Raw genomic sequence first — 70,507 nt, 5'->3', positions numbered from 1 at the left:
CATTTTATTAAGTTTTTCTTTTAGCATTATAATTCCTCATCCCAAAGCCAAACTTAGAGCCTCATCATTATATATGATTTGAGCCTCATTTTGTTCTCAAAGAAAACAGTGAGGGGTTTTATTTATTTAAATTGTCACACATGGAAATGCGTTGTTGCACTTGGGGCCATATTCACAAATCTTCCAAGTACCAAAAGTTTCTCTTAGTGATGAAATTTTATGAAAATTCTTAAAATTATGATGTTTTCTAAGAATTTTCCTTTAAATTTAAGACTAGGTTCTGGTAAAGATAAAAGTTATTCACAAGGCATCTTAGCCCTTAAGAGAGCTGGTAAGGTAAAAAAAAAAATTGTTAGGAGTCAAGAGAGGCTCAAGAGTTTCTGAAGCAGAGGAAGGAAACTGCAGAAAGACAAAAAGGGTTGGAGAAATTCTTTTAAAATGCTGGATAATAGAAAGAAAATTAGATGACAGGAAATGGGTTTCCATTAACTCTCACATGTGCAAGTTGTAATTGCAAATATGAAATACTTCTAATGGAAACATGTCGATTTTGAAAACACTCATTTAACGCAAAAAAAAAAAAATCTGCTTGCATGAGGTGGTATTTCAGGTGATTTGAAAAGGCCCTATTTTGCAAAACTGCTATGAAACACTTTTTAGTCTTTTCTAGGTCACATGATGCTACTGCTATGTCCTTGTCAGTAGGAACTGGCTCCCTCATGGTGCAGCAGGTACTACAAGAGGTGTTCTTGCATCACATAACTCTTCAAAAGTTGAGTGGATCATCCGGAAAATTTAAATCCACAGTTCCTCTGTGAAATCGTGGACTATCACCTCCCAGAAATCCCTCATACGTGGCCAATCCCACATATAAGGGGCTTGTCTTTCCATTATGGCTCCATAACAAGCCTGTGTGGCCTTGATTGTAAATAATGACGGCCAGTGTGGTGGCTGCAATAGAAATAAAGCTGCTAATGTTTTGAACATCCATCGTCATGCTTCTTGGAATGTTATCAGGAGAGGAGAAGCTGCAGAACAAGTCATCTCAGATCTCTTGTGTTTTATCAACATTTAGAAAATATCGCTAAAGTTTCGTGCAAATCTGTAAGGGAAACCTGCCTAATGAGTTAATGAAATGTTGCAGATGAGATGGTGCTGGGAGAATTTTTATAGTCAGTCTCAATAGAGATGTGCTCTCATCTCCTAGCCCACCCAATAACACCAGAAATAAAGCGATCACATCAGTAAGATATATGCAACAGTACAGCAGTGCGATCGCACAAAAAGAACGAAGGCTCACTAAAGGGTGTGCCTGTGACAACTAATCACATCTGTTTAAAGTATGTGTCATACTAGGCAACAGGATCAACTACACTTTCTCACTAAGATAAAAGTTCCTGCCCCTTTCTCACTCAGAGTTGCCCTGAGAATGTTTCTAAATCACTCCTCACCCAATACTCCCTGCTTCAAGTTTTTAGGTTAAGTTCTCTGAGAGGATTCTCAGAATCTTGGTGAATACGGCCCCTGCCTTCATTTGGAAAACACATCTCTGATGGAATGTGAGCATCAACAGTATTGTAAGATTAGTTTTGAATAAGTTTTGAATGAAAAATTGTGTTTCATAATGATGTCAGGCATCAATAAACTGAGCAATCTCTCAAAACCTTTTGGAATCATTCTGGAGGTGATGTGGCTCTAGAGGCAGTGTAGTGTAACTGCACAGCAAGCCTTCAGCACAACAACTCTCAAGTTTTATTTAACAGGCAAAAATAATTAATGTAGGCAGATTTTTTTGTTTAAATGCACTATTTATTCAGCATTGTAAATGTATTGCATCACTCATTAGGCATTAACACACTCTGAATGTGCTGCAGCAGGTGGTGACGGGGTGGGCAGCAGAGGGTGTTTGGGTGAAGCCAGCAGCTCCTGGAGGTTCACACATTCATCACACTCACCCCTGTGACTGAGCTGTTCTGGAGACTGACATTGGTATCATGGAAACATGTCTGTCTACCATAAATTAAGCTTATTTTAAGGACAAACTGTGGTCTATTAGAACTTGGGATTTATGTCCACAGCTCTGACCATAAAGCACTGCAGTCATCAAGTTGAGTTCTGCAAATGTGATAACATCATAAAACCACATCTGACAGGTCAAGAAACATGAAACTTAAGCTGATGTGAGCAGGGGTGTCGCACCAAACTCTGGGTCCTCTGCTTGGGCAGTATCTGTGGTCCCCACCACCCCCTCTCTCCTCCCTCACCCTGTTTTTTATTTGGTCAATTTACTGTCTTTATTTTTCTTTTTTTCCTCTTTCGAAGCCCCAATATCAAAGCATAAAAGCAGCCACTCATGTGGCTCTCACTGTGGTTAGAGACAAATCCAATTGCAGGGATGTCTGTGTTTTTTCAATTTTGCAGTCACTTCCAGCTGTGAAAGTGCCGGGGCAGATGTTGTTGCTGTCAGAAAAATGTATCAGTCCTGATTGTGTCTTGTAAGGTTTCCTCAAGTGCTTTGAAAGGCACCAATAAATAAACTGCATCATCATTATAATCATGATTTCAATACATACATATTTACTTTAGAAATTGGTGATAAAGAAAAAAAATCAAGATTCAAAACTATTTTTTGTTTAGTAAGCTTTAACCATCAACAGTAATATTGAGCAGCAGTGAGCAGCTGGTCCATGTCGTCTCTGCTTGGCTTTGGATCACACTGTGCACATGCACTGACAGCAAGGAGCAGACTGAATGCGTAAAAACTAAGATATGTTGTTGAATTTACTTTATTTTTAAGACATCTCAGAATATTCACCACCTGTTGTGGGAAGGGATGTGCATTTTCAGAACTTATTTCTCTACACTAAAAGAAAGAAAGGGAAACACTGAGAGATGATATCTATAGGTTATATGAGATGGTTTTACTGGTCTGGCAACTGCACAGACTGCAAAGATCTACTATATTGGAGTTTATGAATCTCCACAGAGCTAATCAAAGAAGGTAAGTACAGTGCTGCTACATGGGTGCAAACTGACTGCAGACCAGCCAACATCAGTCAACAAATGCTATCATTTCATCCCCAATCAAACAATCTGGTAAGAATTTCTTTACCTTGTTAATACAGACTTCAAAACTGCTTTGAATTGCAAAATAATGAAATTGTAAATATGCAATAAAGAATATGATTCATTGCAATTAACTATTGAAATTCACCAGTAAGGGCCATTTAAAAAAAAATACTGTTTGACAGCCCTAATTATCTTTATTTTGTATTTACAATCACAAACATGTCTACTAGCATTATGCTAGCTCAGTTACTGTGTCTAACCGAACTCTCCCAAACTGATCCAGACTGTGCAAACAAGAGAAGCGCTCACTCATGCAGAGTCTGAATAAACTTAGCACACTACAGAAAAAACTGTGACCTGTTCTGTCTGAGATACAAGGTGGAGAAGGGGGAGGGGAAGGAGGAGGAGGAGGACTGAGGTTATAATGGAGCACAGAGCTTCATCCACTTCCAGCAGTTTGCATGTTTCCTTTAACATTTTCACTTCATCTAGGGAGGATTCGCCAGGAGGCCCAGGTGCTGGAGACAAATGAAGTGTCATCAAGTAGCTGTGGGATGGACCTCAGAGAAAAAACACACACACACATTTTTTTGTGCAAGTCAAAGCTTAAGAATGAACTCTCTCCTCTGCAGTTTTCACAGACTGTGAGCAAAGTTACTTGATGTAATTAATTCTCTGTATAACCATTTGGGGGGGAAAAAAACAACGCCTCTGTGCTCCACTTCATCTTGTAAAGATGACTTGTTCACACAGCAATGGCAGTGAGCGACCATGCAAGGCGCTGTCAAAAACATTGGCAGCTCAAACCACGAAACCTTCCATTAGTATTAGACCCATATCACCCATGGACCCACAGCCAACACACAGAATACCTGCTGCAGGAACAATCCATGCAGTTTATAGGCTCTGAGCTGACCAGGGTTCAGCTGAGGTTTGCGTCTTCTCTTGTTGGAAGATGAAAACATTTAGAGTATTTTGTGGATTACGAGGCATCATGCTGCAACTTCCTGATGGTTAAGTCAATCCAAAACTGAGGTTTTGTACTTGGCCCCAGACACCTCAGAAATTCGCTTTCTAAAGATGAAGTGTCTTTAGATGGCATTGCCCTGGCTTCCAGCGCAACTGTAAGGAACATCGGAGTAATATTATATCAAGATCTGTCTTTTGCCTTTGAGCCAGGATATGCCTAATTTTTGCAATATTGCGCAGGTAGAAGTATGCATTTTTTCAAAGAGACACAGAAAAATTTGTCCTCTCATTTGTTACATCTAGGCTGGATTATTGTAATTCTTTATTATCAGGTTGCTCCAAATGGTCCAGAATGCTGCAGCATGTGCACTAACAGAAACCAAGAAAAGAGATTATATTTCTTCTGTTTTAGCTTCTTGGCTCTGGCTCCTGAATTGAATTTAAATGCCTTCTCCTCACTTACAAAGCTCTGAATGGTCAGGCTCCATCATATCTTTCAGAGCTTATAGTTCCCTACAATCCTACCAGAACCCTGTGCTGAGAGAAAGCAGGGTTACTTGTGGTTCCTAAAGTCTCTCTAAAAGTAGGATGGGAGTCAAAGCCTTCAGCCTCTTTTGAGAAACCATCCTCCACTTTTCATCAAAGAGAAAGAGAGGGAAATTATGAAATTGCAGGAGGAAGCGAAGAACTTCATCACCTTGGAGAACTTGGATCAGCGAATAGAAGACGCTCTGGACAATCCAAAAAATTACAACTTTGCCATCGACAAAGAAGGACGAGTGGTCAAACAGACGATTCTGCAGTGAAAACGCCACACGGACCTGTTCTACATCTCAGAGGACAGATTTCCACTCTGGAAGCAGATTTCTTCAACTTCAAACAGAAAACATTCAGCTCGAGGAGATCGTTGAAAACAAAACAAACTGTGAAACTAAGAAACATCGGACATTTTCGGTAGCGATTAACATGCAGAATATTATCGATGGAAAGTTTCATTTACTGCATTTTTTCATGATGTTCCTGCTTTATATTTTTCCTTATTTGAGTGATGTATGTCAACATAACATGTTCTTTGATTATTAATGTCTTCTCATGACTGTCAGGTAAATTAATGTTCATTGGAGTTTTGGGGACAGCTGTGGCTCAGAGGTAGAGTGGGTCATCCTCTAATCAGAAGGTCAGTGGTTCGATCCCCAGTTCCCCTGGACAACATGTCAAAGTATCCTTGGGCAAGATACTGAACCCCAAATTGCTCCTCCTGTCATCGGAGTGTGAGTGTGTGTGAATGATTACTGAGTAGCAGGTGGCATCTTGTACGGTAGCCTCGGCCACCAGTGTGTGAATGGGTAAATGTGACACGTAGTGTTAAAGTGCTTTGAGTGGTCAATAAGACTAGAAAAGCCATAGTCCATTTACCATTTACTTTTGTTCAGAGAGGCAGACACTATCTCCACATTTAGGGGAAGACTTAAAACTTTCCTCTTTGATAAAGCTTATAGTTAGGGCTGGCTCAGGCTTGCCTTGGACCAGCCCCTAGTTAGGCTGACATAGGTGTAGGCTGCTGGGAGACTTCCTATGATACACTGAGCTCCTCTCTCCTTCTCTCCCTCTCCATCTGCAAATATTCATGTCCTATAGAGTGGTGAAGGGGTGACGTATTTTTGAAGGCCAACCAGAAAGTAAGCATCACATTGGTTCCCTCGTCAGAAACCTTATGGGATTTCTGAATGGCATTTTCGGTTGTCGCCAGAAATAAGATCTGTGACAAACACAAGTTTATGAGAGTTACACGTTTTATTCAGCGTGATAATCTTCACAGATGAATATCACTTTTGTGAGTTTTGAAGCATAAATGAAATCGCCAGAAGCAAAAAACTATTGTTAGGCTATACACGAACTACATCGCAGTCGCACGACTTAAACGTCACAACGACAAACACTGTAAAAACACGTTAAAAAACACGATTGAAAAATATTATAAACAGATAAATCTACAAGTTCGAGTGCGAGTCTGTACTTTAAGACAAGGGAACCGGAGGTGCTAAAAGGCTAACGGACTTCCGTGTTTTAGGACTGATTACTTCACCACTCTACTGCATATCACTAACTCAGTTTCTTCTATTACTTCCTCCTTCGCTACAGTGCAGACGTTCTTCTTGCTTGCTCTCTGCTTAGCTATAATTTTTCCTAGTTTTTTTTTCCTTTTTTTCCCTTCTTGTCACCAAATCCAATACATTCAAGGAAGTTTCCTACAACAATTAAATCACTGGGAGGATAATCTTGCACATTTTTGCATCGGGATTACCTACGTTTTCTTCAGAAGAAACTAAGACACAGATTAAACTATTGAAACTATTGACACAGATTAATATTAATATTAATCTGTGTCCTAATATTGGATAACCATATTGATTTATTATGCCTCACTGAGACCTGGCTTTGTTCTGATGAGTATGTTAGCCTGAATGAATCAACTGCTCCTGGTCATATAAATAGTCACATTGCGCAGGACACTGGCTGAGGAGGGGGAGCTACAATCACACCCTCGATCTAGTCCTTGCATACGGCATCAATATTGAACATTTATTAGTCTTTCCTGAGATCCCTGCTCTGTCTGACCATTATTTAATAACTTTCAATTTTTTATTACTAGGCTACAAGCCTCTCAGTAAGAGTTACTATTCTAGATGTCTGTCTGATTCAGCAGTGGCTAAATTTAAGAAACTGATTCCTTCTGCATTGACACCATCACCATGTCTTACAGCGACTGAGAATACTCTTACTAACTTAAGCCATTCTCAAATCGACTCTCGTCAATAATGCTACTGGCTCACTGCGATCAACTCTCGACTCTGTTGCATCCTTCAAGAAGAAAATAATGAAACAAAGAAAATTAGCCCCATGGTTTAACCTCCATATCCACAAATTGAAAGACACATCGCGAAAATCTGAAAGAAATTGGCGTTCAACCAACCTGGAAGAGTCCCGTTTAGTCTGGCTGAATAGTCTTGAAGTGTATAAGAAGGCCCTCCGCCACGCCAGGGCAAACTACTACTCATCATTAATTGAGGAAAACAAAAACAATCAGAAAATCAAAAAACAGGTTTATTTTCAACACTGTAGCCAGGCTGACTCAGAGTCACAGCTCCACAGAGCCTTGTGTTCCTTCGGCCCAAAGCAGTGATGACTTTATGACTTTCTTTAATGATAAAATTATAACTATTCGAGATAAAATCCATCACCTCTTGCCCTTACCTGACCTGACCCCGGACACAGATAGCCTGGATATGGCAGCAAGGCCTGAAATTTATTTGGACCGTTTCTCACCCATTGACCTTCATCAACTCTACACTTTTCTGCATCTAAGCCATCAACATGCTTGGCAGACCCCATCCCAACTAGGCTACTTAAGGAACTTTTGCCCTTATTAGACAACTCTTTATTAGATATAATCAATGTGTCTTTATTAATAGGCTATGTACCACAGTCCTTTAAAGCAGCTGTCATTAAACCTCTTCTAAAGAAGCCCACTCTCAATCCTGAGATTTTAGCTAACTATAGACCGATATCTAATATCCCCTTTTTCATTTCTAAAATCCTTGAGAAAGTGGTTGCTCATCAACTCGGTGACTTTCTCCAAGATAATCGTTTATTCGAGGACTTTTAGTCAGGCTTCAGAGTTCATCATAGTACAGAGGCGGCACTAGCAAAAATTAATAACGACTTATTTATCGCTTCTGACACAGGTCTGGTCTCTGTTTTAACCCCATTAGATCTCAGTGCCGCATTTGACACCACTGACCATCAAATCTTACTGCACAGATTGGAAAACTTAATTGGCCTTAAAGGAATGGCACTAGCCTGGTTTAAGTCATACTTACCAGATCGTTCCCAATTTGTTTACATCAACGATCAACCATCCGCACATACTAAGTCTGCTTCAGAGTGCCACAGGGTTCTGTGCTTGGACCAATCCTTTTTACTTTATATATTCTTCCTCTAGGCAACATTATTAGAATACACACTATAAATTTCCATTATTATGCTGACGATACGCAATTATATCTATCTATGAAACCAGATGAAACTGATCAGCTATTGAGACTTCAAACATGTCTTAAGGATGTAAAAGCCTGGATGAGCCGTAATTTCCTGATGTTGAATTCAGACAAAATGGAAATTATTGTTCTTGGCCCCAGTTTTATTTGATCAAGATTTATCTTTTGCCTCCCATATAAAACAAACTTCAAGGACTGCTTTCTTTCACTTGCATAACATCTCAAAAATTAGACATATCCTGTCCCAGACAGATGCTGAAAAATTAGTACATGCATTTGTCACCTCTAGGCTGGATTAGTGTAACTCCCCATTATTTGGTTGCCCCAACAAATCTCTTTGGTCTCTCCAAATGGTGCAGAAAGCCGCTGCTCGCGTTCTAATGGGAAGCAAGAAAAGGGACCATATTTCTCCTGTTTTAGCTTCTTTGCACTGGCTCCCTGTGAAATCCAGCATTGAATTTAAAATCCTCCTCTTTACTTACAAAGCTCTAAATGGTCAGGCTCCATCCTATCTGTCGCAGCTCATAGTTCCTTACCAACCCTCAAGATCACTGCGCTCTGAAAATGCAGGGTTACTTGTGGTTCCCAAAGTTTCCAAAAGTAGCACTACGCTAATCCCGTTGCCTCTTGGGAGCATTCCTGCTCCCTTGTTTCCTAGTTTTTCCGGATCCTGGCTGTAACCTTGGCTGTGCCTGATCATGGTGATAGCTGTGCTGATGCTGTGACCTGCCTTTGGTTGTGCTTGTGCTGTGGCTGTACTGACACTGTACCCCCTGCTCGCCCTGATCGTGGTCTGGTCCTGGTTGCACTGATGCTGTGATCTTGCCTTTGGACACCTCCCTATCAATATATGCATGAGACTCTTATCATCACCCTCAACATCATCATTGAGTGCAATTAATAATTTCACACCTATCGTTATTGTAATATGACACATGAATGTTTCCATTATTGCTGTGCCTCTCTCCCCCTCCCCCCTCTCTCTTTCTCTTTCCTTTTTGCCACAATTGTATTTCATTTGTTATTTACAAAATCTATTGCACGTCTGTCCGTCCTGGAAGAGGGATCCCTCATCACCCTCTACTGCTCTTCCTGAGGTTTCTTCCTTTGTTTCCCCCGTTACAGGGGTTTTTTTCAGGAGTTTTTCCTTGGGTGGTGTGAGGGTCTAAAGACAGAGGGATGTCGTACACTGTAAAGCCCTCTGAGGCAAACCATGTTTTGTGATAATGGGCTCAATAAATAAAATTGACTTGACTTGACTTGACAGAGCCATGGCAAGTGATGGCTCCCACCAGCGGGAGCTGCAGTATGAACAGACCCTGTGTGACAAGAATGTGTTGAATCCTGTAAAATCAACAATAGGCAGATGAGGATTTTTACACTTGAAGCAGAAAGAGGACTTCATGAGACACTCCCAATCACATCCAATAATAAGACAGCTAAGTCTGCCTCAAATATTTGTCTTTCCCCAAACTTGCTAGAATGGGACCCGAACAGACTGATATGACTGCCGCCTGGCATACACTTGGTGCTAAGCCAAAACCGAACAGAATCAGAAAAACAAATGTTGGTATCACAGGAAGAATTACAGCATCGCCAGGCATACAGCTAAGAAACAAATATCAACCACTGTCTAATCTAACTGTGAACAAGCCGGAGAGCAATTTTATAAATTGGAAGCACGGAATTAAAAATGATCAGATTCACGAGGGGAAACGTGAAATTTGCCGTTGCATACAGAAGAAGAAGCACAAGGCACTCAAGGACAAAGAATCTGTGCCAGAGGTGAGGGCGAGAGATGTCCTGCTTGTGGGAGACGGTGCTATCAGTGCTGTAAACAATGAGAGGATCAACAGTGACATAACTGGACTTCTCTCCCAGGAGCTGTCAAACCACCCTGGAATCAAACAGGTCATCGTGCATGAGGGAGCCGTTGACACCAGGAGAGGAGAATCTGAAGTTTTAAAAAAGGATTTCTTGGAACCTTTTGACAGACTTGACAAGCTGAAAGTTCAGTCATTCATCAGTGGGCCTCTCCAACGATTGACAGAAGGAGCAGTAAGTTCAGTCGCCTCCTTGCTTTGAATACTTGGCCTTCTTATGCCTGTGAGTCTCAAGGAAGAAACTGTATTGATAACTTTAACCTGTTTTGGGAACAGTTAGAGCTGTTCAATCGATTGGGTCCCCACCTGAATGGACGTGGACTAATGCAACTGACAGACAATCTTCTCCACTGTCTGAGGAACCAAAAACATACTGGGTCTCCTTCAGCTAAAGTCTCACCTGCAGAGCGAGAGCCAGCCCCAGGATGACAACACTAACATAGCTCCACCTGCCCTCCCTGTGGATTCTCCTTCATCACCACCTCCACCTCCACCCCAGCCCTGGACCTCATCATCACCCCGACCCCTGCCTCGGACCCCATCACCACCCCCACCCCAGCCCCGGATATCCCCACCAGTATCCTCACTCTCCTCTGATTCCCTGACATCCTTTCCCTCCCCTGTCTCACCTCTCAGGTTCACAAGCCAGATGGAGGACTTGGTAAAGTCTGGGATTAAAATGATCCCACTCACCCCCAGTATGGCCAGATCTCAGGCACTACCATCACCTATACAACATCCACAATGGGCCACCTCGGCCACCTCGGCCTGCATCCAGACTCCTGGCTTCTAAGGCCTTAGGCAGCACAAGGTCATCTGCTATCACTGTGTGCAGCCTCTAGGACACCCTGGGCCTCTGCTGTTCCAGAACTGTTCCTCATTATCTGTCCTTTAGCAATCTGAGGCCCGGGGAGAGAGTATAAATCCCTAATACAATCGCTCCAGTCTCAAGGTAAAGAATAGATAAGAGGGTGACAGTAAGATCTTCCAATCCTAAAAATATGATTCAAATTCTCAGGCCCTGCTCCAACAAACTTGAAACTAGCTGTACTAATATCAGATCCTTGGGTAATAAGTCACTTTTAATCAATTATTTTATAACCTTATAAGCTTGATTTTATGTTTTTAACTGAGAGATTTGGTTGGACAACAAAAATGGAAATGCTGCTCTTATTGAATCCACCCCACCAAGTTTTAGATTTGAGTTTAAAGCACAGCAGAACAAAAAAGGAGGTGGTGTCTGTGCCCTTTTCAGGGACATATTTCTTTATAAGAAGCTGTAATTTGGTGAGTTTTTATCTTTTGTATATATGTCATTTAAAATGGAAGTGAAATTCTCTCCATGTATCTTATATACAGTTATTTACAGGCCACCAAAATACTCTCCAAATTTCTTGATGATTTTACTGAGATGCTTTCAATTTTTTGCACAGAATTTGACTGTGTCGTCATCACGGGTGATTTTAATATACACGTGGATAATGTCAGTGAGAAAAATGCCATACATCTTTCTGCAATACTTAACATTTGATCTTTGTCAACATGTGAGAGAGCCGACCCACAATAGAAGACACACTCTAGATCTAGTCATCACTAAAGGTGGTAATACAGTATTTCAAATATCAAGGTTCAAGGCATCAGACTTACAATTAACTCTTCAATGCCAAAGAATAATGTGCCGTCACTGCAGGCTTCCCAATGTAACTAAGTATGGGACAATTTAAAGGCCATCAGTGACAAATCACTGGAAGAAATTATCTCCCGTCTCAGTTCCTCCACCTGCTGCCTTGATGTTTTACCCACTACCTTCCTTAAAACTGTGTTTTGAGTAGTCTGATAAACAACTCACTCTCACAGTTATTCTGTCTCTCCAATCAGGCACTTTTCCAAATGCTTTGAAAACTGCCGTCATTATGCCTCTCCCAAAGAACAGCAGCCTGGATGCCGCTGTACTGAACAACTATCGGCCGATTTCAAACTTATCGTTTTTCAGTAAAGTTACTGAAGAAGTTGTCCACCAGCAACTCAGCAACTTTTTAAAACTAAACAATTGCTATGATAACTTTCAGTCAAGTCAAATGACATCCACCTTAACATCGATTCCAGCAAAGTCTCTATTTTAGTGCTACTGGATCTAAGTGCTGCCTTTGACACAGTGGACCACACATTTTATTAGAAAGACTAGAAAACTGGGTCAGACTCTCTGGCACTGTCCTTCAATGGTTCAAGTCATATCTTCATGACAGGAAGTACTTTGTCTCAATTGGAGACAGTCACAACAAAAGAATGTGACATGTGGGGTCCCACGGGGGTCCATTTTGGGACCCCTCTTGTTTAATCTCTATATGCTTCCATTAGGCCAAATTATGCAAAACAACAAAGTAGCCTATCACAATTATGCAGATGACACACAGATATACATATCACTTTCACCAGGTGATTATGAACCTGTAGAACGTCTGTGTCACTGTATTGAGCAAATCAATGATTGGATGAATCAAAATTTTCTCCAACTCAATAGAGATAAGACCGATATTGTCTTTGGGCCATGTAAAGAAAGGCAGAGTGTCTGCTCTCACCTTGAATCCCTCTCTCTCATAACTCAGAGTCAAGCAAAAAACCCCGAGGTTATCCTGGACTCTGATTTAAATTTCCACAGTCACATCAAATCAGTAACTTCATCTGCCTATTATCATTTAAAAAACATTGCCAGAGTCAGAGGAATAATGTCACAGCAAGACCTTGAAAGCCTCACCCACACCTTTATTTCTAGTAGGTTAGATTACTGCAATGGTCTGTTTGTAGGCCTTCCAAAACAAGCTGTTCAGCAACTTCAGCTTGACAAAAACTAGGACTACATGACCACATTACTCCAGTCCTAAAATCCTTACACTGGCTACCTGTCACTCAGAGAACTGATTTTAAAATCTTACTGCTTGCTTGTCTACAAATCAACCTGTGGCTCAGCGCCAAAATATATCTCTGACATGCTTGTGACTTATGAACCCTCAAGGACCCTCAGAACATCAGGGGCCAGCCTACTGAGCGTCCCAAGAATCAGAACTAAACATGGTGAAGCAGCATTTTGTTATCATGCAGCACAAACCTGGAATAAACTCCCAGATAAGGGTTTGACAAGCCCAGACTCTGATCACTTTTAAGGCAAAGCTAAAAACATTCATTTTTCACACTGCCTACTCCAGCTGCTGACTACCAACTTATTATTAAACTTGATTTTAAATCATTTTAAATGATCTTTTTATCTTTGCACCTCTTGTCTGCACTTTTTTTTCTTTTTTATCATTTTATAATTCATTTTACCTTGTATATCTTATCTCTTTCTCTTTATTGTAAATCTGTATCTTTTATTATGTTTTTATATTTTATTACTGTGTAAAGCACTTTGAATCGCCCTGTGTACGAAATGTGCTATACAAATAATGCTGCCTTTCCTTGCCTTCATCGGAACGTTTGTGCTTCGGTGGGGATGTCGTATGCTGTAAAGTCATCTGAGCCAATTTATGATTTGGGTTTTTTTTTTTTTTAATTGAATTGACTTGACATTATTTATCAAACTTAGGCTGGACATTAAAGCTTTTTTGTTTTCACAATATATGTCAAGTCATTCAAAGTTTCCACTTAACTCATAGCATAACAATATAAAATGTAATAACTTGTCACATTATGTGCCAAACAGTTATTATATTATTTCCTCAATATTTTATTACATGACAGGCATATTATTACATCAGCTGATTACAAACAATAGTTTTTTTTAACGCTATGAACTCTTTTTACATTATATGCAGTTATTACAGTATGAATTCTAAAAGTTCCTTTTTCATTTAGACACTCAAATTTCACAACAGACAAGACATGTTCTTATCTTCACTCTCCACAGGACACATTCAGGTGATTGTAAAGATTAGAAAACACCAGGAAGACAGACATGTGTACAATGATATGTTTAATATGGCAGTTTATAAAGTGCTGTGTTCAGTTTCAGGTGGAAGTGTTAACTGCAACTTTACTAACAGCAAACTGAATATTCAGATTGATTCTGTTCTTGATGAGTGAAGTGATTGCAGGAGGGAGGGAGGAGAGAGAGAGAGAGAGAGAGAGAGAGAGAGAGAGAGAGAGAGAGAGAGAGAGAGACTATTGAGTATTATTGTCATTCATGTGATCAATTGTTAATTTCATTCACTGCCTTAAACTGTAACTGTGCTTTGGCAACACATGTTCAGTGCCTTGCCTATAAATATACACACACATATTTTCAATTCAAATATATGGTAATAATACAAGTATTTTTTTCTGGACATATTTACCTAGATTTTTTTAAATTTCTCTCCTTTTTTAAACTAATTTTGAGGTCATTTTCTTTCACCTTTTACCAGTTTCTTGCAGTTTGTGAGACATTTTTGCTAAGGTAGAATTCCACATTAAATTTGCTGTTAAAATCTAAAAGCTACCATTTTTTATTATCATATTAGTTTTAGTAACACTTCATTTAATTGAATTAGGGGATATTCAAACACATCACTGCTGAGTCCTGATCTTTCCATTCTTCCATCCAGTTACTGCTACGTCTGGACTTGTTTTTGCTTGTCAGGATTTTGTGCCTCTGTGAGCAGGTCATCAAACTGGTTAGTTTAAAGAGATGAACAACATGTTTCTGTGAAAATCTTTATTTTGTGTAAATTAGCGAGAGCAAAGCTGCAGTGATGGCTTTTGTTGTTGATCAGTGACATAAGGTGAGCTGTTCAGATGAGGGGGACAAAATTTATTGCTGCTGATAAACAAGTACAAGCTAGGTAGTAGCAAGGTAATGATTTGAACTGGCGGTCCCAAATCAGCAGGTCATAATGGACCTGGTGTGTGTGCTTGTGACTGGTCTCTGATGCTGATCTCACTGTGTGAAGCTGCCTGCCTTTAAACATAGTTACTATCACTCTATGTCTTCAACAAATCACCCTAACTGCTTCAAATATAAGTCAGGTTAACAGAAGGAGAATAGTCCAAATGTTAACCAGGAACAGAGTTTGTTATCAAGTGATCATTTAGAAAACCTCAACATGTTTATATGTATATATAGGTACATAAAGTTCTCTGCCAAACTAAATGACTGAGTAATTGGTTCCATCAGGGTCAGGGCTTTGGGGTTTGGGGTTAGAATGATTCTGGATTTTGCTGATTTTGGTCCTAATGCTGCTTGATGACCACCAGATTTTTTAGCATGTCAAAGGAGTTCCCATCAGGCTCCACTGAGACCACGCCCTGCTCCTTGTTGTACACTTGGAGGAAGCCATTTTGGTCCAGACCCACCACCTCCGCCTCAAGTCCGTCCTCACTCCAGAGACGCACCCGGGTCCCGCTGTGGTCAGAGCACAGAGAAACACTGTCACAGTTCTGCTTCATGGTGTCATCAAGGTGTTCAGGACATTTTACTCAAGTCTGCAGCTCAAAGTGTTGTCAGCTGCTCAGCTTAGCTCAGGAGTGAGAGCCGTACATACTGACGCTGTGGCTGTGTAGTTAAAACTAAAGTTACCATCCTCATGGTTGTATTCCTATACCAACCAGTTTATGTGCACTTTCAGTTTACATCAATGTTTGTGAAAACATGGAGACTTCACATATATCTTCCCCAGCAGCACAGAAAACCTCTACAATCAGCACAGTTTACAGATCTGTGTCACCAATTCAGTATCTGACCAAATGTCTCCCCTTCTGCTCCTGAGATATGACGCTGAGCAATGACCAGAAAACTGTTTAATGCAGAACATTATGATGTCACAGTGACGTTGACCTATGACCTTTTGAATATTAAATGTCATTACTTCTTCATTTCATCTTAGACATTTTTGTGAAATTATGTCTTAATTAGTGTATGAATTCTTTAGTTATGGTCAAAAACATGTTTTGTGAGGTCAACACAAAACAGGCCAAATTCTGATCAGTTCATTGTTGAGTCATAGAGAATCTTTGGGCTAAATTTGAAGCAATTCCTTCAAGGCCTCTTGCAATATTGCGTTCACTAGAATGGGACAGATGGAAAGACAACATAAAAAACATGACACCTCCAGCCAGAGGCTGCTGGCACAGAAAAAAAATGTCCTTTCCCAAACATTTTTCTTTGACCTCAGTCAAAAGCATCATGAGGTCAAGCAGATGTAAAGGACAATTGATAAAGAACCACGGTGCTCAGAGAATCCAGCAGCACTACACTAGGCTATGTAATGATGCAATGGTGGACATTATTGTCGAGAGTCTGCTGTGATGAAACTACCATGGTCTGAAGATGGACCACTAAAAGCACATCTGTTTTTAAAAGTACAAACTAGACAAGTGTAGAAATTGGATTATGAAAAAAAGAAAAAAAATCACAAAATATACACTTTGGCACCACCTTGACTAGTATTTGACCGCACTTTTTAAATCTACCTCAAAACAGAAATATCGGATATGGCACCATGCACAATTCATGTTTCAACTTGTGAAACTAAAAACAGTCATACATACAATTTTGAAATGATTATTTTTATGAAACAAAGTATAAATCCAGAAATAAAAACTGAATACAAAGCCCAGTGCAGTGCTCACCTGTGAAGCCATCTCTTGTAGTAGGTTGGCAGGACGGCGTCGGGGCCCCCTTGCTGGAAGCTGCAGATGAGGACCTCCAGGCAGCTGACGGTGCGAGCGATGAGCTGGGCACAGCTGAGCGGCTGCAGGCTGCAGTTATGCTGCACGTTGTACTGCTGGATCAGGTCATTAATGCACACTGTCGGGTTGCTGTTTGTCACATTGATTCCACAGCCTGCAGGCACATAATGTCCAGACAGAACACTGTTACTCTGCAAACAACTAAACACTGAATTATTACTATTGGTGGCTAATTATTTGTCCCACCACTTATTATTATAGATGCAGCAGGGTCCATGTGAAATAACTGACTGAGGAGTTTGTTACCTATAAGCAGGTGAAAAGTTGATCCCATGACAGTGGATGTCACCAGGACTCCCCCGAGCTTCATCATGTTACTGTAGTAGATGTCATTGGGCCACTTCACCCTCAGGTCTATGTCCTGATCAAAGTTTAAATATGTTCAAACATCAGCAATCATTCACTTAAAACTTCTCCATTTAATATCTCCATTTATATTGTACTCAACTGTTATTGCCACATGTATAAACAACATTTGCGTAACATTACATACAATCATAAATTACAGTTATTCCCTTAATTACTTTTGAAGCCATCTCCATTTTTGCTTTAACTTCTGTTCTATGACAAGTTTTGTATACATTAGTTAAGTCTAACTGCAAAATGAAAGGGATATTTGCAGTTTAATTCACTGGGCCGATTGTCAGCAACTTTTAAGGTGGAAAGTTTACTGGAAATGTTACTGAATGCATGAGATGATAATGTAAATCTGTCTAAATTTCAACATGACAACTCTGACCGCTCTATCTTTTTTTTGTGTGTCTCTTGTATGACAAACTCTTTAAGTAATGAGTAGATCTTCAAGCGTTATTAAAAATATATATTAATTACGACCTGATTATGTAAACTGCATTATTCTGATTCTCACACAGAGAAAAAACTTGCCAGAGCATCATTCGTGTGCTCTCCAGCAGCACTAAACCCCTGCTCTTACCTGAAAATGAGTTAATGCACACCCTCATTCTTTTGAAATATCTCATCAAGAGATTTTCACTGGGGCATCAGTGGTTCAGTGGATGGAGCAGGCGCCCCATGTACAGAGGCTTAATCCTCGCCACAGCTGTCACAGGTTCAACTCCAACCTTGGCCCTTTGCTGCATGCCCCCCCCCCCCCCCTCCCCTTTTCACACTTCGTCTCTGTCCTATCCAATAAAGGCCAAAAAAGCCCCAAAAATATCTAAAGAAAAAAAAGAGAGATTCTCACTCCAGCCTGCTCTTTTTGGTTTTGAAAATCACCTTGCAGCTCCGTTCTGTGGACAATAAACAAGGTGCAGACAGCAAGTGCTGTTGGACGGAGCAGTAAGTGACAATAACTCCACGCACATGTAAGAGTACTGTCTGCGGTAAAAACGCTAATCAAATCTAGGGTCCAAGTACATCTTCGTAGACGTAACTTTTGGTTCTAAAGGTATTATACCAAAAACCTTTGATGGAAACGCAGCTTATGTCAGTGTTGAGGAGGCTGGTACAGGAGGAGGTGTGTAGGCTGATACCTGGTATCCAGGAAGAGTGCGAACAGCTTCCACCACAGCCAGAGCAGCCAGATGTTGCAGGAAGGGAATCCTCTGTCCGAGCCTGGAGCTCAGCTCAACCTGGACCATCAGAGTGAACATGGCACAACCCAGAGGGCTTAGCCAGGCATTCCTGCCTCGCCCTGTATCAGCACCAAACGCAGAAAACACACAAGGGGAAGTGAAGTGGTAGCATCCCCTATGACATACTTCTGACAAATAAGATGAATAACACTAAAACCAAAAAAACAATGTACCTGAAATTTTGCTACTTTTGCTGTGTTCATATATTTGTTTGTGTATGTTGTGTGTGCAGGTTGACAGTGTGCTGGAGCACTGACCTCTGCCCTGGTTCTGCCTGGACGCTACCACTATTAAACCCACATCCTTTGGTAAGTGCAGAGTCAGCCTGAGGGGAGACAAGAATGATGAACACAGAAAAGTTTAAATTTTCTTCAAAGTGCCTTATAGGGAGACCTAGTTGAGCCTTACCCCTACTGTTACTCTCAAAATTTTAAATATTTAAATATGGCCAAGAGTGGCAATTCTGGGGTTCAAGCCAGCATGGACCCTTGTGTAGTTGAAAGGTGCTAAGTGTAAGAAGCTCTTATAGTTTAGGACACCTCCATTCAAGATAACTAGTAGGTTTTTATAATGATGCATCAAAAGCTCACTAAAGAAGTACGTCACAGCTGCAGGGATAGCCCTTTAAAAAAAGTAGGCTCTGCAGCAAAAAGACACAAATACTTTTGAAATCGGTGCTACATGACCAGAGAAAACAGAGAAAAAAGACACTTTTGCTCCAGAAGTAGAAAACTGACAACTACCAGAATGAACTGCGCCACGCCAGATCAATAAACGCTCCCACCAGTGATTTAATGCAATCACATACATGTGAAACCATGGCGGCTGGCTGGCAAGAAACGATCTTGTACTAAACAGTAAGCTAAAACATGTTTATGACATAATGATTTATAAGTGGCACATGTCTTATGGATGCTCCTGACTAGTAATAAACTAGAGGTTTAGGTTACTAGAGGAAATACCTATACTCTTCTATAAACACATCAACCATCCAGTCCATGCAGTATCGTAAGCTATCATTGTATGTGTTAAGTAAAGTGAGGTAAGTATTGATGCATTTATAATCATGCATGCTGCAGTCTAATTGGTGGATTAGATCTAGAATTGGTGTGAAGTAAAGTGTGATCATTTTTATGCAATCACAGAAATCTATGCTGCATTATAAGTGATTAATGCCAACCACACACTAGAATAGAAAAGACTTTAAAAGACTTAACTCTTTCACATCTAAAAACAATGTTTTTAGCCACAGAAGCAAATTTTGCAAAGAGGAAAAACTGAGAAACTTTCAGGGTCACTATTTTAGCTTCAAAAAGAAAAAAAGTGGACATAAAATGTTACTACCCTTGAAATCCCCAGTGATTATGCTATATGCTGTAGCTAACCCCTGTCCTCATCCCAAAGAGGGTATTTGCAAGTTAACACTTGACTGTTTGCCATCTCATAGAATATTTTTTTAGATGACTAAATTTGTCAGCTGCAGCTGTAAACTTTAGCCAGTGAAGATGGCCACTCAGTAAAACCTTCACTCTCACATCTAATGAAGTTTCTTGATAACATGAATGCAGTTAAAGTTTAAGGTGCAGTTGTGTTGCCATGATCATCCTGTGAGCTTGTCATTATTAACACAGTGCGTCTGTCAGCATTTCATCAATGCTCATTTGAGAGCTGGGGGCTGTGTTACACCACAAACTAAAGAGAAAATGTTTGCACATTCTCTCATCTCCAAATGCAATTAAAGCTGATCCAGTGACCCAAGGCACCTGCCCTCTGTTGGCTAGTGAACAAAGATTGTGAAGCTGCCAAAGCAAGCAAGCAGGGCCTTTCTGCTTTTGTGATGCAAAGTTGGTCAGTGGAAAATCAGCTTAAAGCATGAGGGTGCCCCAACTCTGGCCACATAGAGCTTTGTAACAGACTTCTCTAAGAAGTGTTTATTAAAAGAGATAGATGGATAGCTCAATCTAGAGCTGAGGGAGCTTGAGCTTGGATGTGGCAGGCTGTTCACTTTGGACTGCAGACTCAATGTGCAATGAGTTTATAAGCCTTGGGGCAGTTAAGCACAGATGATTAGAACGATTGGTCATGAAAAGCAGAGGACCGGATAAATTCACAATTTTTCTCATCTGTCTCATAACAAAAGTCAGGTGTCTGTACTGTCCTAATGACCTGATGATGAAAGAGATGAGAGACAAAATCTGCAGCCCTCATTCCATGCAATCATTCTAAAGTATTAAAAACAACTGATCTGAGGCTAATGTTACACAGGATCTGTGTAGTGTTTTCGCCACGGATAGTACTTTTACGTGTGGGGAAAGGTTGCTGTCACTTACTGCTCCGTCCAGCAGCACTCGCTGTATTTCCTCTTTCACAGGTGATATGGAGTGAAGTCTGCACCCCTTTTATCATCCACAGAATGCGGATGCACAGCCACATTTTTGGAACAAAAAAGAGCAGGCTGCAGTGAGAGTCTCTCTCTATGGGACTAATTCCTTCTAAGGCAAAATCAGGGGCTTAGTGCTGCTAGAAAGACACTCGACCAGTTTTTTACTCTGAGTGAGGATAAGAATAAATGCGGTTTGCATAATTCAGCCGCAATATATATACATTTTTTAAACGCTTAAAGATCCACTCATTACGAAAAGTGTACGTTAATCCAAGAGCGACGATAAAAACAGATAAAATGGTCAAAGTTGTCCAATTAAAATTAAAGGTGTGTCTAAGGATTCACGTCGTCATCTCATGCAGTGAGTAACATTACAAGTAAACTTTCTACCTCAAAAGTTGCCAGCAGTCGGCCCAGTGAATTAAATTATTGTTTCTCAGTCTACAGCTGCTGCCAGAGGCTGCAAACACCCTTTTACTTTATAGTCATAGTTTACTTAAATGGATAGTTTGGGGTTTTTGAAGCTGGGTTTTATGAAATACTTATGTATAGTCAGCGGATTACATACAGCAGCTCGCAGTCAGTATGCTCCAAGTTTGCAAAAAAGACTGGGGGCGCACCCCACAAGAGTTGATATTAAAACATGTTTTAGCCATTTTAAAAAAAGGCCTACCTAAAACATAATTATCACTCTAAGTGGACGCTGTATTTTGATTATTTTCAGCGCTTTACCGCCGTCACACAGTCTTCGCCTATGGCACGACATTTCTTATTTATCATCGGTCAGCTGTTTGGGCCAGAAAGTGCTGTTAGCAGCTTTTACGCTACCTGACTGAAACAAAATTTTCAAAAACAACTCAATATAGAGTCCACTTAGATTGTTGGGTGTGCATCTCGTCTGTCTCTGCAAAACAAGAACTACTGGCTGCTGTATGTACACTGATGATACAGAAGCATCACACTTAGCACAAAGGTTTATGTACTCGGCCCTAGAAACTTGGAGGACAGCCACGTGACTTGATAAACTCGGACTGCTGAAACTCATTAGGAGGGGATCTGTTAATGAACTGTGTGAACAGGAGAAAATATTACAGCAAGCTAAATCTGTTTCAATGGTGATACGGGAACCTGACTATTGTTTTAAAAAAATGTGAACACATCCTTTAAGTTCACTTGTGGAGTGCTTATTTCATAGCAACACAATTTGCAAATCCCTTAATCTATGCAAATATGTCAGCCAGACATGTGTAGCTGAAGGCAAAGAAAAACATGTGGGGGATGTAAAAAAAAATCAGGAATTTGTTCACTTAAGTGAAGCTGATTACAGTGGACGTTTTGTATAGCGCCTCTGCAGCCAAGTAACTGCCAACATGTGCTCACTGATGAAAAAAAAAGATTTTAAAAACAAAACCTTGGGTTTGTGCTGTCAGAAACCCGCCGTCTTTTAGCCTCAGCTGAAAGGAAGTCTTCTTGCAAACAGAATATTAATAGCTTTTTACTAATGAGAAGAACTGTGAAAGACATGAAACAAGGATAAATGTATTTTTTATGTCACTGAATTATGTTGGAGTGCAAATCTTCATATGAGAACATCCAACTAACCCAAAATGTCAATATGACTTGGTAAAGACACACAGGTGGGAGGAAGGTGAACTCTCCGCCACTGACTGAGTGAATTGTTAATGTCTGCCTTATTAGCTGGAGCATGACCTGCTGGGGGTGAGGCTGGTTAGGAGGTGCTTATTCCCTGCTGAGGTTGTAACTGGGGGATGCTGCTGTTTGGCAGGACCACAGGAGAACCAGCCTGCTCCGTGACTGACAGGTCTCTGCCAACAATCAACCCCCATGGAGACCAGGACCAGGGGCCCAGCTGTCTCTCTGGAGTCCTCGAACTTCATAAATGAGCTCTAAGTAAGAATAGCTGGACCCAAAAAGACAAGAGAGTCCACTGCTGACCACCTCTTCTGATACAGCAGTACGGTGTGCTGTGAGTGGGGACACAGGTGTGTGCAGATCCTAGCAGTGCTTTAAGCTTTTTCATCAATCAGGACCTCCAGTATATGGAAGCTTTTGAAAAATAGGTGACAGCTCAGAAAGATGCTTCATATTACTGATTGTAGTTAGCTGATGTCTCCCTTCGTGCTTGTGTGGTATGAATTAAACAATTCATACATTCATTCTCTATCTGTAACCTGTTAAGGGTGGCAGGGGGCTGGAGCCTACCCCAACTGATAGTGTGTGCCTCTGGTATGCATTTTTCTGTAGGCTGACCCAGAAGCTAACATCACTCTGGTTCTGTCTTTAAACAGCCTCTGGGATTCTTCCATTAGATTTTGGATAATTGCAGAAAATAAGCTCTGTGGCAAACAAACATCTCAATGTAACCGCCAGAAGTAAAATGCTTAATGCTATAACTACACAAGGTCGTGTCGCCATCACAGCAAGGCTGTAAAGCTGTCAATACAGCCAGCAAAAACCTCAACTCCCAGTCAGACCCAGTGCTGCTGCTGGCCAGCAGCTCACTGTGACAGCCCTCGCTGGGTTAGCAAGTTAGCTCTGGCTGAATTCATCTGCTACAGTGAGTCTGGAGGTGTGGCCGCTCTCGTCACGCCAAAAGTTTCTCACATAAGCCAGGAGTGTAGCAGAGAGGAACCGTTGGGTAGAAGCCAGTTCATATGAGCAACTTAAATATCAGAGTCAAGTTTTCCACGTGCATCTTTAAATTCCCAATTTCCATTTTTAGCACATCAAAGAAAATTAGAATAACAAGTCTTTTTTTTTTTTTATTTTCAATTTTTATTATCAAAACAAAATACATATAAGGGATCATTTCCATTGTTTTGTCTTCCTGTTTCTAAATGGTAGTAGGGGAAACAGCTCATTTCCCGCTTTTGATTTTCTCTTTTCAAAACGAAAATCTGTTGGCCACCAAGTACACAGACCTAGGACGTATTGTATTGAGTTGGGCAAAATGTTAAAGTCCATTCAGCTTTTGTTAACCACAAACCTTATTTCAGTCATCTAACCAGAAAGCCATTCAACAAAGCTACTGACTTAGAGACGAGGGAACCAGAGGAGCTGAAATGCTAACAGATTTCCAGGTTTTAGGACTCATCACTGGGGTTCTCTATGTCTTGCAAATATTTTATCATTTGCAGCAACATTATTATGGAGGATCAGAGAAACAGAAAAGCAGATTTTACAGACAAGATACAAATATTAATAGAGCAGTACAAGGGAGGCATGACATGCAGGTGACCATCATGCGGGTGAAGCTCCGTGTGAAAGAAGTTGACACAGTTGACTGAAAGCTCATGGACTGTGTGTTGTTAACAATAGGCGAGTTTTCATAACAGAACATACTTCACATACTTAAGCGATATTTCTGAAATGTCAATAAAACACAATTGTGAGATGACTGAGTTTCAACCGAGTTATATTCTGTGACTTCTGCCGATAACATCCCAGCAACTATGGCAATGGATGTTCAAAACATTAGCAGCTTTATTTCTATTGCAGCCACCACACCAGTGGTCGTTATTTCCAATCGCATCATGCCCGAGGGAGCCAGTTCCTACCAACAAGCGCACAGCCGTAGCATCATGTGACCTATAAAAGAGAAAAAAGTGTTTCCATTGCAGTTTTGCAAAAAATGGCTTTTTTGAATGACTTACCACATCACATGAAGGTAAAAACTTTTTTGCAATAAATAAGAGGGTTTTTTTTCTCTCGAAACTGACGTGTATGTCCATTGGAGGGATTTTGTATTCGCAGTTTCAATTTGCACAATTTGAGGTTTAATGTAAACCCTCCTACTATTAAAGACAGTCCCCCGCCAATATATCCATCTCAAGATGCAGAGAAGCTCAAATTCATTTCTGGAATTCAATTATAAGATCAGGAACAAATCATACACATTTTGTGCCTGAACACTTTAATGCTCTTACACACTCATGGCTGGTTATCAATAAAGGAGGAGGAGGAGTGCTGTGCTTCTGTGTCTCAAGACATCTCTATATAGGCCAGTTCAGGGCTGCAACTCTGGGAGCATTCTGCCAGAGAGTTAATCTCATTTAGAAAGCACATTCACTGACTGCTACATGGGCCACCACAAGCTCAGATATAAGCTTCAATGTTTCACTAAAATCCTCATTCATGTCCACGAAGTCATGCAAAGTGATTACGATAAGCTGCTATTCAAAGAAAGGAAAAAAAAAAGCAAATGAGAGGTGAAAGAAGAAGATCGACACACACTGCATGTGTACACCCACCGGAGGAGCAGTTACCGACACCCAGTCAAGCCAGGGGCTTCAAGTGTTCTGTTCTGTTCACTAATGATGTCTTTTTGGAGTCAAATGAAATCACTCCTTAATTATCATCCTAAAACGCAAATACGCCTCAAAAGCTAGGAGAAAAAAATCCGAAGAAACCCAGAGATTTCTTGTCCCATGAAAAGACCCAAAGCAAAAGTGGATGTATCCTCCTGAAAACCATGGCCCGTCTATTCAGAGGGCGATATGGCCTAGTTAACCTGCCATCTCTCTGCATCTCTGGGCTCTGGAACCATTCTCTCCTAACTCTGACCTATAACCAAAAAATAACTATCAAATTTTGAATTTGTAGCTCTGGATTAGACCACATTTAGACCAGAACGGCCCCATCAAACACAGAACCATCTTTCCATTGCATAATTTAACAAAATCTGTGTTCTTATACCAATATTGTGCATTTTAATTGTTAGTTTTATGTTTTTTTTCTGTGTACTGAGGTCTCCCTTGAAAATGAGTTCTCGATCTCAATGGGACTTACCTGATTAAATAAAGGTTTATAACACTGTGAAAACAATTCTCGTGTACATGGATTTGCAAAAACAACCGAAAATGCTGTAGTATGCATGCAAGGCTAGTAGTTTGTGGTGTAACTTTGTAAAGACACACCACAGAAGAAGACCACACGCCTGCACGAAGTACAGCCATGACATCACTGTTCTCACAGAATCTGCACATTACCAGTTTACATGGCAAAAGATCAAAAGATTCAAAAGATTACACTCTTGGACCCCGTTTGAAATTTTCAAAATGCCTTTGTCATGTGAAAGAAAGGCCAAACTGCAACAAAAGTTTCATGTTTCATGCAAGAACTGTTGCTATGTAAATGGCCCCTTGGTGACCAGGAAACTCACAGACCCACTGCATGCACTAAATCATCTCATGTGATGTTACTCAGCCAGTCAATGTGTGCATTCAGATAAACATTGTGACTCGAATGAGTGAGACACACACAGGAGACAGACGAGAGACAGCAGGCAGACAGCGTGTGTTTTCCTGATAGTATCTAGCCAGTGATCAACACTGACAGAAGACAGAAAGCTGCTGTCAAATGACCGCAGTTACCTGTTTCAACAGAAAAGCTGCATACATTTTCTCTCTTTTCTCTGTTCATCAGAGTCATGAGATTGTCAAAGATTTTTTTTATCTTAAGTCAAATAGTTATTTTCATTAATGGATTGGTCGGTCCTTAAGATGTCACAAAATCATGAAAAATGCCCACCATAGAGTCCAAGGTGACCTTTTCAAATATTTTGTTGAACCAACTAAATAATGATGATATATAATGATAATGATCATCATCAACAAGTAACTACTCGTGTGCAGTGTGCAAGTGTGCAGCTGTGCATTAGTAGAAAAAGGCAGGTTATATGACAAAGAAGCCACCCAAAAGAGAGAAAATGCAGATCCTCAGTAGTTTTACTCTCACTGCTAAGATCCATTTCATCTCCTCAGATCACTCTCTGACCATTGTTATCTACTCATTCCAACAAGGCCACAACAAAGACATACAAAGTAGCATATTTGACAGATAGAGAGAGGAGGCATTGTCCCAAGAGGAAGAGCATGGGCCTCTAAATCCCTGCTCAGGACTCTTTGTTTTAGGGGTCAGCTAAGCCACAGGGGTCATCCTTCAAGATACAGCAGGTCAGGAGGATAAACGCCCGCCAGCCGAGTCATCTGGGAGAGAAGAAAGGCGGAGGAGGAGGAGGACCTGTGATCGGAAGCTACAAGCATATCACCTTGTTTCTCACACATAGCAACACGGCAGGCAGATGACACCAAAGCTTTACGCAGACTAAAGCATCAGTCTGTTGGATCTCCTCAAACAGACCAAATAAAGATATTTTCCAACAGCACCTGTCGCTTTGGAAATAAAGGCCAGTTGTATTTACTGACAGATGTAAAGATACTAATCCACTAAAGATTAAATCAAACATATTCTACCATGACATTTCCTAAAAAATAAATAATCTAACTAATTAAATGGGTGGATTTGATGTGGTCGGTTAAGATATAATTTTTCTAAAAGCCATTTATCGCCCAAAGCATTCCCCCCCAAAACCCTCTCACTTCCCAGATTAAAATATTTTAGATTAAAAGATTATTTCTGCCATCCATGCTCATTTTTGAAACAGGATTTGCCGTGCATAAGCGTGTTTGCATTGATCATTCAGCAGCATCAAAGGGATGATCAATAGTAGAGGACAAACTAATCTGTAAATGTGATTAATTGAGCTAATCCTGTTTACTGAGGGACAGCAGAAATTATCATTTCCAAATAGCACTATTGGAAGTGATCAATGAGAGGGGGCTGCTCCATTACCACAGGGCAGCTGAGGCACCAATGAATGACCTTGCTTTGCTGACTGCCTGTCTGGACCAGGCCTGTATGGTCTGCTAGAGGCTCTGAGCAGCAACACACAACCATCCAGCAGACTGACTGCACACCTTCAAATGTCCACTTTCACACAGAGGACCAATTCTACAATTAATTTTTATACAACTCCAATTGGAATCGGAACATTGTGTGAAACAAAAATAAAAACAGAATGCAATAATTTGTAATTCTATTTTGAGGTTTTGAATACTGTCCAAAGCCAAAGTATTTAATGTTCAAACTGATCAAACTTTGTTTTTTTGTCAATATACACCCTTTCTGAATTTGATGCCTGCCACAGGTTCCAAAAATGTTGGTACACTGGCATGTTTACTATTGCGGTACCTTTTTTGTTAGCAACACTAAGTATGCGTTTGGGAAATGAGGACAATAATGCTGAAGATTACCAGTAAAATTATTTCCTATTCTTGCTTCATATATGACTCTAGTTGCTCAACATTTCAGAGTCTCTGTTGCTGTATTTTGTGCATCTCAATGTCCTACACATGTTCAGTGAGACACGGGTCTGGACTGCAGGCAGGTCAGTTTGGTACCTGCTCTCTTTTACTACAAAGCCACGCTGTTGAAACACATGCTAGATGTGTTTCAGTTGGTGGGTTTCCATTTCAGATTAAAAACTTAGAAATGTTGAGATATTTTCGACATTTCAATAAAACACAATTGCGAGATGACTGCATTTCTATTGAGTGATGTTCTGCGACTTCTCTGCCGATAACATTCCAAGAAGCATGGTGATGGATGTTCAAAACATTAGCAGCTTTATTTCTATTGCAGCCACCACACTAGCCGTCATTATTTACAATCCGTAGGCGTGTTATGGAGCCATAACAAGGTTTGGCAAGGTTGTCGACATGCACTGCTTCCGCATCCAGTGTAAATTCGGCGTAAGGCTATAAGGTAACATTATCCTCTCTCTAAATTTACAGCCCACAGCAACTTAATACAACACAGTCTCTGGCTTTTGTTTTATATCTAGTATCTAAAAGAGTAGCACATTTGAGATCTGTTGTTAGCGCTTTTAGCTTGTTTACTTTATATCATGAATGCTACAATTACACTTTTATAGAAAAACCCAGAATTGTCAAGTATTTGTATTGACCTTCCAAATCTGATTCAACTGACATAATTCTGAGTCCGGTACAGCCCTACTATAGATGACAATGTTATTATTACTGATGAAAACAATGGCTAAACCTCCAAAAACAATATCAAGGTTAAAAGGTTTTTTTTTATCATCTAGTAAAATGAAGTTGTTATCATGTTGTTGGTTAGAATTTCAACTCGCCAAACCAATCCAACCAGATTCTGGTTTTCCTCCTCATACTGACTGTAGTCTTTGGACTTGAACACATTGAAGTGCTTGCTGACAGGTTGGTGCAGTCCTGTTGAGGCTGAAATGAAAACCTGCTCACTGTGGGCCCTTCACCATCACAGGGCTCCAGAGTATAGCATACCTTCCACTGAACATAAAAGTTCAAGTCAAACACTGCACCATATGTTCCCCAGAATAAGAAATGGAGACGTTTAGGCATCTGCTTACAATCTTTTATAATTGCAGGTGGAGCATGCAAGGTCAAATGGGCCAATTTGATTTTTATGGTTGAACCTATTGCCACAGTTTTGAGGAATTCATTTTCTCTGCACCAAATCCCATGCATGTGTTATAGTTTGGAGTTTTCACAGGAAACAGGACTCTAATCCCACACAGTGTCAGTTTGGACATTGGATTGCTTGTCCAAACAAACAGTGATTGCCAGGTTTTCACCCAACAACTGGAAGAGCTTTTAAGAAGTAGAATCTGTTGTTTTTCTTTCAGATGTTCAGTATACATCCTTTCAGAGCATACAGGTGTTACACTGCAATTACTGTATTCTGTTCATGGGACTCTCTGTCACAGCAGCTGTGACACTGTGACTGTTTAAAGAATCTAGGTTAATGCCAAAAAAAATCACGTTCCAAATGTACAGACAGCATGGAAAACAGAATTTGTACGACCACAAGTTGAAGGGAAAAGAATCAGAATTACATTTACATCCAGCAAAGCTTCTCTTCCTTTATGCATCAGGCGAAAATAAAGAGGGGGAGTACAAAAGTAAAAGTGGGCCCTTGGGTTTTTATGCCTGAGCCTGAAGCTCTTACGAGAAAAAGTCAACAAGTAGGAAGTGTGTTGCTCCAGGCACAGGGATCAAGTTCAGCAGAGCAGGAAAAGAATCATTATGCTCTCTGGAGCAGCCAAGTGGTGTCCCAAAACCCTACAGTCTCTTCTCCCAGCTTTTCACAAATAAACACTTTCACACTGTTAACTAAACTTGACTAAACACCAACAGTTTGTTGATCTCACTCACTCACTCACTCACACACACACACACACACACACACACACACACACACACACACACACACACACACACAGAGGGCTGAAACTATTACTTGATAAATCAATTGACTGGTCCAAAGTCCCTCCCCCCTTAGTTACTGTTGCTAGGTTGGACAAGCTTGACAAAAAGAGACATGGCGATGCTGGTGCTGTTTAGCTGGGTGCTGTAGTGTTTATTAGATAGTTTCCGGGCATCAGGCAATACAGCCTTTTAAGAAGCCATGTGATAGAAGGACATATTCAACATGATGCTGTGTAGATCTAAATAACACCAGAAGTTACTTCGGGGCAGCATGTAGCGTTACAGAGACAATATTAACAAAGGAACGTCAGACATTATCTTTTCTGGCTAATTAATGCAATCTTAAAAATATGTCAGCGGCCAAACTGTCTGATTGACCAATTCTCATTCACATTTTGTTCTACAGCATAAAATACGTCAGTCATGACGTCATACATCACCATGAAATTTATAGATTTTATGTGTCTTAAAAAAGGTGGTTGCTAACAAGTGGCTAAATGAGACTACAGAGCGTCATCACACCGAACACGGCTTTACAGCCTCGTCGTCGTGGTGACATTGGGTCATCTGACCTTGGTGTAGTTTGTTGATGGCCTAACATTAGCTTTTTACTTTTGGCAATTGCATTGAGGTTTCAAAAATCATAAAAGTGGTGTTCCTTTGCGTACATTATTGTGCTGAACAAAAAATGTAAGTATCATAAACCTTTGTTTGCCTCAGATAGAGTTTATTTTCTTCAAAACTACAATATGCAAAGGAAAAATCCCAAAGGCTTTTTGACAAGGGAACCAGAGCGATGCTAACTTCCACGAAGTTGCACTCTGTAATGCATTCAATATATATACAAGAACCAGAAACCCTCGGACACTGATTCTAACTGAGACCTGCCTATATTTGTCAAAACACATGGCCTTAACCAGCTAGTAAAATTGGCTCAGCATTAAATTAAGTCTAAATTTAACTGTCAGCCGCTTTAATGTTACTGTGCCAAAGAGTGGCATGAAAGTCAAAGCAAAATCTGCAACCAATATGTCTCAAGAAGCACACTGCACAGCAGCAATAAGCAATAAGAAAAAAACAAAACAAAACCTAATGACTGCTTGACTTGAAGCAATCTCAGTCAACCGAGAGGTCTCCAAGTGATGATGCAAATCTCAGACTTTCATGGGGCAGCTCCAAAGATGACCGATGTTATTCTTTTTACGTCACTGGTATTGATTAATCTGAGCAGGCATTTGATCGTAGCCTTAATTAGCCAACAGTTTTTGACACTTGGTGCAACAAACACATTTTATGTGGTACCAAAAATTACTGAAGTTTGATACCCAGCTTGACTGACATCCGTCTGTAATTTAACATTTGAGAATGAGACAATAAGGACATTTTTCTTGGGTGTTTAACACTAAGCCCTCTCAGTTTTCAATACCTTTCCTCCAAACTGCTCCACTCAGTCAGTAACATCAAAGTTCATCACTGAGATCACAAGTACAGTAAAACATGACCATTATCAGTATAACTGAATAAATAAGTAGCTTAGAAAATTATTTTAAAAGTAGCTTAAAGTAATAGGTTGCCTGCTCAGCATATTTCCTCGAAATGTCATCCAGCGGAGACACAGTGAACCACGACTCAGAGCCAAGAAATAGTCTGACACATACCTCTTTATAGTACATCAATGTGTTGCTTTTTTTAAGTACTTGCACAGATAAAACACACAAAATGGATCATGTTATTTAGTGAGCTTTGGACAAAGCCAGGCTTTCTGCTTCAAGTCTTTAGGCTATTCTTAGCTAAGCTAAGCTAGCCTTGTATGAAATGGACAGGTGGTATTAACCCCCTACTCTACCTTTTCACTAGAGATCAAATAACTGTTACAAAACTATTCCTTTGATAATCCATATAAAACCTTTCACACTGAAAGCCTCTCACTGCACTGTACACCCTGTACTGACGCTGTAACTGGTCCATGTGACAGGGACATCAGTGTGCTTACAGGACTGACTGCTGACTGTGGGACTGCTCACGAAGAAGCATTGAGATTCCAGTTTGGTGTGACCTTGTGGGAACACTATCCTGTGTCTGAGATCTGGCTATTATTAGCCCCTCCCTGCCAAACAAAGCATTAATACCCTGAACAAACACACAGTCTGCCAGCCATTGAGCCTCAGCTTCAGGCCCCCACACTCAAGTGGCTGAATCTGTGTTTTCATCAGCTCCTCAATTTCAGGCAGTGCTGACCTCCGGGTGCTTCGCCTTCAAACCAATTCCCACTCTGGCTATTAGGCCCTCTCAATCCTTTATTTATCATCCAAGAAAGAAAAGCCACAGTCACTGTCACTACAAGACTCTAATAACTGACTCATCGAAAATTCATCGCCTCTTTGACTATTTGCTCTTAATTAACAACACAACTCTATTTTTCAAATGAGAAACTATTCCATTAACCTGCTCAGGAATTTGAACAGCAATAAAGGTATGTTTTATGCTATGTGCAGTGTCAATCTCTACTAACGCTACTCTCAGTGGGTATGGGTATTTATGCCTGCTATATCAGCAATCCAACATATGGGTCTTTGGCCTATTCTTTGGAATAGGCAAAGGGTTTCCCACCTCTGCAACCACTGACTCTGCATTTGACTGATTTTGTACACAAATGACCTTGTCTTTAACACATCTATTTTATATAAGATACGTTTCTTGCTATACTGCCTTATGTAGTGGTTTGTTGTCCATATTTTATCACTTGCATTTCTGATTTTGTGTTTAGTTCTAATTTTGACCTGCAAACTGCAGATGAATTCAACTAGTTATAGTCACACAAAAAAGAAGCATATTGGCATATTTTACCAATTCACCACAGTCATAAGGCATCTGCTAAGGGAACTGTCATAAAGCTGAATTCCAACTTCACTGTAGCTGTGTGCCATGCATCTAAACCACAAACAACCACAATGCAGCAATTCACTGGTATTTTAAGTCAATTCAGTTACTACTAGGGTTGCAAATTGTATGCACTTTCCTTAATCAATTATTGGTAAAATTAATGATCTATTAATCAATTAATCGTAATTTTATAAACAAACATAAAAACTTTGCTAATACCAAACAATGCCAATTTTTTTCTAGACCAAAACTCACAGCAACACATTGCCTGTATTCTGACGGCACTGCATTGCCTATCAATTGATCTATTAAATAGTTCAATCGAATTATTAACAGTTATAACGATTTGATCATTTAATTATCAATTCATTATCATCCCCAGTTACTACTAACTTCAGTCTTCATATCATCTTTTCATAATGCTCAGATTAACAGAGAAAGTCTGTTACATCCATTACTACATTTTGGTAAATTAAAAGACTTTTATTAAATACAGATGAGAAGTAGAATTACCGCCACATTTGTTTGCCTCTGCGCACCAGTCAAGTTGCACTTACACTTTACATCCATGTCTGTGAAAACATGGATGCTTCTCACACACCCTCCCTGCGGCAGCACAGAAGATCTCTGCAGTCAACACAGTTTTAAGGTGGACACCCCAGGTTCTTGAGTTATGGCCAAAAACACGTCACCAGATTCTAATCAGTTCATTCTCCCTCAAGTCTATCTGCAGATATTGCATTCATAAAAATGAGACAGTGACCTTGACGTGTGACCACCAAAATCTAATCAGCCAAACTGTGAGTGTACTTTAACATTTGTGCCAAATTTCAAGACATCCTCAAGGTGTTTAGATATTGCATTCACAAGAATGATACTGACCTTCACCTTGGACCACCAAAGACTACTCAGTTCATCCTTGAGTCCAAATAAACGTTTGTGTCAAATTTAAAGAAATTTCCTTGAGGCGTTCTTGAGATATCACATTCTCAAGAATGTGGCGGACAGACAACTGAAAACATAATGCCTCTGGCCTCAGCTAACGCCAGTGCAGAGGTATAAAACTGCTGCTGTGCTGATCTTCAGGTACCACATGTGTGTCCAGGCACAACCAAAGGTAGGGTCACAGCGCCAGCACAGCTATCACCATGATCAGGCACAGCCAAGGTTGCGGCCAGGATCTGGGAAAACTAGGAAACAAGGGAGCAGGAATGCTTCGGAGAGGCAACGGGATTAGTGTAGTGCAGTTCACCAGACCCAGGCTCCATAATCGTGAGCCCCAGGGAGTGACAGTCCCACATGGCTATCACGGAAGCAAGGCTAAGCTAAACTACTGAGGCTAAGCTAAGCTATCAAACGGCTGTCACAGATACAAGGCTAGGCAAAGCAGTAAACGTAATGCAGTAAACAGACATGCGCGATTTTCAAGTGGCAGTAGTAAGAGAAGGAAAAGGACCTTAGTGATCATAGAAAGTCCCCCGGCAGATTAAACTTATGTCAACCTACCTATGGGCTGGTCCAGGCAATCTGAGCCAGCTCTAGTTATAAACTTTATCAAAGAGGAAGGTCTTAAGTCTACCCTTAAAAGTGGAGACAGTGTCTGCCTCCCTGACCGAAACTGGAAGAAGGCTCCATAAGAGAGGAGCATGGTAGCTGAGGGCTCTGGTTCCTATCCTGCATTTGGAAACTTTGGGAACCACAAGTAATACTGCATTTTCAGAGTGCAGTGATCCTGAGGGTTGGTAAGGAACTATGATAAGGAACTAGCTGTGACAGATAGGATGGGGCCTCACCATTTAGAGCTTTGTAAGTAAGGAGGAGGATTTTAAATTCAATCCTGGATTTTACAGGGAGCCAGTGCAAAGAAGCTAAAACAGGAGAAATATGAACACTTTTCTTGGTCCCCATTAGAACACGTGCAGCAGCGTTCTGCACCATTTGGAGAGACCGAAGAGATTTGTTGGGGCAACCACATAATAGGGAGTTACAGTAATCCAGCCTAGAGGTGACAAATGCATGTACAAATTTTTCAGCATCTGTTTGGGATAGGATATGTCTAATTTTTGCGATGTTACGCAAGTGAAAGAAAGCAGTCTTTGAAGTTTGTTTTATATGGGAGGCAAAAGATAAATCTTGATCAAATAAAACTCTGAGGTTCCTTACAGTTGTGCTAGAGTCCAAAGTAATGCCGTCTAGAGAAATTACATCGTTAGAAAGAGAGTTGCTGAGGTGTTTGGGGCCAAGAACAATAACTTCAGTTTTGTCAGAATTCAACATCAAGAAATTACGGCTCATCTGGACTTTTACATCCTTAAGACATATTTGAAGTCTAGATAGCTGATCAGTTTCATCTGGTTTCATAGATAGATATATTTGTATATCGTCAGCATAACAATGGACATTTATAGAGTGTTTTCTAATAATGTTGCCTAAAAGAAGCATATATAAAGTAAAAAGAATTGGTCCAAGCACAGAACCCTGTGGCACTCCGAAGCAGACATTAGTATGCACGGAGGATTGATCATTGATGTAAACAAATTGGGAAGGATCTGATAAGTAAGATTTAAATCAGGTTAGTGCTGTTCCTTTAAGGCCAATTAACTGTTCCAGTCTGTGCAGTAAGATTTGATGGTCAATGATGTCAAATGTGGCACTGAGATCTAAAAGGATTAAAACAGAGACCAGACCTGTATCAGAAGCAATCAATAAGTGGTTATTCATTTTTGCTAGTACCGTCTCTGTACTATGATGAACTCTGAAGCCTGACTGAAAGTCCTCGAATAAACTATTATCTTGGAGAAAGTCACAGAGTTGATGAGCAACCACTTTCTCAAGGATTTTAGAAATAAAAGGTAGATTAGATATCGGTCTATAGTTAGCTAAAATCTCAGGATCGAGAGTGGGCTTCTTTAGAAGAGGTTTAATGACAGTTACTTTAAAAGACTGTGCTACATCACCCATTAATAAAGACACATTGATTACATCTAATAAGAATTGTCTAATAAGGGAAACGCTTTCGTATGTAGCCTAGTTGGGATGGGGTCTAACAGGCATGTTGATGGCGTAGATGCAGAAATCAAGGTAGACAGTCGGCGAAGGTCAATGGGGGAAAAACAGTCCAAATAAATTCCAGGCCTTGCTGCCATATCCAAGCTACCTGTGTCCAGGGTCAGGTCAGTTAAGGGCAAGAGGTAATGGATTTTATCTCGAATAGTTATAATTTTATTGTTAAAGAAACTCATAAAGTCATCACTGCTTTGGGCCGAAGGAACACAAGGCTCTGTGGAGCTGTGACTCTGAGTCAGCCTGGCTACAGTGCTGAAAAGAAACCTGGGATTGTTTATATTTTCCTCAATTAATGATGAGCAATAGTTTGCTCTGGCATGGTAGAGGGCCTTCTTATACATTTTAAGACTATCCAGACAGACTAAACGGGACTCTTCCAGGTTGGTTGAACACCAATTTCTTTCAAATTTTTGGCAGATAAAATCATAATTTTAAACCGAATTATAAGGATTACATATATACAGTACATTACAGAACTCATTATAAATATTTGTATGACAAATGAGAAACATTGTAAAGACCTATTGTGTCTCAAGCTGGGACAGACATAATCAAAGTATCACACTTTTACATCTTCCAGTCCTGACTTTTCACTGCTGACCAGCCTAAACAGAGTATCTCTGCAACTCTTAAAAGCGGTCCAAAAGCTGCTGCTGAGAAGTTAGACTGCACATCCAAAATGACTGGGGACTTGCAAGAGACTATTTTTAAAAAAAAAAAAAAAAAAAGTCAAAATTGACCTTTTCACAGCAGGGCAAACACATAGGCCCTTAAAACCTGGCAAAGGAATATCTTTGTATTGTCGCCATAAGTGACTCTTCAGAGAGGCTCCCTGATATAGGTGGAAATATTGTCTGCTACCTGCCTGTGCTCATCTCTGAAGCCCATCATGTAAACAGAGTGCTGTTTCTGGCTGAAAATGTTTCACAATTTACTGGAGGCAGATCTTGGGGTGCCTGGTGAGGGTGTTTGGGACTATGTGCCTACTGTTTTTATAAGTTATCTTGTTGAATAACATTTCCATATGTAATATACTGTACGTTTCGTAGTCTGCAGTAAGTTGTGGCAGTGCATTGCAACACAGTTGGTTATAATCATTGTATTAATTATTTTATACATAGTGTATATTTTTGTTTTAAATATATCTAAAATACATTTCACTTTTATTTATTCTCAATTATTTCACTGTTTTTCAGTTCAATTATATTTAAAGTGAAAAGACATCCAGTGCTAAAAAACAAACACCACCAGGTAATGTTCAATAAATGCATGATGTTCTCAAAGCCGAAATCTCAATATCATTCAAAATAATCAGGATTATTATTTTTGCCATAACTGAGCAGCCCTACAGCATAGACTGACATATTCTGATGTTGGTCCCTAGTATTGGTCAAATTCAGAAAGATGCAGGTTCTGTATTCTCCATGTTCAAGCTTGAATCAATTCAAGTGACTTAGACTTAAAATTAAGTTGAACTGTCGAACTGGTACATTATGGCCCTCATTGCAGTGAGTATTGTCCAACAAAAACATTTCTTTGATAGAATGTGGTTAGTGTAGCCACACTGATACACAAACAACACAAACGGCTTACCACCACATGGTGTGATAGCAAAGCATCAGTGGACACTCATCAGAAACTCACTGCAGCTCTCTCCATCAACTCCCACTGCCAGTCCTCTCAAACCATTTAAAACATTCAGTTCCACCAAAAATGTCGACTTTCTCAGAAAAAACTCCATATCATACTGAATACTTAATAAACACAAATGCTTGCAGAAATAAAACAGACATTCCTTAATAATAACATTAATCAAGGCTGCTCCATAGGGACATCTGGAAACTCAAACATTAGCAGTGAAATCAAACTGTAGCAACAGGTTTGGGGTTCTATGGCCTGCTCATTCACCCTGCATTAGTTTCTGTATAACCTTAATGACAACACTGTCTGTTCCAATCAGCCCAGTCCTGCTCCACAATCCATTTTTCAAACTTTATGACAGTTTTAATTGCTCCCACCTGCTGCCCGATCGACCCGCTCAACAGCCACTTTTACTCACGTGTGGACGCAGACAAAGAAGTCTATTAGGTGCAACTTGCCTTTGCAGCAGTGAGGTCACTTAGGCTCTAAATTAGTTCCAGCCTGTCTACCCTCCAACCCCAGTGTGTGCATGCGCGCGCGCACACACGCGCGCGCACACACACACACACACACACACACACACACACACACACACACACACAAATACATGAAAAATGCTAGATTTATTGTAGGATATTCTGCTGTATGGATTTATCATTTCTTTCCTTCACTGGGCTGGTGTCAACTTTATTTTTATCTCTTGCAAAAGAGGTGCTTGTAACACCCACCAACGTAACACCAGCCCACATACGTAACGTAATACAAATCTGCAGCTTTTAATATAATAATCCCAAAAACATAATATCATATCATAACATAATAGCAGTTGCAGTACATAATTTCCTGCAAATTTTACAACTATTACATTTGCAGGGATTTGTTATGATTGTGGGAAGGTGAAAATCTTTACTTTTCTAAATTGCAATAACTTCCCACAGATGTTATATGAAAATGAAAAATGATCTTTGTGGTCATTGTTGTTTGTTTATTTACTTTTTCAACCCGCTCTGCCCAAACCCCTGATATTTTCTTATGAACTGACTCAAACCCATTGGCAGGTGTGTAAGTAAATTATATTATTATCTTAATTTATTACGTTTGTGGAATTATTACATTAAAAACTGCAGATATGTATTACATTGTGGTTTATTACGTTTGTGGGCTGTTATTATATTGGCAGGTGTTACAGTGCTTGCATTATTCCATTAGTGGGTGAGCACTGTCTGTCTTCTCATTCAACATACTGTATATCCAACACACCTTTTTAATGACGAGGGTGTGGTGAAGGTGCTGGTGTAGTGCTCTGCTTTAGCTGCAGCCTGCTGCCATACAGCTCAGGTGAACATTGGCACCTTCACCACACACACACACACACACACACACACACACACACACACACACACACACACGCACACACACACACACCCTCACAACACCTACACTGTTGTTTGCTAATACAGCTGCCACCATCACTGCTGCTGTTGATATATCGATTAAAAAGCTCCACCACCCCAGCATCCACCTGTATGCTCCAAGTCAACCTTCTCCAAGAGGGAATTAGTATTGTCGAGGTCACAGCCTTTAATGTCAAACATCAATGCTGTGCATATTCTACATTTACTGCATGGGTTGATTGATGGATTTTAAGTGTGTTTTAGTGCCACTCCTCATTTATCTGTCTGGTGGTAATGGCTGAGGTGCTGGTGATAGTTTTTTTAGGGCTACAAAACATCATAATCTTGACTTATAAATCTAAGTAATTTCATTTCTAAATGACAATGATTCACTCGCTCCTATTTCTCTATGCATTCATGTCATGTGTACCTAACCAATGCACACCAACAGGGAGCAGAGCAATCGGCAGCAGAGGAGCCAATGCAACCACCACAGTTAACCATCTCAAAACAAGCTTCAGACCTGTAGACCGTCAGCCACACCGCCTGATTTTTACCTCTCTGCCTCTGAAGCTGAAGACACTTGCCAACTATTTTGGATGTATTTTTAATCTGTTTTGGTATAGAAATTAGACTAAAAGATATGTTCCTGACATAACCAGTAAACAGAAACAATCCTTCAAAAAAAACAGCAACAGTTCTTGGTCTTTTGCGAGAGCTCAGTGGAGGCAGACACTAGATTCCCCGCCTGAATTATTATCCCTGTTGACCCTCCCTGATGACAACCAATGCAACAATTACAGCTAACAGTTATACATTTCAAACACAAAAATCCAGTTAGGTCATAATCACCCTATGAATGTGAGCCACTGAAAAACTGTGAGCTGGTCTTGCCCAAACAACATGGCTAAGATGTGATTTGCTTTCTTGTGCTCACAAGATGCAAATATATCATCTGGATTTCTGGGGCTCTAACCCATCGAGTATAACTAATACAAGTAAGCTGAACTGGTTTATTTGACTTGCTGCAGAGAGGTGGCAGGTGCTGTGTGAGTTTGCAGCTGCCTGTGCACACTGCAGCACGTCTTTTTGGTCACAAAGCAACATGTTTGTGTGTGAAAGCACACTGCAGCCAGCATCAGTGAACATGTCAGACATTAAGCAGGCTCAGAGGAACATGTGTTACCCTTGCAGCAGGTCCATGGTGGACGTGACGACCTCAGCGTACAGCACGGTGCGCCCCAGCAGGCTGGTGTTCAGGTTCTTGCTGTAGGTCTCCATACTGAAGTGCGCCCAGCTCTGGGACTCTGAAGCATTGGTGACCAGGGCCAGAGAGCCTTCAGGCAGCAGAGTACCATCCTGGAGCTCAGAGCAGGACACCATTCTGAGGGAGGCCTTGGACAGTGTGAGGAGGCCACTTTGATCTGCACGAGTCTGCAGCCAGTTGAGGAAGCTGGCCTTGGCCTCCTGTGAGGACGAGAAAGGGACAACAACACCATGGATTATTTCTTTGATATAAAAGATTGTGGCCGTTTCTTTATAGACACCAAGTCTACAGCCATTTCCACACTCAGATATTCTTACTGGATACACCACCTGACAGCCTCTTAAGAAATTTTGGAATTGCTTTTGTATTAAAATTTACATAAAAGTGCAGCATTTCCCACAGAATACTGACAGTGTGTGTGAGGGGGTCGCTGATGTTGGTGTGGTAAACTTCACACCCGTCATGCCTCTTTTGATTGCAGGACGCTGTGCTGCAGTGTATAATCACACACTGGAGCAGAATACAGAAGCAGCTGTTTGTAAGTGGAAACAATGTTTTACACCCAGCACAGTGAACGGTTAAGTTTCGCTTTCAATGCACCTGATGTTCTGCTGCACCCCAAGTGCACTATAAATAACCAAACTGTATATATATTCCAGTAGCTCCTAATGAACAGTCCAGCTCCAAAAATCTATTTGTGGCAGCAGATGTTCTGTTTGTTGCGGCCCGTCACAAATGAACGAATGTGTGGGAAACCCGGCATCTTTGTTCAGGAGCGCTCCAGCTGTTTAGTGCAGCCGTTTCAAGCACTTTAAGCTCCAAATCTCAGAACTTTTTAGAAAGGTCCTTGTGATGTCATCACTGGCAAACACTGAATGTAGCTGGTGAGTGTTGAGCTTTCATCACTGCACCGTTGTAAGCTTGTTGTTTAGTGTGTAGTCAGCCCTCTGTTAATGTAGTGTTGCATTAACTCTCTTGCTTATACCACTGTCAAAATGTTGCTGTCTAAGCAACCTAAGAAACCTGAAACCTAAGCACAGCAGGTCATTTGAAAAGGCGCTCTCTTATGACACAATAGGATGAAGCTCTCCCCAGCACCCTGCCACTGCTTTCATTTTCTATGTGGACACAGGCCTTTGGAGTCAAAATTCTTTCACAATTTTTATTAATCAGTTAATTTGCGTCTTTGCTGTTCACTAAAAATGTCAGATTTTTTCAGTTTTCTCAAAATCTCATTTTTGAGCTGCTCAGAAACCGTTGAGCCAAATTACCCATAACTTTGTCAGAATCATGTATGGACTTCACTGGTCTAAAGTTAAAGACTATATGAAACATCAATCTGCTTTAAAACTATACAGTTATACACCTGTCTCTTCAAGTTGAATTTAACATAAATGTTCATAAATCAAAGCTGGCTTCAATGACTGTAAACAAACTTGATATGAAACAAATATTCACCTGCATGAGATTGGAGAGGCAACCCTGGACAAAAGGAGTGCAGTCACCAGCTGTACGTGGGAGACTGGTTGGTGATGAAACGCTGCCACAAGATCAGCCAATAGCAACATTCAATTGCAGTAGCCCAATTTAAACCATTCACTACAAATATTTATTACACAATATGTACGATATATGTTCAATTTCTTTGCTCTCAAAAGTCAAGATGTGGACCTAAATCAATCAACAACACTACTAATTACCAATATGTATTGTTTTTTTTAAAGTGAACAGTGGTTTGGGGGTTTAGTTTCTCTTTAATAGTACTTGGACAACATGGAGAAATATGATATGTCAAGCTTTGGGTACACATATAATTCTTTCGGTTTGTGGTTTCACATGGCATCTGTTGACAAGCAGAAACACAGAGTCAACAGACTCATTCTTTCATGTTTATAGACAAAGCAAAATGTTGTTTCTGTTGTCTGCATAAAATTAAAGAAGGATCTGTTTGCTTACACCAGCTCAGCATTCGGTGTACAGTAATGTGAAGGGCATTACTATTATTGGCATTACTCAGCCAAACAAACCTGTATCTTCTCAAACTGCAGCAAGCACAGACACATATTTAACTAGGTTTTCATATCAGCCACCATCTGTCATTCCAAGTTTTTTTATATTCACAATCCAATGTTCAAGAAGAATTGCAATGTATTTGATGGATTTTCCATTTGAAATAAATGTGCTGAATGAGTTAATTAGTGAGTGTGTGACTAATCAATGACATGGTGTAATTAGGCAGCAGTCCCAGTCTGCTGTGCTCCACTCACTTCCTGTTAATCAGGTTTCTCTCCTGACACATGCAAAAACATGTCTCCATGTTTACTCTGTCCCTTTATGGTGAAATGTATTATTTTGTTATTAGATTTGACTTGATTCTCTCACTGTCTGTAATTGTATGTATATGATGTAATAATGTGACTTCACATACAAGTTGATTTCATTTAATTGGCTTTGACATTAACATGAAGTCATCCTCACCAGACAGAACAGGATATGATTTGCACAGAGTCTGATACATTTCACAGATGGATCATACACGCATTTCAGATGAGACACACGTCTAACCAAAGCCTGTCACAGGACTGGCTGAGCATGTCAGACTAGTCCCAGAGTCAAACATCTCTGTAAGTCTGAGTGTTGTGTCGAGTGGAAATCCCACTTCTTATGGGATTTGAAAGTTGATATCTCTTAACAATGTGACAAACCCAGAGTATGTTTCCAGTTATACAGTTTATCTCCTCATGTTTGGTGCTCATGATGTATCACATCTATTCTTTTAAAGTCTGTAGGGATTTCAGTCACATTTAGTCAGTGGTGAACAGTAACACAGTACATTTACTTAAATATTGTACTTAGGTTCAGTTTTCCAATACATTTAAAAGACAAACTTTGTACTTTTGACTCACTACATTATGAAACTCTGTTGTGTGCGTGTCTGTGTGTGTGTCTGTGTCTGTGGGGGGGGCTTTTCATTCTACAGGTCCTACTGTTACAATATAAAATAATGCACTAAAACTCAGAAGAGAAAAAAAGAATATTGGATACTTGTGTTTTTTAAAAGAAATCTCCAATACACTCACTAAAGAAATATAATGACTCAGAAACTTCCACTTGTATTGGAGTAATATCTGCCCAGGACTTGCTTTACTTCAACTAATAGAGTTGTGCACTTTGTCCACCAATGAATTTAATCAACTTCATCCTCCTTAGTTTTGGTCAATCTTTACTTGACATAAACTCAATATTTCAGACTTGTCTTAGTCCAAGAAACCATGAACACTGTTTTCTAGTTTTAGTTCATGAAAACACTTCACAGGCATAGTAGTGTCATTTAGTCAAGACCTGGTACAAGCATTCTACTTTCTTTTCACATAGACCCAGTGCTGCTTTACTGCGTGCTGCTGCTGATTGTGTTTTTACCGTTTTATGCTCCCAGCTTTTAGCACATTTTACTGTCTACTGCTAACTGTAACTTAAGAGAATAACATTTATCTACTCCAACAAGCTTTGACACACAAAAAGCCTCTGCATGAGCCTTCTGAATGAATCCTATAATAGTAAAAATAACAAAGGGCTTTGGCTAATCCATTCCAGTCCTGATTCTATTCAACTCAACAGCCCACTTTATTTCCAGACAGAGGGAAATGGTGCTTTACCACCTCATGGCAGAGAACAGGAACACCCACTGAGCAGTGATGGAAGTCAGCCGCTCTCATCACCAGCACACTGAATGCATTATAGTTTTCATCACCTGCAAAGAGTCCTGCTACCAGACCCACTACGGCAAAGTGGTTCAGCTTACAGCTGTGGTGGTGGCATGATGTTACCCCGGCCCTGCACCACTTTAAAGCTTCAGTGTGTAGGCCTTAGGCCGATATATTGTCAGAAACCAAATATAATACGTTTGTTTTCTTAAGTGTATAATCACCTGAAAATAAGAAATGTTGTGTTTTTGTTACCTTATGCTGTGTTCACACCAAACCTGATAAAAACATTTTGCGTAGTGTTACTTGCTACTATATAGTTGCTTGAGTATTATTGGAGCATTTTGCAACTTTGAAAATTCGCCCTCAGTAGCCATGGTTGTGCTTACGTTGGCTAAGAGAGCCAGCTAATGGCTAACATGGTTTGCAGTGAAACACAACAGAAAGCTGGATGTAAACACAGAGGCTCTGTGCCATGAAGCAGAGTGAACCAAGAAGGTAACATGAAAACAGTAAGACGGAAACACTTGCATTGCCTTCAGTGTGAACACTCCATTAGAAAGAGCTGTTTATATATACACAGGAAGCAGGTCCTCCTCTACACCGCCATGTTTCTACAGTAGCCCAGAACAGACAAACCAAACACTGGCTCTGGATAGAGACTTTTGCATTTTGCATCAGTCACCGCAGTCAGCAGCCCCTCAGCAATGAGAGCATTAGAAAACACTAATTCTTTAATGTTGTTTGGTCCTTTTTGTTTTGGAGAGCTTTATCTGGTTCCCAGTATCAAAACTTCTGTACATGTGGATCGTAAGCTATCAGAGACAAAAGGTGAACTCACTTTAGCAGGAGCTAGGCTAGCAGCCAATCTTCGACATGCTGAACAGCATCGGAGAAACATGATTTGTTACATGAAACCACTTTAATCAGTGTTTTTACTGATTTTAATCGCCTGGTCCGTTTCTCTTGGAGAGGAGGAGACCTCTGTGGATAATTCAGCTCCCTGTAAAAACCCCCTGAACAATGAACACTGTTTTAATGTAATGTGTCCATTTGTGATGTATTGTCTGTGAACAATTTGTGTGATGTCCTGTGGAATGTTCTATGAGATGTCTGTGTAGCTGTTTTTTTATGGTACCTGCCTTAGGACTACAGATGAAATTTAGCGAGTGCGCTAAGGAATTCTAACCAGTTTCAGCTGGGTAAAATTTGCAATCCTCACCACTAGATGTTACTAAATCCCCCTAAATCTGACAACAGTCCAAAACCCACAGACATCAAGTTACGAATTATATAAGTCAAAAGCAGCAGAGATTTTCAGAGATCTCTGGGCTCAAAATACTTGATTTGATACTGATTTCAAAGACCTGGTGAGAATTGTACTTTTTATAAATCACTTTTTTTATTTATGAATAAATGGAAAGGAATCTGTAAAATCCTTATTAGTAAGGAGAAGCACTTCAAACCTGCTCAGAGTGAGCGATGCAAACAAGCACTGATGCAAATCTCCACTCTCATACAAAAGAACACTCAAAACCAAAAAGTCAACAGACAACAGAAACATGGCAACTTCAGGACCGAGTAAAAGCTACTGGAAGCAATGCATGGGAGTCCTCTCAGAGCTGCAGACAGGTTGAGGTACACAGCTACCAGCTCTCCTCCTCAACCCACACAACAATCTGGAAACAATTCTGCAGCCCCAAATTTCAATCAGCCTGCTTTTTGTTGGGAACTGGGGGGATGTGGCTTGGGCAGCAGGGTCAAAGGTCACACAGCAATTCAAATATTCAACAATGAAAAGAAAAAAATGCAACTACAATGTTACTGCTAGTATTACCCATATTGCATTTTTGAAAATTATTTTTGGCTTTTTGCCTTTGTTTTAATAGGACAGCTTTTAGTGTGAGAGGGAGAGGGAAAAGGATGATATGTACATGACACATAGGGCGCCCGCTCTACCGTCTTTTGTGCGCCCCCTTCAAACATAAATGTAACAGTATTTTGTTTTTTTTAATTGAGGCCTGGGCTCTGTGCCCAAACAGGACACATTACTGTACAGACAACAGCCAGTGGAAGGAAGCTGCTTTTAAGGAATAACGCAGATCACTGATTCGAGCTTTTAGCAGCCTGGAGCTCTTACTCCATCTAGTGGTTTTACTACTGCAAGCATGTAGTGTATATCTTAGGCCAGCTGGGCATGACAGTGCATCCTGCTAATGCACTGTAACAATGCATTTTTGAGAAAATGTTTTGTGTGTTATTGTTTCAGTTGGACTGTCCTCGTGCAGAATGATAAATGTACAGTATTTGTGTACACACCATATATCTCAGTTTCTCAGTCATTAGGGAAAACATCCTTTTCTTTTGTAGTCATAAATCAGTGAAATACTCTTCCAAAATAACTAATATAACATGCACCAAGTTTCAAACCTTTTCATGTCCATTGATTAAACAATGGATACTGTCACAGCAAACCAGCAAACATTTGTGTAGTGTGCTCAAGGGTTCAGGATTTGGGATTGTACAGCATTGTACATATCTAATTTTTATTTTGCACATATTTGTGAATGTTGGGGGGATGAGGGGATTAATTGAGGATGTGGGAATAACTGTGCCCTGATAATTTCATAGCTGCAATTTTGCACAAATCTGAGATAATTCATGATTAGGCAGAGTTGGATAAGGGGCTAATAATGTTTGTAAAATTTTATTAAGGGATTTTTTGTACTTTATTTAATCTAATTCTGTCATTAATGTATTTATTCCACCTACCTGCCCAGGGACTACGGGCGGAAAAAAATAGCAGTTTTGCTAAAACCTGATACAACGTATCTCTCATTGTTTTATGTTTTCTTCATGTTTTATTGTGCACTGTCTCTGTCTAAATGAAATTAAATAACATTACTGTATTACAAATAACACATGACCTTACAGCACCCGTGCGTGCCAGCAACATTCATCACAATTAGTTTAGGAGCCAGTTGTGGTCCAGTATGAAAAACTTGAAGCCTCCAGTGCACAAACACTGAAAAAAAGGACTTTACGTAAGAGTACATCGTGTGTACAGCTGTTTCGCTTTAGAACTGAAAACATTAACATATTGGCAGATCTTTGATTCTTCAGTGAGGGAGGATTAGGTGTAATTTCGACAACTTTTAACAAGGTAATTGACCTCTGAACACAAACTGGACATGATGAGCCCCACGCTATTCCTCATAAACCTCTCCGTGCTGTGCCCTTTCTGTGGTTGCTGCCTGTGCGGCTTCAGAGGGACTACTATTTTTGGCTACTCTAACTATGAAAATATGAATTCAGATTAGATATAAATTAAACCAACACACTTGAAATGGCTTTTTTTATTCAATCCATCCAAAAATATTCTTTGAGCTTTTCATTAATTAGCCTGCCGCTTGGACCTGGACTTCAATGTTTTCCAAAAATCAAACTGTGAGGTACCCAAACTGTTGAGCACTGGCTGCGGTCAGTCACAGTGATGGCTGATCAAAGACTGATTCACTGCCCTCACATTTGTATTGGCCCTCTGTACACAGAGCTGCTGGAAGCCTGCTGCATATATGCTCATATATTTGCATATATTTAGGGAGCCAAATTGTTTCCACATGTGTTGTATGCAGGATATCTGTGCTGACGCTCATATAATTAACTTTAATAAAAGCAATCTGATGCTCACTGTGTTTGCGTGTGTGTGTGTGTGTGTGTGTGTGTGTGTGTGTGTGTGTGTGTGTGTGTGTGTGTGTGTGTGCGTGAATGGATGAATGACCGAATAAATGACTGAATGAGCCATAGACTGTATATAAAGATGAATGACATGCCAGTTCCCCCAAAGTGAAGCTTAAACATCTCTATCGCCCCCCGTGGCTGGCAGCAGTATAAGTCAAAAAGCCCGCCCATCCAAGTTAGTGGGCAGACGTAGCCCAAACTAAAAACTCAAAGTACACGCCAAATAAATTTTTTCCCAAAGGTTTCTGTCAGTGAAAGTAGTTCTCATCACCCTGATATTTGTTCATGTGATTATTTTTTTAAGTTCAGTTTTAATGAGTTATTCAGTTCTACAAAAATAGGATTTTCCGCCATGACTGACAGCTGTGTGTGCCGATCCATGCGCTTGCGTTCAATGGTGCTGCTCACATTTCTTTGGATGAATGTTTTGGTGGGAACTCAACCATCGTGGAGATCACTGCTGTGCAGACTCCTGCTCCAAATGATGTCACTAACACAAGATGGCAGAGGCCGTATCCAGGATATATTGGCTTCTCTAAAGCATAGTCAGGGTAAATAGGGATGCATCGTCCATCTTTATATACAGTCTACGGAATGGATGGATGAATGTTTTGGTTTTTTTCTATTCTTCTTGGAATCAATGAGAGAGCATCAACACATCGGAAAAGTCTAATTCAGTAACTCCTGCTTAAGTCGTTGTACTTGCTTTTGCAGGGAATAATGGTCTGTTAGTTTGAACATGTGTAAACAAACTTTCACAGACAAGTCTGATGTCAATATCATTCCAGCTGACAACATTGACAAGCTCAACGCTGGTTTCACACTCCAAAAGATATAGCAGGATTTAGGGACCAATTTTCATTTCACTTTTTTCCAAACCATGTTTTAAAAAAAATGACTAATAAATCTACCTTGTACTTTTTTGTGAGACCCGTGAGCTCATGTTCAAAGTAGTGACAGAGGAGCAGAGTGGGTCTTACCTGGGAGGTAGCCAGCAGGTGGACTGGGCTCAGGGCTGGAGTCTGGTTTTGCTCACATCTGAAGCCCAGAGAGGTGAGGATCTCTGTCAAGACCTCATATCGCAGTTTGTTGCTGACCTTTAATTCATCGAAACAGTCTGACGTCAAGTTCTGGGAGCCGGGAGCAATCTCCAGGTGGACCTGCAAACAGGGAACATATAGCATGTCCAACAAGCTTTGAGACATTAACTCATTACACAGACAAATTTGTTATATTTATCCTACAGGTGCACATGGCGGGAGTCACACTGAAACAATTCCTACTTGCTTTCATCATTTCTCCTGTTTAAACTGCTCCTAACCTAATGTGATATTAATGGAAATTTAAAAAAAAAACACAGCCCGCTTTTTGTGCAAAATGGATTCCAGAGTTTAACTAAAGCTAATAATACTTCAGCAGAGTAAGCCAAATCAAGTGTGCAACTCATAAAGTTACAGAATTTAGTACAAGTGTCCTATATGTGGTACAATCTCGCCACTGCAGTTCAGCAGTGAAAGAAGAAATTATTTTAGTAGGAAATGTTCCAATGCTCAGATGGGCACCAGATTATTGTTTTGTATGACAAACTTATCAATGCAGGATAGATAGAGCTCCAAGGAACACTTCACCTACAAAATGTATCAATGTATCATCATCAATGTAGCATTTTTGTAAAACTTTTGTGAAACTTTTCTCTGCTCTTTTCAAAGCCAGACTCCAATCCTGTGCTATGTTAGTAAAATTTGGTGCTTGGTAGGTACTGAGCATAAGACTGGATAGATGAGACTTGGATTATTCTGCACGAGTTGTGTGAGAGTTTGTAAACAAATTTCTTGATATAGTTTTGCTGTTGGTAGAGGCGGTCCCCAGTCAATCAATGAATCAATATCTTCACCGACTTCCACAGAGGCATATGAGGTAACACAAATACAAGGTAACATGGCATGACTTACTGATTTACAAATGATCATTTTGTGGGTGAAGTGTTCCTTTAATGGTGTTCTCTGCCAGCTCCTGACCAGGGCCTGGTAGTAAGCAATGTCCTTTTATAAATAGCAATTCAACTTCACCGGTGTTTTACACACATGCAAACCTCATATCCCTCTGCACGCCCACATTCAACCAGAAATGGTCAATGCAAAGCACCTCATAAATGCTGATGCATAGAATTGAGCCTGCTGATCAGTGGTCCTACCTCACAAAAATGATCACAACAATCAGTGGTAACCCCCACCCAGTGACATCATCTGAAGACGGAAGTTTAACAGGTGAGCACAATGTCTTTATTCAAGTACAGTCATGTTGTGAGTAGCTCTGTGAGTGCATGTTAGTGTTCGCCGCAGTCATTTTACAACATAAACTATGAAAACTTTCAAGCTAATATATGCACAGTGTTAGAAGATATTACTATAAACTATTGACGCTCTGTTCTAAAATTATCTAATGCTAATTGATGCGTACATTTCAACAGCTGCTGTAAGCTTCACAGCTAGCAACAAGCACCAGCAGCTTACAGTCCGGCTCTCTCCTCTGCGCTGCAGGGGTGAGGCATTGTGATAGGGAGATAAATATAGTTACAAAATATTGAGCAAAATCTGAGATTTGAACTTGGCTCAAGATTTTTATAATTGAAAGGTGTGGCATAGCTTTGGCTCATTAGCTTAAGCACAAATAACACTGCTGGACCTAATATTGATGACTGAGTGGATCTATAAGTACCCTGTCATGTGAAGTGCATTTACTGTGTATTAAGCATCATTGCATGTATATTGATTCCTCTCACAATTCATTTTTACAATCTGGCTTCACTTTACCACCTCACCATCTGCTTTGTCAATATCCGGTTTTCAAAATTGTCATATGCATGGGTCAGAGTCTCTGTACAGGTGCGTATGCTTCTTTCAGGGCTTGTTTAGTGCGTATGCAACAATTATAAATGAGCTCCTTCATACCTGGATGCTGTTCTTGTCAGGAGATTTTAGCAATGCAAATCTCTCAAAAAGTTCAACTGAACATCGAACACACATTACATGTCCCATCAGAGTGGAAGGACTTGGGACAACTATTCTCTAGTCATAGAGGGTTACAAGCTACTCAGAACACGCTATCATCACCTCCTCATACTGAATTATAAAACAACAGATGGTGATGACAGAGGTCAGACATTTGACTGCCCAATCAGAGCCTGCAGGACACAGTGAGTGTCACTGACCAGGACATGCTCCAATCCACCTCTGACAACTTCAGCGAGTCTGTGGGAGTGGTGAGATGTGGCACAGCGACACTGGCCTACAACATTATCCCTCAGGAGAATGTCATCCAATCCACAGACCACAAAGCATGGGTTGAGGCGTATTGCTGCTTGCAGCTCAGTACTTGGAGGAATAAGGGCACGTTCTACAGGCTGAGATCTGCAGTCAAACATCAAACGGGATGTTTTAAATAATTATGTTCAGAACTGAGGTCTTTAGCTGTTTCTCACACAAGCTTTGCCCCCAACTGGACTCTATGGGTAATACTCTCCTCCAATCACGAGCACGTATTTGCCCAATGAAATCTGCACAAATGTAGCTTGCCAACAGGGATGTGCCTACCCAAATAGTGCTAAGCCAACAGGCCTCCCAAGGACCACTCTTCCATTTATGGAATATCTGTCTGCAGCGAGGACCCAGACAGAATATCACAGCACTTTAGCAGTCGCTCAACGGCTGGCTGACTCAAGTGTCTGTTTTTCCTTCACACCGGAGATGGGAGGAGTTAAAGAAGCTGTGCCCAGTCATGAGTACTGTACACTGAGTATATGTTGTCAGAAGACACATATCACCTGATACAGGTGATTAACATAATAGAAAGAAACATGTCTATTTCTCCCTCGTAGATCTCCAAGAACTGAACCGACTCAACACAGAGACACAATATCAGCTGCTGCTTTGTTTATGAGGCAGCTGGCAGTGTTGCTTTCAGGGCCCTTACTATTGGCTTAGCCCTTTTGTCCATCAGCAGTGATACGTTGTGGTACTTCACCAAATTGTCCCATTCTATGTTGTCTCCCATTGGCCTGCCCCAATTCATGCTGGGTGTGGCGGCAGAAAGGGCTGAGACAGGATATCACATGTGTTTAGCTGCCACTCCACAACTGGCTGCTCGTCCCCTGACCAAGTTTTAAGGGGAGCTGTGACGCAACCTTGTTAACATAATGGATGGACAGAATGCTGAGACTGCCATTGTGCCCCAGCTTCTTGCTACCTCATGGTGACAGCAGTGGAGCTATTCTCTGACCAAATCTTTACGTTGGTCTCCAAGAACTCAAGGACTTCTTTCAGGTCAACAGTTCTACAGTTAGATGTTTTTTTTTGTCTTCCACCTCATGATGGAGACAGGGAGGCAAAATTACATTTACTCAACAGTGTATTGACATTTCATTTTGAGTGCATAGCCCCTATCAAACAGACTGAACAGCTGTTTTTGCTTTGGTGATGGTGTGCCAGGTGAGGCCCATCCCAAGAAACTCCATGCAGGATGGCTTTGTGAGTGCATCCTCTGAGCCTACAAGAAGGCGGACCAGGACCCTCCCACTGTGGATGGCACATACTCTCCACGCAGTGTGGCAGCGTCAGGGGCCAGACATGTCAGGCTCCTTTTCAGGGTCTGTGCTTGCTGGAAGTTCAGATTGCACCTGACTCCCCTCCGTGTATGATACACCTACATGTTTCTGTGCTCCTTGATGACCCTGGGTTGGCTGGGGCCAGCTACCTCTCTGCTGCAGCAGCCTTGTATAAACAAGTAGTTGGGCTGCAACAGCTGACCTTCAGCCGGTCAGGATCAGTGTGGCTGGGTCGATATTATGTTGCAAAAGGACGTTCATTCATCAGGCTCTGCGCAATGTGCCCATGGAGTTCAGCAGAGGTTGGAGCCATTGTGAGACAGAACCAAGGATACAATATTGTGACCCTTGTTTTATAAAGACGGGCAGAACCCTCTACCTTGGGGCCCTACCTTAGGGTGTAGGATAGCTGACAGTGTCATACACCTCCTTATACACTGTGGGCTCCACATGTATTTGAGTAGGCACATTCACATCGGTTGCCCACAAAATGTGTGCTCGGGACTGGAGGAGAGTATTACTCACAGAGTCCGAAAAAGGCTCTGCCTGCACTATTAGAACTAGGGTTGCACTATAGTAAACTTGGATTGTAGTGGTGTTGTACTGGACCAGATAATACAGTGGAAAAGTTTTAGAAAGACTAATTTAAAACACTAAACAAACACTGCACAATATAGTGCCCACTGCAAATTGCAACCATATAATAAAAATGCAGTTAAATTAATACTTCTCTGGCAAAGTCAGTTACAACTGAACATTATCATCTTCATAGTGGCAGAATTTATGACTGAGGTGTTGTGCTGGATTGCATTAGAGTTTACAGGTGCACCTAATTAAGTGGCCACTGAGCTGTATGTGTATGAGACAAATACAACTTTGAACCTTGAAAAATTAAAAAAAGGAAAGAAAAACAGGCCTGTAAACCACTACAATCATCACTTTTAATAATGCCATATGTCCTTACCTGACAAAGGACAGCCTCTCCGCCATCCCCTCCGTGGGTTACCCTGACAACAACCATATCTCTTGGGTGAGGGATGTCCCCCTTCAGCTCCCCCCAGAGCTCCACCTCCCCCCCACCCTGAGTATCCCTGATGTAGACCCTCCCAGTGGCCAGCACGCTCAGCTCCAGCTCGGTGCTGTCCTCCCTGGTGAAGCTGAGCCTGCTGACCTGTCCGCGTCGCCTCTCCCTCTCCTCCAGACAGAGACCCGCTGGGCACAGGCTGGAGGCCAGCCCCAGCACTCTGCCTCCCTGGCTCAGATAGGTGAGAAAACGGGTCTGAAGTTGGGGGGTCAGGGGCTCCTCCTCTGCCAGAACCAAAAGCCTGGTGCTGTCCAGCCAGGGGTCACTCAGAGCCTGCTGTGGCTGGATGGGATAGATGATGTTGTTTTCCATGTTTAAACACTCCGATAAAAGCTGATGAACTGCCTGAAAACGCTCCTGGCAGCCACCCGTGTACAGCAGAACATTTGGCGATTTGCTGTTACAGTCAAATCCACTACTTTGACCAAAAGAGCCTTTGGCATCATGCTCAACATCATCCAGAGTCTCATCTCCACTGTCCAGCCCTCCTGAGCTATCATCAGGAAGGTCTGGAATGTTCTCAGCCGAGGCATATTTGACAGAGAGGATGGTGCTGTTCTCCAGCTCCAAACACTCGTGGCAGCTGGACAGGTGGAGATGGTGTTTATGGCCCTCCATGTGGTGATGATTCCCCAATGAATTGTCCTCCGAGTCACAAACTGGTCCCAAATCCTTGGTGCCGCGGAGCGGCTCTGACCCTCGTCGCTCCTCTAACCTCCTCTTTACCTCCGGGGTGAGGAGAAGGCTGCCTTTACGACACTGCAGGTGGTCGGCTGACAGGTGACGAGCTGACAGCTCAGGGACAGGCTCCTCAGCCTCGGTGCCGCAGAGCCATGATGATGTCTCTGTCTTTGGGCTCTGTGGACGGTGCTTCTGCAACAGCTCACTGAGAGTGGAGTCTTGGAGGAGGACAGCTTTGACAATGAAAAAAAGTACAAAAGTGTGAGTGCAATCTGGTGACTCACATTTTGTTAATATCTGTTAGCACAAGTTTTTCAGTTAACCTTTTGAAACCCAACCCAAACCCAATTCTGCTTGATTTATTTTTAAAAAAACATGGGAGGAAGGAAATGAACAACTTAACAAAAAATGGCCCAAAAAACGAGCAACAAATAAAAAATGAAAAAAATTAAAAAGTACAAAAGGATTACCTGAAAATTAGCAACAACAAAAACAAACAAGAAAATGAACTGGGGAAAAAACTGCTAATTTGAAAAATATATATATGTTATATATTCTGTGCCATATTTTGAATCTATGATAACAATCATAACAACCATTAATATAGTTTGTGCCTCCTCCCCCCTTCTTTTTTTGGGATAATCTGCTAATATTTCTCTCTCTTTCTCAGTCTGTCTGTCTGTCTGTCTGTATTTCTCTCTCTTTTTTTTTCACCTTGTGTGTTTCGTCTCTGCCTGCGTCTCTGGGTTTGGTGCTGGGCAGGTAGTGTACTCTGGGTCTGTCAGAGCTTTTACACTGAATACACTGCCTGCAGCTGCTTTTGCTGTTGGACACAAAATTGATGCGAGTGGGCTGTACAAGCAAAACTGCACACTTGATAATACTCTGTGTTTGTCACTATGTCTAACTAAAATGTAGATAAAATCAAAAATAAAGTAAGACTTAAGTTTTAAGTGATGATTTGAAAATTAAAATTGTTTGTTGTTTCTATTCTATAATAACAGTAATACAGATTCTGAGAGATACTGGACACCTTAATATCCCTAAAGGGATATTTAGGAATAATTAATAAAGTGTATGTATGTATGTATGTATGTATCTATCTATCTATCTATCCTTCCATCCATATCTATTAAATAGAACATAATGCATTACGCATTAGATAAAAAGTGCATTGCAAGATATAATGACTACACATGTATAGTGTTATCAGGTGGTAAGAATGAAAATACAGTTGAATATAAAAAGGATGAATATAAAATGTAGCTGAAGGCAACATACGGATTATCTTGGAAGGCATAAGTCCATTGTCCAGCTGAAGGCGATCTTCGATGAAAGCCACGCCGAGCCGACTGAAGTTATCGACACTGGCCTGAGCCACGGCCCTGAACGGCTGGCCCGGGCTACAGGCCAGAGGCAGACAGTAGTCAGACCACTTCAGCACCTGCACACAAAACACATCACTGAATAGCATCAGTTTATACACAAGAAAATGTACTGTAGTACATTATACAGACAGAAAACAGTGCAGAGGTGCACTGAAATTAAACTGAGACATTAAAGAACCAGTGCCATTTTCAAATAAGAAATCACAACAACAGGGGTGTAAAATGTAAACAAGGCAATACAAACACCTGATTTTCTTGGTGCCGTGGAATCTTGTTTTTGTGGTGGTGGTTGTGGTGTCCTTATGGTCATGAAACCTTGTGGTTGATGTTGTACAGTTAATATATACTGCCTTGTATTTTGTTTTTTGTATAATTTTATTTTCTTAACAGAGATGTTATTCTCTGTTTCTACAGGTGTAAATAAACTTATGGCTATCAAAAGAGCAGCTAAGAATCTGTGCATTGTCCCTGTCAAATAATAAATAAAACCAGAAAATGCATTTTCTGGAGAAAACGTGTATAAATGGATATAGTGCTGTTGAGATTGTTGTTCTGGGTTTTTTCTGGTGTCTGTTGTGCCTTTTTATGTCAAGTACTATGCTGCAACATAAATTGCCCGCTTGGACAATAAAGATTAACTTGAACTTGAACTTTAATGCTGACAGCTGAAAGTAATTAAAATGTATTGCTGAAAATACATTATTATAAGACAAACTGCTTGATGGATCTGAAAATCTGGCAGGATTAGAGGCTGAACTAGATTACCTTAAGAAGCTATGAGCTAGTAAAGCTAGAGGCTAAATATTTAAAGTTTTGTGCTTTATATTGCATGAAGTGTAGAAAAAAGTTAAATATAATCCTAAATGTCCTTAAAGAGAATACTAATTTGACATGTAAGTAGTTTCTCTAACTGAAAGTAAGCAGAAGTAATAATCACAGGAAAAATGTATGAAAAACATATTTATGACTTTGTGGCCTGTGTAAAACTTGTGTAAAACTGAGGTGCTGCCTTTACACAAATTAGACTGATGAGGTCAAAGTGACCCGGCATTGATCTTTGACCACAAAAATCAAATCAATTCATCTTTGACTGTGAGTGGATGTTTGTGCCAGATTTTAAAAAATTTACCTCAAGGCGTTCCTGATATATAATGTTCATGAGAATGGGGCGAATGGATGTACAGACAAACAACCTGAAAACATAAAGCCTAAGGCCACAGTTATCACCAGCATGGAGGAATAAAAAGACAAAGAGAAATGGGCAAATCACAACGAAAAATAACTCAGGGCAGAAACACAACATTCATTCACTGCATAGAGTACGCATGGCCAAGCAGTGTGAGGAAAATAAAGGACAGCAAAGGAGAAACGTGAACATGCAATGATAATAAAGGCATTAATTCATTCATTCAAACAGTAAAAGTGAATAATAGAGGTTTTGAGGGAGCAAATTAAAAAGAGAAAAGCCCTACAGGACAGTGCAACAAAATGCAGCAAAAATACAGATATGTTTCTCAGCATGCCTTGGGACAATATAGAGAATAAAGATGTTTTTCTGTCAGGCTGAAGCACCTCCAGTTACTCTGAGCTACCAGGGCTTCATGATGATCAACACATGCCCAATCAGAGCTTGTAGGAAATACCAGGACCTAAAACACTCTAGAAGTGCACAAACATAATATGTATGAATTTCTTCCTATGCCTCTAATAACGAAAGTACAATTGACAAACTCTTTTTAGCCTGAAGTTTTTGTTTCAAGTAAAAAAACTGAAAAGAAATGCTACTTTTCAGTAAACCAAAAGAATACTTGAACAAAACGCTTACAGTACACATGCTCTGTTGTGTGTCCAGAGCTGACACAAGATCCCCAGCATGAATAATCCCAATTCTTTCCTGACTGCTCTCCTAATGTGTGTTTTTGTTGCTGGTACCCAGGTTCTCGCTGGGCATGTGCAAACATGTGCAAACATGGTAACACCACCATGTGGTCAGCTGTAAAGCGCCCTTATGCATCACACAATTGTAACCAAATATGGGTTCATATGTGAACGTCCAACAGTTCTGCTAAATTTGATGGCATATCACCCATAGGTGGCACTGTAGTATAACTATAGACTTAAATGACGAGGCAGGCGATGCTGTATGAACACAGAATACAGAGAGAATGTAAATGTGGATTCTGAAATATTGATAAAGGCTGGAAGTGTCTGGCTACCGGGAGAGCACAACAAGCACTCTGATTTTTAAGGAATAAAACGCCTTAGCCGGCAGCCATCACACTCGTTCTGGTATTACCGTGTCTTTACTGTGAAGACATTATGTCATGGCACTACATACAATTCATATAAACAAAGTTTATCTTATAAAAATTATACAAGCAAAATTGACTACTCTGATAGGAACTACACTGAGGAAATAAAAAAAAATAATAAAGTTAGGTGTTGGGAAAATCAGGGCAAAAATGTGTCTGCTCCATCTCAGTGTTGCTAAAATAGAATGATTGTTCAGAGACTGTTATCTTAAGCCTTTGAAAAATGAGCAAATAGTCTTGTTTCTTTCAAAACCATGCGAAGAGGGCGACAAACAACTTAGCAAGAAACAACCTCAAAAAGTCAGCAAAAATAAATTAAAAATCTACAAGAAAATAACCAGAAAATAATCAACAAAGTAATGTAAAAAATAAACAAAAACAGACAAAAAGATAACCTTAAGAAATTGCTATATAAAATAAATAAATTGAAATAAATATACATTTTTTTTTCTGTAACATAATTTTAAATCCAAAATGATAAGAATTATCATTATATCATTTATCATACTTACAGTTTAGTATTCTGGACATTTTCCCTATTTTTTGTTAATATCTAATAAACCCCCCAGCTATTTTTCAGGTCAGTTTTTTGTAACCTTTTACTAATTTTCTTGCTATTTGCTATTTTCAGAGCTTTAAATTCCTTGTGAAAGGCATCTGAACGCAGCACAGGATGACTGATGTGGATCCAGGAGTTAAAGGGTTAAGCAATGTGTGGTGCCTACTTTCTTATTCGATGTGCGAGGAGAGTGGTAGCCCACTGTGTGTCCTGTAGCTTCTATGATGAATGAAATATTCTCTATTCGTGGACCACAAACCAGAGAGGACCCCAACAGCACGGTCCATTTGCTGAGGTCATCACATGCCTGGGGACAGCACAGACAGCACAGGAAATAGTAACTCAAACACTACAGGGCCGTTACACAGTGATTAGTAGTTACTGACAGGACAGAGTCATTAAATGCTCTGACCAGAGGTGATGACATCATATCAGTAAGCAGCTGTCAAGAAGCAGAGTTAGAGGACACAGTCACACAATGACATCTGGGTTGCAGCCGATTTCATATAAGAACTACGATCTAATGGTTCAAGCTAAAGTTTAAAGTCCTTATTTTTATGTTATACATACACTGGCATTCAATCATTCAATCAAATTTTATTTATATAGCAACACCCAGCGAGCAATTGTTGGTTCTGAAAATGTTCTGAGAATGGTACAATGCAACCAGTGCAATGTTTTAGTCAGGTTTTCAGCAGCAAGTTTTCTTTTAGTTCCCAGAATGTTATTCTTAAAGTTAGGGCAACATTCTCTATAAACATCAAAAAATGGTGAAAATGGTTTTTTTTTGGTTAACATATCAATTTACATTTCATTTTCATAAAAATTAAAAAAAGGTCTGTAATCTCAGGCTTCAGTAACATGTTCTGAAAGGTTCTTCCTTTCTCATCTAACATTTTATAAAAGAACATTCTATGATCTGTCACCTCTCAACATCACCAGAACATCCTCAGAATGTTGCAGTGATAACGTTACATGTTAGTCAGCATTTAACCTTACATTTTTTAAAATGATTAATATCCTCAAAAGGTTCTTTGAACATTAGATTAAAATGTTGTGTTCAAAACATTATTGCAACTTGTAAGTAATGTTGTGGGAACATTCCCTACTAACTGGGCTTTCAAACAAATCGAATGCAATTCAAAGTGCTTTACAATTTCAAGAAACAAAAACAAGAACAAATGAAATAAGAAAAATGAAATAAGAAAAATGGATGTTAACAAATATAATAAGTATAAACCATTAAATTGTGATAGAAAGACACAACATAAAAGCCAGACTAAAAAGAAAGGCTTTTAGTTTACGTTTTAAAGTATCAGTGTTTCCAGCTCCTCTCAGATCTTCCGCTGGCAGGCTGTTCCAGTGGAACATAATGACTAAAAGCAGAATCACCAAATGTTTTACTTCTACTCTGTGGAAGAGCTAAAAAAAAGAAGACTTGAAGGATCTGAGGGGCCTTCCCGGTTCAGAAACCAAAAGCATCTCTGAGATGCAGCACCTTATAAACTCATAAAAAACGTTTTAAATCAGTGTGAAAACTAACAGGCAGCCAGTGTAAAGTTTGCTCTCCCTCTCATCTTAGTCAGAACTCATGCTGCACAATTCTGCATTAGTTGCAGCTGATTAATTGTATTCTTTGGCAGACCAGAAAGGAGATCATTACAGCAGTCCAGCTTACATTGACTTCCCTAGTATGACATCAGTTAGTTACACGTGCATGGCAGGGCTTTGGGTGACAGGCTCAACTGCTGGACATTTTGCCTTGTCTCAATCAAGTTCAGTCTTCAAGCAGTGAGGTCTCAAGTTAGTCTCACAGCAGAGTCCTGGCTCTAGTGTGGAGAACTCTGCTTATTTAGTTTCCTTTTTTTTCAGCTTTCTTATTTGCAACAAAGTTGAGTACTTTAAAGGGAGTTCAGGGGTTTTGAAGTGGGTTTGAATGTGGTACTTATCCAGAGTTTTTCTGGATTACACACAGTAGATGTCAGTCAACATGCCTCAAGTTTGGAAAAGCAGGCTGGAGTCCGTCACAGAAGCTCAGCAATGTGCTGCTCTGGAGGGGTCAGCAGCAAAACATATTTTAGCCTCCTAAAAATATCAATATCACTTTAAGTGTACGCTATACAGAGAGTATTTTCACTGCTTTACCTGAATGTCACACACCCTGTTTCAACAGGGAAGCCATCAGTTCCCCATCTATGCTCTCCTCAAAGCCACCGACTCCACTGAGAAACACAGCAATTTAAGTAGGCTGAACACAGTAACTGCTGCTCTGCTGTCATCAGTTAGTTAGTTAGTTAGTTGTGTGAATTTGGGGGATCCAAACTAACCCTTTAAACACCAAAATTACACAATCATAAAAACAAACTATCTGATGAAGGCAGCGGTAGACCAGCAGTTCCTGTTTTGAGAGATGTTAAATCACTGTTTTTGTCAATGAATACTGGTTTGAAGAGAGCATTATAACAGCCTCACTTTCACTTTGAAATCACTGTCTGACATTAAGGTAAAGAGGTGAAAATACTCTCAGTATGGCATACACTTAAACTGATATTGATTTTTTTAGATGGAACTTTTTTAGGTGACTAAAATACATTTTGTTGCTGACCCCTCCGCAGCAGTTCATTGCCTCGTCGGACTCCAGCCTGCTTCTCCAAACTGAGGACGTCATTACTGACATGTACTGTACGTAATACACTGACTATTGTTCAGTATCTCATTCAACCCAACTTCAAAATATCTGAACTATCCCTCTAAGGCCATATAAACGCTAATACTTGAGTATTTTGTCCTCTGTGAGGTTTTAAATTCAGGAGTTTTAGTGTTGTTAACAGAGTATTTGTACACTGTAATACTGCTAGTTTGAAGTTAAAGGTGGGAGAGCTGCTTGTGAAGATTTTGGAGCTAATGAGAATGTAAACAAAGACAGGCCCGGCAGGTGTCCGGTCACCACACACTGCACACATGCCACATGAAGGCCAGCTCACCTGAGGCTCCGTGACATACACCGCCTTGTCTCCCAGCTGCAGGAAGACGTTGTCCTCGGGGGGTACCGGGCTGGACTGCCGGTGTCTGGCTGAGTGGCGTCCGGTCGGCGACGCGGTGTGTGGAACTGAGGCCGAGCTGGGGCAGCGTCTGAAGCTGAAGCTGCTGCTGTTGAGCCGGGACAGACTGCTGCGGATCAGCACTGAGTAGCACTTGTGAAAGCGCACCCACAGATAGACGTAACACAGCGTTATTAACATCTTAAACGGAGAACACGAAGGGCTCCATCCTGACAGGTCCTCTAGCCAAGGAAACAGACAGTGTCCACAGAGGACATTACATTACTGTCAAACTTCACGCTAGCTGCCAAGCTAACGTCTTCATCTTTGGTTTCACTAGCGGCCCACAAACTGACATTAAAGGTGCATGTCGCCACCTGCTGTCCCGGAATCCAACATGTCCCTCGGTTGTCTTTTAACCCTTTGGAGCCTGAGCAAATTAATTTACTTTATTTCAAAAATATCGGAAGAAGGCAATAAGCAACTTAAGAATTTAAATTAAACTAGTGCAAAAATTTTCCTGAAAAAAAGTGCTTAAAAATTCTACTACATTTCTGTAAAATAATTTAGAATATGCAATTATGGTCATTATAAATAAAGTTATGGTTATAATAATTTTTCCAGCCTTTTTTTCTCTTTTTTTCCAAGACATTTTCCCCAGCTTTTGCTTTAATTATTTCTTAATTTACTAATTTCTTGTTATTTGTGATACGTCTTGCCAAGTTGCTCATTGCCCCCCCCCCCAAAAAAAAAAAAAAAGATCAGATCAAAAAACGTAAAAGACATCTGAAAGCAGCACAAGAAAAGTGATGTTAATCCAGGTTTCCAAGGGTTTATGGCAGACTTGGCATGTTTGGCGGTTTGCTGCCTCTGTGTTCACAGTGGTCATTACACCTCAGTCTGCGCCTGCTGGCCTAAATCCTGGGATACAGGCCTGTTGTGTGAAGAAAATAAATGATGCGAAAAATGATCAATTTTCTTGTCAATTTGGCTTTCATTACAACTCTCCTCTAATAGAGTTCCACTCTCAGCTTATCCTCTTCCTCAAACAAAGTCTTCCTTTCTTCTGCATACAGCCAGCACTAAAACATCACATGTTGCACAGTCTCCATAACTCTTGCTTCCCTACCAACAGCAGTTCCTTCCCTCTCCAGCCCACAGTGCTCCAGCCTCCAGCCTTAATCTAGTCCAGCAGTGTCTTTTCTGTGTCAGCAGTTGCTTCTCACATCATGTGGGTTATTTGGAAAAAAATCCAGTCAAATGAGACAAACACAACTTTTTCATCTTTTAGTGAGAAAGAATTTGCTGTCAAAGTTTGCTGTAGGGCTCCGTATTAGCAAGAATCTAGTGACACGATACATACCAAAGCAGCGCAGGTTACAATTAAAAATATCTAAGTAATCTAGCTTTATTAACCAATAATGAGTGGGGCCACATATTGTATAGTTTTAATAACAAGCTGAGGGCCACGATTTGCTCCCAGGCTGGACTTTGGACAATCCTGACTAGCTCAGTTTAATTTCATCTTTCTTAAGTTTGGCTATGGGCTACTATGTATGTTGACCCTTGGTTGAATGAAAAAAAGATGTCCGACCTCCCTCTCCCATTCTCACTGCCATTGCTTAATGGTTCCTTCTCTAATTAAATGACCTCACTCACTCCCTGACATCTATACTTTACCACATCGTGCCTTGGCCACTGAGAGCAGGGCAAATACCAAGCTCACTGAAAATGACAAAAGCTGAGTTGAAATGACCTTGTGAGCATTTTTTCCTTTTAGTTGTAGTGGTTGTGTAATCAATCATTGTATCTAAGCTCTGACATTAAATTGACCAAACAGCAGTTGCGATAGCAGTAAAGTGCAAAACCATAGTGATTGTTACTAACTGCAATGTAGTGCAATAGACTTTAATACAGTTTTGGACCCAACTCTATACTCTCTTGTTAAGGCATAAGATAGCGACATCAGGCCCCCGTGTACGCTATAATGCGGGGCCCTCGTGCACGCAAGTCAATAGTTATGTGACATAATGTGCCATAACTAGCTAACATAGGCCTATTTATTGTGTATTTCTTATTGCCTCATCACATGATCTACAAGAGACCTGATATTGGCACAAAAACACACAGAATTCTTCATGGCATATACGTATGCATAAGACAAAAATACCAAAGAACAAAGAAGATGTTGATTTAATTGAATAGTTTTTATAGTTTATTTATGTTGAATAAGCTACTTTATGACATGTTTTGTAATAGATTTCTACTGACGATTGTAAAAAAAAAAACAAAAAAAAAAACATGATGGAGTTGGGTTGTCCTTTTTAATGAGATATAGCAAATGATGTCAAATTCAATGTGGAATGATCGTGTTTCTCAAATACGGGTTTAGTAATTTACATTACTCAAAATGTCCTATTTCTTGTTCTACATATTCATATACATATACATTATGCAATTACTATACATTCTCTCAATTGGTCCCCTCACCCCCTGGGCCCAAATGCAGCCCCCCCAACCAGCACTGTCTTTTTTTACGACTCTGGTCTCTTGGCTGTTTTTTAAGTGTCCTAAACTGATGTCCCCTTCATATTACTTTTGTAGCAGTAAAATCAGATTCATTCAAGTGTGAGTTTCCCCATATTCTCATGCTGAAATTGACAAGAAAGCCACATTTCAGCTTATACTTGAAAAAAAATCTTCCTTGGGGTTCTTGTTGCCAGACTCTTGTCAAGGATTTCAATTCAATTCAATTTTATTTTATAAAGCCCATTATCACAAAACACAGTTTGCCTCAGAGGGCTTTACAGCATATGACATCCCTTTGCCCTTAGACCCTCACATTGCCTAAGGAAAAACTCCCCCCAAAAACCCTGTAATGGGGGGAAAAATGGAAGAAACCTCAGGAAGAGCGGCTGAGGAGGGATCCCTCTTCCAGGACGGACAAATGTGCAATAGATGTCATAAAGAAAATATTAAATAACAATAATGACAGAAAAGAAAGAGAGAAAGAGAGAGGAAGAGAGGGGGAAGAGAGAGGGACAGAGGGAAGGAGATGCACAGAAATAATGGTAACAATAGCATGTCATATTACCATAGTGATAAGTGTAAAATTACTAAATGCATTCTATGATAGCATGTGATGTTACGTGCAAACATTGTGGGTGTTGATAAGAGTCCCATGCTTATACTGATAGTGGGGCATGACGCATAATAATGGCAGTAGAAGGTTGCGTCAAGCAGGATCACGGCATCGGCGCAACCAGGACCCACAACACAGGCACAGCTTCAGAGAGGACTACAGCAATGGCAAAACCAGGACCACAATCAAGGCAAGCCGGAGGTAAAGAGTCAGGTCAGCCACAGCATGAGCACAGCCAAAGGCAGGATCACAGCATCAGGAGAGCCATCACCACGTTCAGTTGCAGCCAAGATCTGGGAAAATGAGGAAACAAGGGACTACAAATGCTCCGGAGAGGCAACGGAGTTGGCGTAATGCAATAAACAGACATGAGCGTTTGCAGATGGAGGGAGCAAGAGAAGGAAAAAGGAGCTCAGTGTATTTTAGAAAGTCCCCCAGCAGATTAAACCTATGTCAGCCTAAATAGGGGCTGGTCCAGGCAACCTGAGCCATCCCTAATTATAAGCTTTATGAAAGAGGAAGGTCTTAAGTATACCCTTAAAAGTGGAGATGATGTCTGCCTCCATGACCGAAACTGGAGAATGGTTTCATAAAAGAGGAGCTTGGTAGCTGAAGGCTCCCATCCCATCCATCTTTGTCCTTTTTCAGCCCTGCTTAGTAGGGGTCAATAGATTATCGGTCTGGCCAATTATCGGGGTTGATATTTGGCATTTCACAGAGTATTTGTTTCAGCGTTTGATTTTAATAATTGCAGATAAAATTAATTAATTACAAAGTGCAAAGAAAGTGTCAGCATGGGTGGAAGTTTTACTTTGTAAAGCCTCACGGAGCTATATTTATTTATTAACTTTTATTCAAATTTTTAATAAAAAAGTTGCAGGGAACTTATATATTAACTATATAATGTTGAAAGTGTCTGTTTTGATTAAGCATTTGCTAAAGACATTTAAACAAGGAATTGTGTTGGACTATTCCAAATTCCAAATATTGACAGAAAGATTTTTTATTTGCATGTAAATGCATATCGGTTCCAAATATCAGTTATCAGTCTCATCAACTACTAATTATCAGAATTGGTATCAGCCCTGAAAAAAACCATATGGTTCGACCTCTTGTGCTGAGTGCGCACATGCGCACATGCAGCCAGCCAACTGTCAGGTGGCTCGTGGCTCTGCGTTTGATTGGTCAGCCCAGCGGCTCGGAAACGCCCAACAGTTTTCTGCTAAAAGAAGTTAAACACAACTGTTATCTATATGTAAGTTATAAGTTTACCACTTAATATTGATGACGAGTTATGTACATGGTATGTTTACATCGTGATTGTTGTCAGAAGTTAATATTTATTGTCGTGGTCTGTTTATTTATGTCTTTGAGAAGCTAACTAAAAAATAACATTAGCTAGCATCTTATTAGCCGTTTTGCTAACTTGCCAGTTATTTGGATTCATTTTTATCTTTCCATGGATTTTGTGGCCTGTTGGACTGTGTGAACTGATGATGAGTATAGCTACTGCAGCAATGCTCAATGTGGTATTATTTTATTTGATATGCTTCACATTTTGATACTATTATGTTAGCTTCAATGTTAGCATTTAACTTTACCCAAATAATTTCAGGGAAAACATTTTTGTATTGCATCAGCTTAAGACAAAAGGAAACAACTCACGGAGAGACGATTTTGTCACAAGGCTTGTCACATCCAACATTTATGTCAAGTGAAAGTGCTAGTATTTACTTTTAATACTAATTAGATATAATGTTTGATTTTGTTAAAATTAGGCTCATAATAACTACTTGAATTTACACTGTAAATATCCTTTAACAAGTCAGTATGGCTGTCAAATAAATGTAGTGAAGGGTACATTATTTCTTTGTAATATACAGTGGACTAGAAGTAAAAAGTAGAATAAAATAGGAAATACTCAAGTACAATTTCTTCAGAATTCTTCTTAAGCACAATACTTAGGTCAATTTATTTATTTACTTTCCACCACTGAAGTGACTGAGAGTCTATCCATAGAGAGCCACTTTGAATTTTCAGTCTACATATCATTCTTTATTTAGTAGTTGTCCCTTTACCTTTTTATAAGCTGAATTAGGTTAATAACACCAATAAATAGACCACAAATTAATCAGCGCTGTGCCGTCAGATTAATTATGACTAAGTATATATAGAAACAGCTGAATTTCTGCAAATAAGCTTAAACAGCAGTTTACACTAAAACACCATCTGTGTATGTTTTGTGTAGAAGAGACAGATTAAGTAAAGGTATCTCAATTCAATAAAATGGAAACTGTCTCAACAAATAATATGAAGAAGGAAATATAAATCATATAATGTGTTAATTGTGAATTATTTCTCTAAATTCCTTTGCAGCAGTGCTGTGTATAAATAAGAGGTAGGTGAAAATCCTTTAGAAATAAAATTGCTACAATGCAATGCAAGGGTAACAACAGAAAAGTATTTTTTTGGAAAAAGTCATCATTGTCACTATGTGGAAAAAATCTTATGTTTTACTTAACGGCTCACTTTCCAGCCCTTTCCAGGTAACTTGGTAGGGTTAAAAATGGCAATTTGTTGCCCTTAAATTCTGGTCCACTTTGTGTTCAAGACAAGTTAATACAAGTCATATGGACTCACAGGTAAAATCAGATTTGGTGATGTTAATCTGCATAGCCATGTGTTTGAACTGCACACATATGTGGGATAAAAAGACAAACAGGCTTTGACATGTCTGACCTCACTGTAGTGACACTGCCCTCTGCTGACAGGTAGGGCGATCAGATTAAGGATGACTGCGTTGCCATTCCCGTGTCCTGTGCATGTGGGTGTTGTTACCACTGGAGGCGTCCATGCTCAGCTGCACAAATACACTTTGGAGAGAAATCTGATCAAATTGGAGAAACTGCTGAATAAGGGTATGTAACTTAGTTACTGTAATAACACCAGTAATACATTGATATTAGCATCATCCAACTTATATTAATTTTACACTTATCTTAAATCAGACACCCAGTCTTTATGAACATTTCCACTTCAAAATGCAAACTAAAATCACACCATGGACTCAGTGTTTTCTGATGTGTTCCAGGTGTTGATGTGAACTGTGAGAACCACTTGGGTCAGACTCCACTGTTCTGTGCTGCTCTGCTGGGTCAAGTGAAGGTGACCAAACTGCTCCTGCATTACGGAGCTGACCCCAACCAGTAAGTCAGGTCTGCATGGCACCCATTATAAATATACCCAGCTTATCCATTATCACTTGGCTGGTCTCTTAAGTCTTGTTCATAATGATGCAGTAATTTTGTTTTTAAAGCAACTTTAAGTTTTAAGAACAAATAGTGTCAACTAGAGATGTCCACTAGCGCAGCATTACTTGGACTCAAGTCATGAATCTGATGACTCAAGACTCAGCTAGCTGATTTAAAAAAAATAGCTTTGACTGAAATACCAATGATTCGTGACTTCACTCAGACTTTAGCCCTTCTTACTTGGAATGACTTTAAAGACAAGTTTGATACTTTTCAACCTAAAGCTTTCCTATATTTTTGTGTCTAAGTGAGTCTCAGGAACAATAATGTTTTAAGTAGGTCGAGAACAGGCTGCAGCCCATTAAGCATTGTTTATATACGTCCACTAAAAGTGTTTTTTTGTTTTGTTTGGGTTTTGCCACAGACAGGCTTGTTATTCTAAGTGGCTCACAACATTATGACACAGACCCTACAGAGAAAGATCTTTTTGTGAAAAAGTAAGATCATTTAATGTTAATTGTTTTTTCCCCACATTAAAGGTTTTTTTGGGGGGGGGGTTTCTTTAATCGCTGTGAGGGTCTAAGGACAAAGGGATGTTGTATGCTGTAAAGCCCTCTGAGGCAAATTGTGATTTGTGATAATGGGATTTATAAATACAATTGAGTTGATTTGAATTGTAATTATAATTTAACTACAAACAGATCCAAAATTGCCAAACCCACCAATCTCCATTTAAAGAAAACAGTAATTTAAGCCTGGAGCCAGTATATCTTTCACATCTTACTGGATAAATCAAGGGTTAATTCCAACCAAGCCAGACCTGATGAGTGTTTGAACAGTGGATACATAAACCAGAATTACTTATTTTATTTTTGTCAACTTTGACTCAAGTTATATGATGATAAAATTACTGTTTATTCAAACAACATCTAGTGTGGTTATAGTAACTGTGAGGCTGTTTCTGCTGAAACACAAAGGATTTTACTTTTCAACAAAAAGGTCTATCTCTGTTGGGATCCTTTTCATAATGTTGTCGGACACTTGAAATAATCTGAGCTTGCCAGTGGCAGAAAAAAATACTTTGAGTGAACGTACATTGCTGGTGTGAACATGCCCCGAGTGGTTACATCACAGCCTGTTTTGCCGCTGCTGGCTGCAGTGCTCTCTCAATACTGCACTCATTTCAAAAATTGTTGTTCCTATCAGTCATATAGACTCAAACATGATTAAATATGGTCTAGGACTTGCACTAGACCTGAGACTTACTTGTGACTTGCAAAACCATGACTTTGTGAATGAAAGTTACCAGGTGACAGCATATTGATATATTATCTACTCTGTTTTAGTCGCTGTGAGGACTGGAGCACCCCAGTCCATGCAGGCGTTTTCTCCTGTAACCCCTCAGTGGTGAGTGGTTTGCTGGATGCTGGAGGAGATCTCAGAGTCCATGACTGGGAGGGCAGGACTCCCTTTGACTGGCTCAGGGCTGTGAAGCAGGAGGGCAGGACAAAGGTAAGCTGCAGGTGGTTTCAGGTCCACCCTGTAAAAGTGTAGCTCAGTCATATAAAATTGACTCACCAACATGTTAAATCCCCATCAGATGAATGTACCTGTACTTTGGCTTTTTTTAGACATACACTGGTCTGAAAGGGGCTGGAGTACATGATGCAGGCAAAATGAGACTGCTCATTGTTCTACTAATCTGAGTCAGTATTTTGTGATGGCCTGGAACTCAAACTGCTTCTATCTCATTAGATGCAACACTTCCTGGAGAGATGCATGTCCTCTATGCAACAGCTGTGTGAGAGCCCAGCCATGACCAAACTTTACTGTGGCCAGTGCCACATGTCTACCTCCATCCTGTTACACCCTGTGTCTCTGCTGGATCGCATCAAATTCCGGTATGGTGCACAAATAACAACTGCCATGTGTCATGCTGGAAGCAGACATTATTAAACCCTCCTTCTGCGTAGTGGCCCTCATTTTTTTAAAACATTAATACTTAAAATGCAGTGATGAACACAGGTTATACACTTCCTACCATACAGGAAATACCACAATTTAATACTGGAAATTGAGACAATATTTCCTGTCAATTTTTGCCAAGTTCTGCCTCCTTGAACCTGGGCATGTGTTGTCCTTCACTGAGTTTGAAATCGCATACTAAAGTACTGTCCACTACATATTCTTATCAGTATGTACTGCATACTGCCTACTAAATAAATAAGTATTCACATGTACAGTCAAGCAATTAGCAAGCATACACAAGACTTCTGACTTGTGTATGCTTGATGAGGACTGAGTCAAAGTTTTTATGGAGCATTTTGAGAAGCGAGGGATTGATGTTATATTGATATGGCAAACTGATTTACAAGGAAAGGAATATTAGCACCCTTTTCACCTTCAATCCCATTTGAAAACAAACCTTTCCAAGCTGGGATATTCGGTCTGATATTATGGCGACACACACATCTTGATTTGCACTTATGTAATTTTATTATTATGGTTTTAAACCTAGTTTTTTTTTTTTTTTGCATTCTCAGAATCCACATGTTACGCAGTTGCAGCATACTACATACTCAGTTTTCCATCATAGTTAGTCTGAATAGTATGTTAGTATATGATTTTAAGGGACCGGGGCCGGAAACAACAAGCCGACATTGCTACATACAACAGATGCTCTTTCCTGCTGATGCAAGCAGTAATAACCTCAGGTCAGAGCTATAGAGGTGGCCATTAGATACACTCCCATATTACCACTCAGACATTAAAACTGCTGTGTGGATGTGCTCTAAAACAGAGCATCAGTTGGTTTTGTGTGTTGGAACTGTTTTCTGTCCAGACCGTTTACTTAACTACTTAACTACGTAACTACTTAATTGTTTTTCTGCTAAAAATGTTACAAAATAATAATGCACATGAACTACTGACATCAGAAAAGTAGA

The 70,507-nt window shown here is 40.2% G+C and overlaps 1 protein-coding gene across 2 annotated transcripts; it reads right to left on the bottom strand.

Annotated features, from left to right (window-relative positions):
• Nucleotides 1-13,929: 13,929 nt before the first annotated feature.
• hlcs (holocarboxylase synthetase (biotin-(proprionyl-CoA-carboxylase (ATP-hydrolysing)) ligase)) lies at nucleotides 13,930-61,495 on the bottom strand. Of its 2 annotated transcripts, XM_042499079.1 has the most exons (11): nucleotides 61,113-61,495; nucleotides 58,295-58,435; nucleotides 55,151-55,313; nucleotides 53,069-54,102; nucleotides 48,482-48,661; nucleotides 39,976-40,256; nucleotides 18,552-18,619; nucleotides 18,193-18,353; nucleotides 16,946-17,060; nucleotides 16,580-16,793; nucleotides 13,930-15,353 (listed from the first exon to the last, which is right to left on the bottom strand). In XM_042499079.1, exons 1-11 carry the CDS (start codon nucleotides 61,368-61,370, stop codon nucleotides 15,182-15,184), a joined length of 2,787 nt encoding a protein of 928 aa, XP_042355013.1. In that variant the 5' UTR covers nucleotides 61,371-61,495; the 3' UTR covers nucleotides 13,930-15,181. The 2 variants fall into 2 exon arrangements, with proteins under 2 accessions (XP_042355013.1, XP_042355014.1); XM_042499080.1 differs by lacking the exon at nucleotides 58,295-58,435.
• Between the last annotated feature and the right edge of the window lie 9,012 nt (nucleotides 61,496-70,507).

This window comes from Plectropomus leopardus, chromosome 13 (assembly GCF_008729295.1).
Source record: "Plectropomus leopardus isolate mb chromosome 13, YSFRI_Pleo_2.0, whole genome shotgun sequence".
In the NCBI taxonomy this organism is placed as follows: domain Eukaryota; kingdom Metazoa; phylum Chordata; class Actinopteri; order Perciformes; family Serranidae; genus Plectropomus; species Plectropomus leopardus.
This window is presented reverse-complemented; position numbering and strand designations above follow the sequence as displayed.

Bases quoted from the DNA above. Each gene is read 5' to 3' on its own strand.
- hlcs (XM_042499079.1), bottom strand. From the start codon at position 61,370: ATGTTAATAACGCTGTGTTACGTCTATCTGTGGGTGCGCTTTCACAAG. The intron at 58,436-61,112 runs GTGAGCTGGCCT...TGCTGTCCCCAG, and splicing joins TGTATGTCACGGAGCCTCAG to GCATGTGATGACCTCAGCAA. The intron at 55,314-58,294 runs GTAGGCACCACA...TTTTGTGTGCAG, and splicing joins CTCGCACATCGAATAAGAAA to GTGCTGAAGTGGTCTGACTA.